The 54,415-nt window shown below is 45.2% G+C and overlaps 2 protein-coding genes across 2 annotated transcripts; both read right to left on the bottom strand.

Annotated features, from left to right (window-relative positions):
- Positions 1-4,702: 4,702 nt before the first annotated feature.
- Positions 4,703-23,951, bottom strand: LOC140215833 (uncharacterized). Its single transcript, XM_072286139.1, has 8 exons — positions 23,872-23,951; positions 20,005-20,108; positions 16,475-16,600; positions 12,517-12,792; positions 8,848-9,975; positions 8,629-8,766; positions 7,627-8,574; positions 4,703-5,121 (listed from the first exon to the last, which is right to left on the bottom strand). The coding sequence occupies exons 1-8, from the start codon at positions 23,949-23,951 to the stop codon at positions 4,703-4,705; spliced, it is 3,219 nt and encodes a 1,072-aa protein (XP_072142240.1).
- Positions 23,952-50,067: 26,116 nt separating this feature from the next.
- On the bottom strand, positions 50,068-54,173 carry LOC126541966 (uncharacterized). The gene is made up of 3 exons (XM_050188936.2): positions 52,033-54,173; positions 51,475-51,579; positions 50,068-50,441 (listed from the first exon to the last, which is right to left on the bottom strand). The coding sequence occupies exons 1-3, from the start codon at positions 52,927-52,929 to the stop codon at positions 50,256-50,258; spliced, it is 1,188 nt and encodes a 395-aa protein (XP_050044893.2). The 5' UTR covers positions 52,930-54,173; the 3' UTR covers positions 50,068-50,255.
- Between the last annotated feature and the right edge of the window lie 242 nt (positions 54,174-54,415).

The raw sequence follows: 54,415 nt of genomic DNA, 5'->3' as shown, positions 1-54,415 counted from the left end.
TGGCAGATATCAGCCTCCTTCATACCGCGGTGTCGTGTGGCTACTCGTCTGATTAGGCCACATATTTGGCGGGCTGTCGTCCGTAATCGGACAATCGCCTCAGAATTATGGGTGTTATGTTGAATTAGCATGCCCAGGACTCTTATAGTCAGTACGGGCGGAACTGGGCCGTCTTCCATACTGACTCGTATAGGGGAGGTGGCGTCCCTTTCGGTGGCGTGTTTCGTTGATTTATCACGGATGACGAGAAGCTCCGATTTTGTCGGCGAGCACGCTAGACCATTCTGTCGCACAAAATTTTGTACGGTATCCGCGGCCGCTTGTAATGCTTCCGTGATTTCTCCATCGGAACCGCTATTTGTCCAGATGGTGATATCATCGGCATAGATGGGGTGTTTGATATGCGGGATCCTTTCCAGTAATGGAGGCAGGTTTCGCATGGTCACATTGAAAAGGAAAGGGGAGAGGACCGCACCCTGAGGGGTGCCCCTTGTACCTAATTGAAATTGTCCGCTTTTAATGTCCCCAAAATGTATTTCTGCAGTACGATCCTTGAGAAAGCTTGTAATATAGCTATAAGTGCGCTTCCCGACATTCATTTGGGCTAGATTTGTGAGTATTGAAGCATGTAACACATTGTCGAACGCTTTACTCACGTCCAGCCCTAGAATTGTACGGGTGGCTCTTATAGGGCCCGGATGTAGGATATCTTGCTGAATTTGCCACATAATGTCTTGAGTGGACAGATTTGATCTGAAGCCTATCAACGTATGGGGCAGCAGCCCATTGCTTTCAGTGTACTCGTTTAGCCTGTTAAGAATGACGTGTTCCATAACCTTCCCCAGGCAAGAGGTTAAGGAGATAGGGCGGAGATTCTCTAGCTCCAGCTTCTTGCCTGGTTTGAAGTTTTAAAGACATTCTCTCTGTGCGCTTTCTTCATTGTGCTCTGGTTACACCGAGAAGTGGGTGCAAATCTGGCAATCGCGTATGACATCCGAGAAGAGGTTTTGAGATGCTACGTGCATTTAATTGATGCATGCATTGGTACAAGCACTGATATGATATGGGGGACCGCTAAACAGACGCCACAGATAGGTAGTCGTCTTCTGGTCCCGGCTCTAGCTGTTTGCTCCTCTGTAGTATAATAGTGCACTGAATGTCAATTTAACAGCATTTAGCAGAATGCGTTGTTGGGCAAGTTGGTTCATTGTATTTGGAAAGATTGGTTGCGCTTTGTAGACGGTCACAAGTAAGAAGACGTCTTTTAGAATTTTATCTCAGTGCTACTTTTATCATCTTTGGCAACCAAACCTTTTTGCAGCGACAGGGAGTGTGCATTGGGTCGTGCGTAGCACCAGTTTTATGCAATATCTTTTTATCGAGTATTGACCGCACCTTGTTTGGTGTACTTGACAAAGACAAAGTAGCACACGTTTTCAGGTATGTTGACGATTTTCTTGTGCTGCTGAAGGAACGAAATGATTTTATGTATGACGATGTCATTGCAGACATTTTACCTCTCTTTGAGAATAATGCCTTAGATCTAACCTTTACACATGAGCTCCCTGTCAATAACATTCTGCAGTTCCTTGACCTCAAACTTACCTTTGGTAAAGAGCACGTTTGTTGCTGTTTCTGCCCTCGCACACAAAAACAACTATTACCATGTGATTCAGCTCACTCTAAAATCACCAAAAGGGCCATTGCTAAACAGATTATTGAGCAATCTTTGAAGAAGTCATGTACGCATGCCATGCAGGCCAGCTTCGACATGCAAATTTCTAGGCTGAAAGAGGCTGGCTTCCCCGATGTGGTTGTGCTGGCAGTGGTTGAAACGCTCGAAAAGAAGCTAAAGGCGCCCCAAAAAGTAAACTCTTATGTTGCCAACAAAGCTTCAAAGCCAGTCGTAATTCCATATGTTCACAGAACTGCACACAATCTGAAGAAGATAGCAACCAAGCATGGTGTCCCACTCGTTTTCTCGGCCCCCTGCAAGCTGAGTCACCTTTGCGCCCGCATTGGGAGACTTCACACCAGAAAGAAGCAAGGTGGCTGCGGCGTGAAACCCAAAAACCACCATGTAGATTTCCAAGTTGGCGTTATTTATCAGATTCCCCTGACATGCGGCAAAACCTACATAGGCCAGACGGGCCGTTGTTTGAACGTGCGAATCCGAGAACACGAAAGATCAATTATAAACCGGGAGCAACGTCATTTACCCATGCATTGCTTAGATCATAAATGCCGGCCTCTGCTCAACCAGGTTAAGATCCTGCGCAAGTGCAATAACGAAAAAGCACGAGAACTTCTAGAGGCATATTATATAAAAAAGAAGGGACAAGCATGCATAAGTGACACATCGGTCATGCTTTACAATAGGGAGGCACGTTTCCTAGATAATATGTTTCGCTAAGTCACGCCATTGGTTTTTTCTGATTTTGTGTTTTTTTCTTCTTTTCTGCTGCTGATACCCTGATGCGCCTGCGCTGGCATGGTCTGATATTTAAGTGTTTTCCTCGAATAAACCTCAGTTGTTAGTTTGCGCCTGTCCTGTCTTCTTACTTGTGACCGTCTACACAGCGCAACCAATCTTTACAAATTAACAGCATTTGCTTAATAAGGACCGGCTGCCAGACAAAATGGCTTGACACGTTTAATGAGGTATGCGGTGCTCACATGTAACAAGCCAAAGAAGTTCATGATTGTACTGTGCTTAGTATTACATTGACGGGAAAGACTAGATCACCAGCATAAAAGAACAAGAAGTGGACTTCCTTGGTGCAAGTACGTCCACTTGCCACGTATGTCCACTTTAGGTTATTTTATGTTCTTTAGTGCTTCCGTCAGTGTAATACCACGCGCAGCACAATCATGAACCTCCATCATCTAGCCCCGTTTATTGCTTTATCAAAGACGTGTCCACCATACGTGTTCTTGACGTTGACGTCGCATATTGAAGGTGTCTATTTCAGCAGGCGGAATCAAACCACGGTGCAGCGGTTCTCCTTCCCATAATCAATGCTTACCATCCCATAATCCGTGCATAAGTATGCTTATGAAGGAGGCCAAGAGCCATATCTTGTAACGGCCAATTTCACTTCTAATTTTTTCTGTCCTTCATAATCGGCTCGCATGCCGCCATGCTGCTGTTACGCCGGGTTCAGCCACTCAGCACGATGGAACAAACAAATAAATTGAAATGGTACGTTACAAAGCAGCACCCCTGGTTTCAATTCGCTTGTTTCTGGTGTGCCTCGCTACACATCCACATGCACTTTTCATTTGTAACTTGACCATGATTGAATGAAAGCAGGTTTTAATGCAACTCTTAAAATGTGTAGGATAATTTTGAATATCACGTTGTCATCCTTTTAACGGCCTTCAAGAATGCACGGCAGGTCCTGTGCTTAATTAGCAAATGTGGAGTTTTGGGGCAACAGTGTTTTCTGGAAAGAATTTAGAACGTTCTTGACTATGTGTGCATAACCTTATTGAAAACCACCCTGCCAACCAGCCGTACTTTTGTAAGATGTGAAAAATACTTTTGCGTTATATGAAAGATATTAGACTCTGATACAATTTAGGCGACATTGCGGCTCTGCGTTGTTAGGCACCTGTAAGCAACACGCGCACACGCTTTCTTAAAGGGACACTAAAGGCAAATACTAAGTCGACGTGGACTCCTTAAATACCATTCCAGAAATCTCGGAACGCTTGTTTCGTGCCAAGAAAATACTTAGTTTACGAGAAAATTGCATCTGAAGGGTCCGAATACCTTTTTCGTAATTCAAATCTCCCGCCACCCAACCAGGGGAGTGGTGACGTTGCATACGCCATCACAACCCTTTGCTGCCGTCGGTGAGTTAAACGGCGCCCGACAGACGGCGGCACCGAGCCAATAAAAGACCGGTGGATTCACCGCGGCAGCTGCTTTTTGGTCAAGTGGCGTAGTCCGTCCGGGCATCCCGCGACATCCCATGGAAGTTGAATTCTCTGCTACTTGCAGTTTGTGCGAGTTTCGAGAGCCAGCAAAACCAGCGCATCACTAGGGGATAATGAAACAATTGAAACGCGAAAGCGTGGGCGGCGCGGAGTTGAACGAAGACGAAACCTTTCAATTACTTGCGTCGCTGTCAAGAGTAATTTCAATTAGTTATTTTTTCTAACGATGAAATAGAACTGGAAAAGTAGCATTTCATTTCGCCTTATAATACAATAAAATTATTTTTTTTTCTTTTGCAGCGAGTGGTTGAGTACTAGTGACACAACTGAGGAGTGCTTTCGTCGTCGGGCTAGTACTTGAATTTTCCTAGGGAGTCTCCAATTATGTCCTGCATTTACCTCAATTTCTCGATTATTAAAGCTCTGTTCACGATAATATTGACGCCTTAGAAGTTCTCGAGCACTAATCTCTCCCTTTAGCTTGAATGAATATTTGCCTTTAGTGTCGCTTTAAGGTGGGCACGTTCACTCACTCACTCACTCACTCACGGACTCGCACGCACGCTTCGCACTGTTCACAATACTTTCATCTGGACAATCTCCAGCCGAGAAGCGGCGTTTTGGGAACGATGAATAAAACGGACAAAAAAGGACGCGGCATTTAACACACCAGAAGAGAGATGACAGCGGTTTATTATGCGACCTTCACTCGCAGCTTCAGTATTCATCATCGCCGTGCACCTTATGAAAGGGGTATTTGTTATTCCTCTACTGGGGGAGGCAAGCTTCCGTATCCACCGAAGCGTCGGAAAACCGCGCGATCGGCACCTGTGAAGTAAGGACGTCCCGCCAGGCCGAAGTTCAACTTTTTGTTGCTGTCGTGGGCTCTGTATCCGTTGTAGGAGGCACGAGGTTTATACCGTAGCGTTTGCTCGTTCCTATAAGGGTTTCCTGAGTAAGGGCTGCCGAAAATAAACGGCGTCTTCCTAGTGTAGCCAGTAGGGGCTTCGTACTCGACAGACCTGGGCTGCGTGTCCTCGCGACGCATGTGGGCCGTGTACTGCTTGACGTGAGGCACGTACCAGCCCGGGGCTTTGTAGCCGGGGTTTGGCTCGTACGTGGGATCGTAGCGGATAGCGGCCGCGTAGCCACCGTACCTGGAGCCCTTCTTTTGCTTGCCTGTGGCGAGACAAGTGGTTGGGTGATCAACTCGATTCACGAGAGGCAGGTAAATTTTAACACTGTATTTACGGTGTCACCTGCGCGAGACCAGCCAACTGACATACGTCATGAAAAGAGTGATGTTTTTGACAAAGAGCCCAGGGAAGGAAGTTGTAAACTAAAGATTTCAAGTGGTGTAATCGTTACTTGGGTTCACCATATAGGTTCTGCAGTCAACACTAATCAGTACTCAAGACTTCTTTTTTTTTTTGCGTGCCAAAGACTAGACCAAGAGAGGCTCTGACTGCCACAGCAATAATGCGGCAGACGTCAAAGATTATTATTTTCGTTAGCAGTCGCGTGTTCGACAAAAGAAAGGTTTAAGCTTGTTCCAAAGGCGCTGTTTTTGGCAAAATCTGAGCATGAATGCTTAAAATTTCAGATTCTTATGATCTCTCGTTGGTTTACAAATCTAATAACCCAAGGCACGTCACAACTATCATGACTGCTTGGCCGCAGAGTACACGAGGCAAAAAAAGGTAGAAGTTTCTTGATCCATTGATCTGCACTCATGTCTTTTTCAACATTATGTCGATGCGTAAGCTGCTATGCGTGCATACTCGGGCATTATATAGATTGCCCCTTCGGTTATCTGTTAAACTTTACCACAATGCGCGAGCGTAGCCCAATGGACAGCATTTCGAGAGAAAAAGGATAATTCATAAGATTGGCCAATATTCAACAACTCTCAGCAACGTCGAGAAGGTAGCCCCTTCTAATGACAAATGCACTTACGGAACTTCGTCCCAACTTCCTGGCTTCGATGTAGTAGTGTTTTAATGCTGACCAATACGTTGCTGTAACGGTACATGGAAGTTACGACTAAGTTCCGTAAGTGCGTATGCTATTACAAGCGAGTACGCTATCAACGGCGGTAACTGAAAGTTGTTAAAATTCGGTCCTTATTTCGAAATGTCATTTATTTTTTAAATGATGCCCATTTACTTACATCGGTACATTGTGGTGAAGTTTGATAGATGGCCTAAGGGTCAATATCAAAACTTTCTGGACATGAGAACGCAAACCTTCTCGTTTCTTGAAGGCTTTCTTTTCTGTGCCACATGCACAACGCTCATGCACTGTGTATAATCTTTTTCTTTTCTTTTCTTTTTTTAGTGTGAGACAATTCGTTATTCCACATTTTGTTTTCTCGGTTGCTCGCTTTCGCATAGGACAGTCACTATTGCTACGTGTTCTTCTCTGCTATGCATGCTGTGAATGATGAGACATTCTGCTTGAGAACGTCACTTTTCAGCGATCGTTTCTCGTAAAGTGACCATATTTCCTCGATTCAGACTTCTTTGAGGGGCATGTTTCAAGCCCGATTGCGAGACATTGTAAAGCAACCATGTCCTTCCTGGAATTTTGTGAATTTTAACAGGCAACCAACGAATTCAGCAGGTTGCGCCCGTTTTAAAGAAAAGCAACATAAACTAGACAGAACTAAACAGACAGATCTTCTTATCAAAATAAACAAGCAGCTTGTGGAATTTCTCTCCATCAGCTTCGCCATTGAAGACGCATGCGACGAAACCACTACCGCTGACACAGCTACCTTCCCTGCAAATTTTACAAATAAATTGCATTTATGTTTGCTTTCCACATTTTTCTGCGCGAGTGGGGAGGTTCATTGTTTTGTTTAGCAGCTACCATTACAGTAATGTATATATTGAGTCCCACCATTTCACTTACGTTCTACTGAAATGGAAACTCGTTGCCTTTTGTTCCTGTCACCTAGTCTTCAACAGTTGCTTCATTGCAGATCATCTCTTGTAAAGTGTGAGCTGTCCTTGTATATGTTTGGAACAACTGTGGTAGCGTATATGTTCATCTTACTTTAGGTAAAGGTAGGTGAAGTCGCGCATGCGGATTTGCGCGTGAGAATCCCATGAAGCAATCTTCTCGGCGTTGCGGGCAGATATAGTAAAAGAAAGCGACTCTTCAACATGTTGTTCTGGTACGGCCGAGCCATTGTTTGAAACTGTTGCTTTCTTTTACGTCCACCCATTAAGCAAAGTGACATAAGCTACAATAGTGCGCTTAATTTCTTTTTTCTTTGTCGATTCCAAACAATAGAACGACAACAGTATATCTCCGAGCCTCTGTGTCTTGCAAAGACCGATTATTTGTTTAATTCTTTTGGCACAGCATTCCTGTCCTCAGCTTACTGCTGTTCGCTGCTATCACGCCGAGAAGCTTGCTTCATGGGGCACGGACAGTTTCACCTCAAAGTCCGTGCATTCTTCCCATTGCTTTGTTGTATGCATGTCTGCGTAATGAGGTACCGCAATGCCGCACATTCTTCAGGGCCGCGTTACCAGTAGGAAGACATGTAAACAGAGGTGCACTGCACTTGAAAAAGTTCGTTTCTTTTACTAGTTCATTGGTCCGTGCGAACAGCAGCGCGCGCTGGGATCGCTGGGCTCTTGCAGGGCCGGACTCAGTACGAGGAGGGTGCCTCACCTTCGTAGCCCTTGACACCGGAGTACATGGGAGGCATGTACGTGACGTACGTGTAGCTGACCGAGGACGCTGGGTAGCTGCTGGCACTGGAAATGTACGAAGAATGGTCTTGACGCTTAATCTGGTAGCGAGAGCCGCCATAGCCGTGAGCGGGAATATAAGTGAGACCGTACCCGCTGTAGCTGTCGTCAGCACCTCCGTAGCTGTCGGCGCTCGCCGGCGCACTGTAGGCTGGTGCGCTGTGGGCCGGAGCACTGTAACTTGCCGGGGCATACGAGGCAGCACTGTAGGCGGGGGGAGCGTAGGACGGGGCGCTGTAGCTGGCTGGGGCATAAGTCGGGGCACTATAGCTGGGAGCGGCGTACGAAGGCGCGCTGTATGCGGCGGGAGCGTAAGAGGCAGCGCTGTAGCTAGCAGGGGCATAAGTGGCTGCGCTATAGCTAGGGGCAGAGTAAGATGGGGCACTGTAGCTAGGCGCCGGCGCACTGTAACTGGGAGCAGAGTATGCAGGTGCGCTGTAGCTAGGGGCAGGGGCGCTGTAACTAGGAGCGGAGTACGCAGGGGCACTGTAGCTAGGTGCAGAGTAAGCGGGGGCAGTGTAGCTAGGCGCTGGAGCACTGTAAGTTGGAGCCGAGTATGCGGGGGCACTGTAGCTAGGTGCAGAGTAAGCGGGTGCACTGTAGCTGGGCGCTGGAGCACTGTAAGCTGGAGCCGAGTATGCGGGAGCACTGTAGCTAGGTGCTGGTGCGCTGTAACTAGGGGCGGAGTATGCAGGGGCGCTGTAAGCTGGAGCGGAGTATGCGGGAGCGCTGTAGCTAGGTGCCGGTGCACTATAACTGACAGCAGAGTATGCAGGTGCGCTGTAACTAGGGGCGGAGTATACAGGTGCACTGTAACTAGCTGCAGAGTAAGCGGGGGCACTGTAGCTGGGTGCTGGAGCACTGTAAGCTGGAGCCGAGTATGCGGGAGCGCTGTAGCTAGGGGCAGAGTAAGAAGGAGCACTGTAGCTAGGTGCCGGTGCACTATAACTGACAGCAGAGTATGCAGGTGCGCTGTAACTAGGGGCGGAGTATGCAGGTGCACTGTAACTAGCTGCAGAGTAAGCGGGGGCACTGTAGCTGGGTGCTGGAGCACTGTAAGCTGGAGCCGAGTATGCGGGAGCGCTGTAGCTAGGGACAGAGTAAGCAAGAGCACTGTAGCTAGGTGCCGGTGCACTGTAACTGGGAGCAGAGTATGCAGGTGCGCTGTAGCTAGGGGCTGGTGCGCTGTAACTAGCGGCGGAGTATGCAGGGGCGCTGTAACTAGATGCAGAGTAAGCGGGGGCACTGTAAGCTGGAGCGGAGTATGCGGGAGCGCTGTAGCTAGGGGCAGAGTAAGAAGGAGCGCTGTAGCTAGGCGCCGGTGCACTGTAACTGAGAGCAGAGTATGCAGGTGCGCTGTAGCTAGGGGCTGGTGCGCTATAACTAGGGGCGGAGTAAGCAGGGGCGCTGTAACTAGGTGCAGAGTAAGCGGGGGCACTGTAGCTAGGTGCTGGAGCACTGTAAGCTGGAGCACTGTAAGCTGGAGCGGAGTATGCGGGAGCACTGTAGCTAGGGGCGGAGTAAGAAGGAGCACTGTAGCTAGGTGCCGGTGCACTGTAACTGGAGGCAGAGTACGCAGGTGCGCTGTAGCTAGGGGCTGGGGCGCTGTAACTGGGAGCGGAATATGCAGGGGCACTGTAACTAGGTGCAGAGTAAGCGGGAGCACTGTAGCTAGGCGCTGGTGCACTGTAGCTGGGAGCGGAGTATGCAGGGGCACTGTAACTAGGTGCAGAGTAAGCGGCAGCACTGTAGCTCGGTGCTGGTGCACTGTACGTGGGAGCGGCATAGGCAGGGGCACTGTAGCTGGGGGCAGAGTAGGATGGAGCACTGTAGCTAGGAGCCGGTGCGCTGTAACTGGCAACCGCGTACGCAGGGGCGCTGTAGCTTGGCGCTGAATACGAGGGAGCGCTGTAGCTATAAGCTGGTGCGCTATACATAGGAGCGGCATAGGCTGCGGCACTGTAACTGGGGGCAGCATATGCAGGTGCACTGTAGCTCGGTGCTGGTGCGCTATACACAGGAGCGGCATAGGCTGCGGCACTGTAACTGGGGGCAGCATATGCAGGTGCACTGTAGCTCGGCGCTGGTGCGCTGTACACGGGAGCCGAGTAGGCAGGCGCACTGTAGCTGGGGGCGGGCGCACTATATGCGGGAGCAGCGTATGCGGGAGCAGCGTATGCTGGGGCTGAGTAACTTGGTGCCGCGTAGCTCGGGGCGGCGTAACTTGGAGCAGCGTAGCTTGGTGCTGCGTAACTTGCCATGGCGTAGTCTGAAACAAACAAAATGCAGGCAAAGCAATAACTCTGCTTTTGTGTTTATGTGACGGCCATTATATAGGTTGGTCTACGTCATGAGCTTGCATTTCGGGTGTTGCTTGTCAGTGGACAACCACTGAAGCAATAAAAGAAAGGCACTGCGCAATACCAAGGTGACACTCCGCACTTCGCGTGAAGGATAGAACTGCTTACAATTTGCCGGTGAAAAAAGAAAAGGCGTGTTACCCGTCGAGTTGGGTGCCGAAGCAGAAGTATGCGACCGTCATGGGCTTACCCAGTTTCTGTTTTATAACAAAGTCATTACTGCAATTAGATGCAGAGCAAAATTCCGCTCCAAAAACGTCCGTTCTAAATGTCGACGAAAATTGATTAATAAAGCTATTAAAGTTAGTTAGATACTGGGAAAAAGGAGGAATACGTCTGGTTGGCTTCTCTACGCTGTGAGAAGGGAAAGGGAAATAGAAAGATGAGAGAGAGAGAGAAAGAGAGAGGAAGGAAAGAAGCTGTGATGTTTGGAATGCCAAAACAGTGTTTCGAAAAACTTACAAGCATGAGGGGTAATTGGGCGTATAAGGTATGATCAGATTTCGATAATTTTCTTTGTAGTCAAATTATATATTCAGCAATACATAGGTTCAGCGAACTATCGAGAGCATCCAGATAAAACGCGATGCGAATGAAATGTACTTTAGAGTAAACGTGCTGAAGAATTTTTCAAAGTTCTAGATTATTGCCGGGCGCCACAGAAGAGCTTGAAGTCTGCTTGCCACTCAGCTAATCGATATGAAGATCGATAGGAATAGAATGTTAGTTAATCATGAGCGGTCGTGTGGTCAACGCTGCTGGCGCCGGCACTGCCCCTGTGAATTAGTGCAGCACGCGGAGGGGCTGATGAAGATGCACGATTGCTGCGAGTAAGTTTCACTGGGACCAAAAAGTCTTGTTTTTTTTTTTTTTTTCAGCTATAACAAAGAGCGCTGGTGCACCGCAAACTCCTCGAATGGAACTGTTAGTGACTGGAAGCTTTGTTACGGCATGATGCCACAAGGTTTGTTGGATTACTCCTCCTACGTAAATGAGTGCAGGACCATCCAAAATTGCACCACAGAGCAGTACACGCATTAGCACAGTGCTAATGTACCCACCATCGGGCATATATATCCGATGGTTGGTGTCAGTGTGCACTTTCGCGGTTGATAGAGCTTAGATTGATCATACGTGGCTCCAAACCGCAAGAAGAGGTTACGAAAGCTTCACTTTAAAAACATGTCCGACGGTTGGTTTCGAGCTCGTTTTCCTTAGCCACTGCATTCAAGCGCGGCCATGCCGCAGAACAGAACCCCGATGCTTTAATTATTAGATCATGCACGCATGCCTAAAAAAGGCGGAATAAGACCTTCTAGCTTACGATAGAAGTCACGGGACGCGTTCGTAGGCGAAATCTGCTGGGCGTTTCTCATCGTACTGCGTAGCGCGAGGAGAAGACGTGCGTCCACCGCACCCTGTACGCTGTACATGCGTGCGTGCAAGGGTTTCAGGATTTTAGTTTTTAGTTTTTCTCATGTGTTCGTTTTATGTTTATTTTGCGGCGAGAGACGCCAGTGCAAACGAAAGCTGCCAACTAATTTAGGTTCATATAATTAAAGAGTGATCCATTTTGAACTCTATACCATTATGTGGCATCGCAATGCTACGCGCAGAGTCTCAGTACGCGCCCAGGTCAGCAACAGCCTTGATTTTTTGCATAAGCACTCCTTGGACCAATGGGAAGCAGCCCAATATCCGACTTTTGTCTCAACCTGAAAGAAAGAGCAGGTACGCATAGCATTGGTGCTTGCGATTCAGTTCCACCATAGTTGAATCTGTGAGAGTTATCCCCATATAGGAAGCATCAGTGTACGCGACGTTACAGTGGCATTTGACGTCGCCCCATATGGCGAAGCATTGGGTATCGGTATAATGGGTGACGCCTGAGGGCACTATAATTTCTCATTGGGCGTCGCCATATCGGAACTAGACCTGGATCGTTGGGACCGCGCGCTAATGAAAGTTGAAAAAGTGGCCGTTATATCCGCGCTGTTTCCTCGCGTGATCTCCTCTTGCTTGATTGAAACACTTCAAAGAGCCAGTCATCTTTACAATACACTCATACTTAAAAAGTTATACTGGTCTAAAAGTACGCGTAACACGCGGTATTTCGAAAACAAGGGAGCAGGAACATTTACGAAAATTCTTTTTTTTTTTTCCTAAACCATCTACAGATCTCTAAGCTGTCTGCATATATCTACGTTCACTCATACTGCCTAGATAAGGTCCGTGGACTAATAAACCCCGCACTTCGTCATATTGTTGTCCGTGAGATTCATACAGCTTCTGTAGCCATAAGGAATAAAATGTCTATGGGGACGAAGGCATAGCCCCCGGAAGCAGTGTGGCGGCAATTTGCAGACGGCGCCAATTTGTTTTCTCAAGGGAAAGCCTCCGCTCCGCCTCGCCTAGCAACGACCCTCGGTCTACCCTGGGAGAGGCCTGACCTGAGCGGGCAGGCTTACCGTACGAGGGTGCGGGGTAGTAGTACTTGATCGTCTTGACCATATACGAGGAGGAGGTGTAGGCACTACCTCCGCCGTAGCCGTAGTCGCTTCGCTTTTGCGGCGTCGTGCTGCACTGGCTCAGCTGGTGGTGGAGCGCTCTCGACTCCTGGAACGTGTACGGCACCACGGTCACGTTGGCGTCCAGGACCACTTGCGTCAGCTTGGTTGCAACGAAGCCCGGGACCTCCTTGACCAGCACGTAGAACTGGTCCTCCCCTGCGAGCGAAGCGTGACGGGCGCTTGAAGGACGTGTACAGTGTCATTGTTTCTGATTATTGATGCCCGTTTCATTTTTTTGTTCATTTTCTATATGCATTTTCAGTTATTTATCCGTTCTACTTGTTCTTTTATTTATTTATACAGTAATCATGGCCTCGCTTTCACAAAATAGTTTATTCGAAATGTCGCTTTATTCAAACTTCTACGACGTTCCTACTGCAGTCAATACAGCGGAATATCCGAAGGGGCACGCTGATAGAACTCCCCGTAGTACGAAGTGCGAAGCGAGGAATCCGCACGACACAGCTCGATCAAATATACACCGTGACACTTTGCTTGTTCAGATTCACCCAAATGAAGCAGAAAGAGCTACGCGAAGGCCGCTCCTCCCTGCAGCGCAGCCAGCCGGTCTAAGAACTGGCTAACCTCCCTGTCTTTCTGTCTATCCCTGCTTCCTTCAACTCCTACCACGTGGCTGCAGATACTCGAGGCTGTGGCTGCATTTTGCGATCATAACCGACAGGTGTGAAAACTGCGGATGGGCTTCATCAGAACCTCGCTGTTAGGTCAAACCTGTCGAACACAGTTTCGTTTCAGCGTACTATGCGTTACGCGCATACCGACTGTTGGGGTTCAATCCTTTCACTACTGTGGCTTTTGTATAGCCTATCTGCTTTAATGAAATACCGCTTGTAACGAATTTAGTTTTTGCTCCCGATGACTTCGTTCTAACGGGTTCTTGCTGTAGGTATATTTTAGTACGTACAGCTTGTATTTGCATACCATTCCTGCATTTATTGTGCAAGTGCCCCTAAATTTGCGATTGGTTCTCACTTTGCATATTCCAGTGCTTTATTCGACTGCTTCGTTTCTTTGTCTGAACGCCTACGTGTGCATTATACGATATGTCTAGTCAAGCCCATTATGCAGCTCAAGCGCGCTCAGACGCGTTGACGCTAAGTGCTAGTCACTGTGCACCGTAATACGTGTATCCTTATTGGCTCATTCCTTCCCGTCATTTCTGCTTTTTCCTTAGAGAATCAAATGTGGAAAAATCAGCGACGAGAGCTGCCAACATATCCAATATAAAAATGATTCAAACCGAATCATATTGGTAACCCTCATCTTGGAAAGCAGAAAACTTAACGAGCCATGTTCAGGGGCACAAGCTCGGACGTGTTGGCCGTTCACGGTAATGCGAGCGCAGCGCGGAAGACGGGTATGCAGAACGAAAGACAGAAACGCCTGTTGTACGGTGCGTCTAAAGCAACCACCTCGTTGTGCAGCGTCATCTATCTTTCTGTACTGTTTCTCGCTGAGCTAGGATCGTTCGCTGCGAACACAGTCCAAATAATTACGGTCTTCTGCGTGCAGTGGTGCCGTGGTGGATCCGAAAGTAAACGGAACATGCCTCAACATTCCGTGGGATGAAGCCACTGCGGCGCTGTGCGTGCGTCAGAACAGAGGTTCATCGAGCATGAAAGTTGGCCTCATCGTCGAGGACTTTGGAGCAGTGGATATTTATCAAAGTCTACGAAGCACTGTTAAAAATCACTAGGAACGTTCCTCTGGAATGAGCCAAATATTCTGCGGCAACCTTTATATACGTCAAGCAGAGTTAAGTGTTTCACGAAGAAGAACTGCTAATGTAATAGCAGCAAATAATGGCCCAAGATGTGCTTGTGGGTACTACCAAACGTTGTGAGCGCTGACTTCATCACTTTCATTAGCAGCACGCTGTATGATGACCACGGTTTTCTGATTTCAAGAAAGCAGTTCGATTGGTAACATTGAACACGAGTGCTCGCTTAGCAAGGCTAGCACGACAGAGACCACAATGACTGTCTTCACTGACAGTCACTGACCCGTTTCCCTTTTTTTTCCCTTTCAATAACATCACGTATGAACGCTGCGGCGGTGCGATATATTATTTTCTTTTTTTTTTCATGCTTTGATGGAGAGGAGCGCACGACAAATGACTGCTTTCAGATGAAGTACCGTTCAAGCAGAAGAGAGATTGAAGTCATCCTCCGCCCTCGTTTTGTTTGACCAAAATGCGATTGTCAATACAGGCTCCACAAAGATTAGTTGCCTGTGCAAACAGCAACGTATTCCTTTTTTCTGCCTTTCCGGGAATGCTCCTGTAATTACAGTCGGGAAACAATCGTGTCTCGTGGCTACGCATAAACAGTAGCGTGCAAAGTCAAATTAACTGCAACTTGATTGGGAACTTCTTTTTAGTTGCGCTAGCTTCGAGTGACACTCTTGTTTCTTGCGCAGCATTTCCGGTTCACCTCCCGAGACGATCGGGGACAAAATTCAAATAAAAAAAAAATTGTAGCAGAAAAAATAGTGCATAAAAAATTTATGGGTTTGATTATAGATGGAATATGAGAGCATAAATTTACCTAAAAATACTTGAAAAATCTGGCCCCACAAGCCTGTTTTCTACTAGTAGTGAAGGCTTGCGCGAATCTCTTAGCACGCGCAGATAATCCTTGTTTCACCGTTTTCTCTCCGGTAGCACAAACGAAAGTTTTTTTCACATGACGGTTACTGAACAGCGACTCGGGACTATAACCGTTTACAAAACGTTATCGCCACCTACCAACACCGGCGCGTATTCATTGCCACAGCGTTCCCGCGCTCACGGCAAAAGCGTTCATGGCCCAGTTAGTTGGTCTCTTGCGATTCACAGTGCACGACACTTTGCCGCCGCACACCTGACACCATCAAGCTTTTTCGCAAACCTTGCGCAAGGTGTCAGCGTCATCTTGCTAACGATGCTCGGCTTGTCGGCATAGAGGTGGCAACACAAAATTTGGCGGTGGTGTCCACCAGCCTTAACGTCCTTATGACATGACAGCATGGTATTGCCACGCACTGCTACTCATGATGGCGTTTTGCATCAGCCAGACGTATTTTGCACTCGCACATGAAGAAGCACATTTTATCGCGAAGTCGGAGTGATATTATGCCGGTTGTTGTGCATTGCGCTGTCTGTTTCTATGCAGGCATCATTTTTCAACACTTCGCGGTCTCCGCGCAGTGCGCCCACCGATATTACACTGCATTTTCCTGTAGTTATCCCGTGTCGATTAAATAAGCTTCATTTCGTGCAGCGCTTGTGCTGTCGTTTTCTCTGCACCCGTGTCTGTTTTCTCTTATCCCGCTCTTTCTTTCTTTCTTTCTTTCTTTCTTTCTTTCTTTCTTTCTTTCTTTCTTCTTTTTTTTACATTTACTTCCAGTCATGCATACGTACCAGCTGGACGAACTTCTAAATAACGGGGTCACAACAGGCGCGAACTATGCGGAAAGTGTCACATATTTCTCATTATTTATGCCGCTTATATTACGAAAACGATTGGCTTTGCGTGTCGCAGTGAACTGCCTAATAGCTGGAAGCATTCACTTCACATCACGCTATGCTTTTCTTTAATACAATAATGCAACGTTGTGGAGGAGGCAGTGACAGAATTGTTGCAGATATTTCCAATATCGAAATAAATAAATAAATAAATAAATAAATAAATAAATAAATAAATAAATAAATAAATAAATAAATAAAGTCACTCTCATCACAGATTCCGTATTGTTGCAGGGCGCCGCCGCCTCCTTCAAAAATGCCTTATTCAGAATCAGTGAAGGAATCGCCAGACAAATAGGATGGCAGTCGTACCACGGAAGGCTGCTGCACATTCGCATCCTTCCTTGAGGGACACCACGGGCGCCTTAGAGACCACATCCTCAGGTCCAACCAGGACGGAGTTCACCCTCAGACGTCCGCACAGAGACCGCTCACCGACTGTGTGCCAGGAAAAAGAAAGGAAACAAACTCATCCAAGCCAAGAGTTAGTTCGTATCAAGCGAACTGAGCTCAACTATTGCCTACTGTTGATTAGTTTATTTCAAAACATGCCGACAGAGGCGAGCTCACGCTTTCTCTCAAATAGTCCGGTCTTCCTAGTGCAGGTGTGCACAACTAGACATCTATTGACGCGACATTTACATGTACAGCGCGCATAAGCAACATTGCTCCTGTGCGAGGCTGGACTGTCGTCAGGTGGTACTAATACGTGTAAACAACGAACTAATAAAACACTAAGAGAATTTAAGTAAAAGAAAATAATATTGCAACATAAATAAAGATTGGTTACTGTGATGTTTAATAGGCATGCACACACTATGTCTATAAAGTATATTAAAAAGAAAGGCATTAGCAGCATGGGTAATCTCGCAATCAGGTTGCCACACAAACAGGTTCCGATAAATAATAAAATGCGAAAAAGGCGCATATTATATAGCTGTGTTCTGAAACTGCTCCATCATTGTACATATGCTTACAAAATCCTTAGGGAAAAGTATAACAATTCTGGGCCTTACATATCACCCATGGCTTTAAGAATAATTTTATTTGTTTAAGCGATCCTGTGATCTCCTTATCCTTGAAGTCAATAAATTTAGCTGGCACTTAGGAAGAACGAGTCTTCTTGCCATAGTATGCGTACACACGAGGCACAGCATATTTTTCCATCTGACGTAAGCAGCGATATTTCACGTTCAAGTTTTTGAAATTAGTAGAAAAATAATTCTTACACATGGCGTCAAACGTGGCGACGAACAAAATGTTCGACCAGTACCTGCTCAACAAAACATCGTCCCCATGACAAGTGTGCCATAAGAGAGGCTATAGGCATTTGTTGTTATTCCGTACCTTATGATCGATTCACCAAGTGATTTGTAAGACCTTGTGTGAAAGTAATTGAAGTTCATGAGTAGAGACCTTTGAGCTAATTCCTCTGATTCTGATATTAGGAGCAGAGCGCATAACTGACGCGGACACAAATAGGTGGAGAAGGACAGTGTACTAAATTCCAATAGAATTAGTGCACCGTTCTTGTCTATAGCCGTGTTCGCATCGCTTAAGTGCTTTGGTCCTAGCAAATTAATTTGCACAACCACTTTCTGAACACTGGTATTCATTTCTTTCCCTCTGTCAATTTTGTTCGACGAAATGGTGTTTGGGTAATGGAGGCTTGTACAAGAAGGGCTCAAAGCCAAGCGAAGTGCCCACCAAAGTCTGCACAGAACCGACTCGGTCCGCTTCCTTGTTTTGGTTTCATTGCTTGCATCGATCCTCACCTGTGCAGTTTTCTCTTGTTAAGTTTACTATGCAGAGTTTAAGTTGTATAAGAATGATTTTATGTGCGTAATGAGCATGCAATTTTCGGCAATCGAAGTTATACTAACTCCCTATTCGCTTACGTTCTTGCATATACTGGAGAACAATCAATGGCGTGTGTTGATATTTACTTACATTTTTGGAATGGAGTCAACGTGCTGACACGAGCGACTAGAATGAAAAGAAAACGAACAAATAATTGGTTGTGTTCGTTGAAACAAAAGGCACATGGTACACCCATTCAAAGGGGAAATAAAGAACAAGCGAAGCCATTCATCAACATAGCTACGAGCTCACATGGTTAGCTGATCTAAAAGACAAGTAATTTCTGATACATACACCCGGAAATTTCAACGTTCTTTGTCAGCTTTCCAACGAAAGCTGTGTCTTAGATCAAGTAACCGCACACTTTATAGGTATTTTTTTTTTTTGAGAAACTGTCGCATTTGGTACATGACATATAAGCAATGACGTGGCAATTATTTGATAAAATATGCCCTCGGGAAGGATGCGCATCAATTTGTCTTTTAAAACAACCAATAATTGTGCTTCTCCGCTTTCATGATCGGGAATAATTGTCTGCGGTTAGCCCGTCGGAGTATAGTTTAAATTATTATAGATATTGCATAAATTTTCACTTCATTTGGTACCGCTGAGGTTTTATAAAGAAGAAATAGTATCTTTATCAAGAGTACTCTGCTCTCATCCTCCCCACCTTTCAATAAAGGGAGGGTGTGTCGCAAACTCCAAGACAAGGACGAAAAAAAGGTTCTAGTTCCCCCAACTCTTTTATCACGAGCAATAAGATGCAGAAAACTTAAACAGTACAGACTGCTTTCGGAATGGCGATTATAAAGCTCCAAATGAATTGCTTCTAGTGAAGAATGAGAAAAATAATTAATATCCGCACCATAGATAGTAAGCCGCGATTTTAGTGATAACTGCAATACATCGCGTTTTTAGCAGTTCTGCTGGCGTATCCAAACCTCTGTAAAATACATTCTCGGGATATGACTCGTTAATTAATCTGTCGCTTTCTTTTTTCACTGGTCACAGCCATCGTTTTCCAATGCGGCAAACATGCGAAAACTCATCTTAGTGCATTTTGTGGAGCTTCCTTTCTTCTCGCCGTGAGCTCTTCTTTCGCTGTATTTTGCATGCCATTCTGCTTTTAACCGAAATTCATTAGTGGATTAGCTAGCGCTTCTGGCAGGCGTCAACATCTCCTTGCACACATGTAATCTAAACATAACAACTAAATATAAATACTCCTCGACTAAAACAATAGTGGCGTGACAAATCATGAAATAAGGATAGATTGAGCAGCAATGGGTCGTCCCTGGTTTCAACTTTCATGGCGTCGTGACCCGTCTTATCTCCAGCGAAAAAATACTTCAACATATCGCTGGGGTTGAATTTGACTCTCATTATGTTCAATTTGAATATGATTGTCTTTAACCATTGCGAGTACCATGCATCACTATCTTGAACTTCAACTACACATATCGTCATGACTGGGCTCGTCCACTTTCTCTCTCTCTACGATTCCATAATGAAAGATCTGTTCACGGCAGTTCATGTATAAGGGAACAGAACTCCCACAAGGTGCCTTGGCTAGCCTTAAAATGTACCACATTCCGGATCAATCGCTCCCGTGGATTTCCGGTGCGCCTTTTTCAGGCTGAGCCAGCGGAAGTGGATGTGACGTAATGAATTGCGCAGAGCTCCAACCAGCGTTGTGATCACGCCGCATAGTTGTCGAGTGCATCATGAGCCTTCTCATGTATCCAGTGCTGCACGTTTTTTCACTCCAAACTGACGTCACTCAAGCGCCAGATACCACCATGACAAATGGAAAGACCCGAAAAGCATCCCCGAAGGTCTATGGGTCTAGAACATGGGCTCGGAGGCCAGCAGCCCAGTAGATTATGAGACCGAGTATTCTGTCTATATAGTGTTGATGCTTAAGGGCGTCGAACAACACCCTCGAGGACTTCGAGACAAATTCTAGCCAACGGCACGCTTACCGAAGCGGTACTCGCAAAGGTCGGCCGGCACCGCGGGCTCCGGGCAGACGGGACATGACGTCGGCGATGTGGTGCATTTCAGTCCAGGAACCGTAAACCTGCGTCTGCGGGAAAATAATTATTTTATTGCTCTGTGATAAGGACCGTGACACAGCTTACAATTCCTTTTCGATGTTCTCGGCAGATTATGCGACGAGTATGAACGCTCACGGAAGCCACGTGCTGTGGATTACGCCCTTGAAGTATTGCGAAGAATGCATGACCTTTGCAGGCTTCTAAAATGTTAGGTTACCATTTCGTTTATTTATCTCAATCTCTCCCATGAAAGAATATCGATTATCGGTGGGTAACCTAGAAGGCAAAATACCACTTTTAAATTTTACATCCGAACCGTGCAAGTGAACGCGCCGTTGCCACGTCGCCGATTTCGGAACATTGTTGCCTATCGGCGTTCTCTTTGGCGTGGTTTTAGAAACGTCCACAATAGCTGCATGGTTGACACCCCTTCAAGATTGTAACGCGACCCATCTTTTTTTTACTCGTAAACCATAAAGAATCCCTGAGCAGAAGCTACCGAAATATCGACACGTGTACTTATTTATCTTTTTCGGTGTCCGCTTTTCACCGACTAACAAATGTTAAACGCTATCACTCGGTGCAGGACGCCGCCGCATGTATCGGAAGTTTCACGAATGCTATTGATGGGTCCATTGGTCGTTCGGTCGATCATACCGTTGATTGGTCGATGGTATTTTGTCACCGAACCTTGTCTAAGCTAACTTTATGCGCGACGTGAATTGTGTAATATTTTCTGGAAGACACGCAGCACTAGCGATTACGCTGGAGTCTTCGACGAGTCGTGTACAAAAGCTGATGCGCTTGACCCACTGATCTTCGCCGATCGTCTACTGCGCTCGCCGCTATCGTTGCGCTTGACTGTTACTTGTCTTTTTTTTCTGGGACCAGGCTCGCCCAATAAAGAGTTACTTTCGCGATTCACAGTTTTTGCTACTGTGTTGACACCGTCACTTGAACGTGACAATATGAAGCTGCGTGGGCGAATTTGAAGGTAGTGTCGCCATATACATTTCGTTTTTGCGTGTTATTTTTTTTTATGGCATTCCAAATATATGCTCACAGCGACACTTGCCTAGTTGAAATTCCAGTAGTGTAATCTATTATTATTGTAGTTAACTTGTTAATGGTGTCTTAGTTAACTATAGTAGTGAAGTGTGAGTGACATGTTGTTTCAGTGCTACGAGAGATGTGTGTAGCGCTCGCTGCTCGTCCGCACAAACCCAAAGCAAGCCACGAAAGTAAACTACGAGAAACAGAACAAGTACGCGACATAGCGCCGCTTTAGTTAGAAGTGGCCGAAATCTTCGTTACATTCATCAATGGCGTAATTAAGTCAGCTGTAGGACAAAGGTTTTCTCCAGATATCCCCATTAATAATGTCTCACTTCAACGTCTAGCGAAAACACGCTGAAGAAATGACTGCCTTAATCTTATCACTCCCTCTGATTTTATCGCGCCCTCAATTGCCCCCGGCCTACCTTAGTAATAACTCTGTTACCGAAATTAGAGTGTCGTGCTAGCCAGTAAAGGATACTTGCTGATCAGCTAGGTTTTCTTCTGTCTTGTCCTCCGCTGTATTGCAGTCGTTCTGTCAGCATAACTAGACCATTGACAATTTAATACGAACACCATAAAACTCGTGACAACCTGCACAAGGACCAGCACTGCAATACACTCAAAAGATTGGTACCTTTTCGGCCCGTGCTCGTGCCTGATGCTTCAGCTTCCTTTCAGACCAGTTTTCCGAGTGACTTTTAAGACCTACAAAACGCTTTCTCCCACATGCAATGCGTCATAAAGAACGTCACGAATTGCCAGAAGGATGACGGAATATGATTTCCCACTACGATGTAGACGTTGCTCGCTGAAGTAAATATCTAGCCAATGAGAGTAGCGATGCGGGCTTCTTGGCTGCTCATCTTGAGATGAGCGAGTTGTAGCGCGGACAGGGAACAAAGACACGAGAAGGCACAAAATGCGCACACGTACAGCGCTACGTGTGTGTATTCTTTTGAGCCATCTCGTGTCCTTGTTCCCTGACCGCGCTACAACTCGCTCGTTTCAAAATATCTTGTGCCACGCGGCCTCGGTGCGATGCTAAGTCTATCTGAAACACGTGCATGGTGGTCTTGTAATGCCCAAGGCGAGCATGAATTTGCTTGCCTGCACTTCACTCTATTATTTATCCGTGAACGCTCTGGTTAGCACGACTTCAAGCCAAATTTAATAGTTCGATGCCTGGCTTTGCACCACAGAGGGAGCACCTGATATAGTGTTCGAAACGTCTTTTCTGTGCGTTTTGCTTCGGACCGACGCGAAATATCCGAGTTTCTTCTGATTTTTTTTTTCCTTTTGGCCTTCTTTATTCCGGTCTCCACTCGTATGCGGGCTACATGGAAACCTTTAGTGTAATGCAGAGAAGATAGCTTGACGGCGTAAGGTGGCTGATAGATTGTTTCATAAAGGATAAAACCAGTGCGATTTCTCACACTACTGTGCAGGCGCTGCGCTAACACATTCAAGTTTGCTAGAAACAGTTAGAGGCACAGTTAAGTAGTCGGCATAACTTGCATGACATAAGATGCCAATGTGTTAGGACAATTTTTAAGTAACCAGGACAACTTGTCATCTGAAATGCAGCGAAGCTCTTTTATCCTGATCCCTCCACGAATTAGCCTGGCTTTGTAATATCTACAATAGTGGCTTCTACTCCCTTACCCTTATTTAATCTGTTTTGTCCTTCACTGCTCCCTCGCTCCCTCTAGGCCGACCAAAGTTATAGATATCTCCCAGTCAAGCAACACGCAAAAAGTGAGATCTGATCCCTGCTACGTTCGGTGGCTTGTTCAGGGCAATTTGAATAATGTGACAATCACTGAGCAGTTACAAATAACTAACCACATGGCAAAAAATAAAGTAATGCCATGCTAACGAGGCGGCACTCTTGCCAAACGTGTCAGAACTGTAAAGAGCTTTTGTGTAACTTTCGGTCCGGATAGGAGATTTGGCCTGGGGTTAATTCCTACAATTTCTGTCGCCAGTTTAACGCAAGCCGATTCTTTTCCTCGATACAAATGCTTTGAGACCCCTGTGAAGTTAAGAAAATTTCAAGCTCTGCTGCTAAAATTTCAGCGTCATCATCGTGATTCTATTTCATATGTACGGCAGGACAAAGAGGAATTCGCAATCTAACTTAAGTTTCCTGGCCTCCGCGTGACTCTGGATTTCTTGCGGCCGATGTTGACGTTCAGTGGCACAGAGGAAAAAAGGAGAACGAAAAGAAAACAGAAAAAGAAACGAATTGAAAATAGTATTCTGCGAGAAAAATGTAGGGAAGCGACAATAACGCGACGACTTCAAGCAGCAAGTAGACAGTTGCTAAGGTGACTGTCAAGTAGTGCATAAAGCTCACCGGGCAGCCAACCCTTCGCTCGTGTTTTCCAAGTCGCGAGCGTCTTCAGGCGCTAAGACCGTAACGACATCAAGCGAGAGCTCTTTTTTGCAGCCTGAGTGCTAAGCAAGTGTCGTACAACAGTCGTTGAAGGATCAACCGTTTCATTTTGCGTGCTTCAGGTATAAATCTGGGAGCCTGCTCATATAAAGTGAATGCTAACTTCGTCGTAGCCAGACCGCTCAGTATGGGATTGTCGTTTTGTGACCAAAGAGTTAGGGCTAGGTACCCGTTGCACGGGTAGTTGCGCTACCCGCGCAACGGCACAGCTAAGGTGAGCGTGCCCAACAACCACCGAGCTATGGGCGCTGAGCCTCACCGCGCGACCGCGTACTCACAGATCGGCGGCTCCCACGCCGATTCCGGCCAGCAGCGCCGGCAGCAGGAAGAACCCGAGGATGGCCGTAGGTGAACGCATGTTTGCCGCTGCTGTGAGCAACGGACGCGTCGCTGTCGCTTTTAGAGGCGCCAAGGAGCTGCTGACCGCGGGCGCAAAAACGGCCGCAGCGGCGTAATGGGACACCGGCCCTGCACCGTCGCTTGGGTTGATAGCGTCTCACTCTGCGCCCAGCACGGGGCACCTTCGTGGCTGCACGAAGAAATTGAAAGCGGCACGTGGCTGCTCCTGCAAGAAAACGGTGAACCTCAGTCTGGGGTGGGGTGGTGAGGTCTCCGACCGGATGTGCCACCATTTCAGGAATCCTAAAGCCCCTCGCGCCAGGGAGGATAAAGACACCGCTGCCCTTTGATTTCAGAAGTCTTGGAGAGACGAGACGAAGAGGCTCGCTTTTCACAACTCTCTGGTCCGGAGTCGAACAGCACGGTGGCGAGTAACATTCTCTCTGCGGCAGTCGAAAAAGAAGCTTTCCGCACCTCAGCGGGATTTCGTAGAGCGTGTCAAATTTCTCTATTGATACGCATTGGAACATTTCCTTCGTAGTAAGGGAGAGAGAGAGAGAGAGAGAGAGAAAGGAAGAAGGAAAGGCAGGGAGGTTAACCAGACTGAGTCCAGTTTGCTACCCTACACGTGGGGAGGGGAATGGGGAGTGAAAGAGAGAGAGAGAGAAAAAAGTTAGGTGTAGGATGTCTATAGTCGGACACTGAAGTCTGTTGCCTCCATGTAGTGAAAAAGCGCTCGAACTGCTTTCTGGGCTAATAAACTGTGAGGCCAGGCTCCCAAGATCTTCGCTTCCGTAAATGGCCTGTCATCCAGTTCATTCAAGGCACACTGAAGAGTCTGACGTTGATTATCGAAGCGAGAACAGTGGCACAGAAGATGACTGATGGTCTCTTCACACTTGCACTTAGCGCACATTGGTGAGTCCGCCATTCCAATACGATAGCTGTAGGAGTTGGTGAATGCTACTCCTACCCACAGCCGACACAGCAGTGTTGCGTCACGTCGTGAAAGGTTCGCTGGTAATTTAAGTTTAAGTGATGGTTCGAGGCTGTATAAATGACACTTAGAGTTCTGTGGTGTATGCCAGTAACTTAACGTGATGGTACGAGCAAGACTGCGAAGCTTTCTTGCAGCGTCTGCTCTCGCTAAAGACATAAGGAGTATCGGTGCGCCAGCCTGGGCACGTCAGGCAGCGTCATCGGCGAGCTGATTACCAACGACGCCACAATGTCCCGGCAGCCACTGAAAGATGATATCACGTCCTCGTTCAGAAGCGCAATGGCAAGTTTCATTGATTTGTGCCACCAGCTGTTCATAATTGCCACGTCGTAAGTTCGCAAGCTCTGGAGAGCTGCTTTCGAATCACAGAATATTGCCCATTTGTTGGGCGGTTCTTTCTCAATGTATTCGACAGCAGCGCGAAGAGATGTCAGTTCGGAACCTGTAGATGTCGTGACGTGTGAAGTCTTAAATTTTATGACGACCGATTGAGATGGTATAACAATGGCGAACGGCACACTCTTCGTATGGTATCGATTTTCGCAACAACTGCGTATTCGTGGCCGTGGAAATAAGAGTTCCGAAACTTCCGGCCGTACAGAGGAGGCAGCTTCGCCATCGGAAAGATGACAAGTGGTCTTTCCATCACATTATACTTCCATTTCGCCGCATTTCTTGCTGTAGAAAGCAAGGGCGAATGACAACATAGAGCGGTGATGTTAATTGTCTTGACGGCAGTCTTGCTGAGGTACGGCTATATTAGGACCAGCATAGCACTTCCTTATATTTGTCCTAATTGCCTTTGTTTAACTGCAGGAATGCAATAACAGCTAAGAAAGCCGATGAACTTATGGAGTGCTCTAGAGTTTGTCCAATACCCACCAAAACTGTATTTGTCATTGAAGCATTGTTCACCAATTGTTATTCAGTCATCCAGCTGGTGCGTTCAAGACGACCCATATACGTCAACCATCTGAGCCAATAGCCAGTTTTAATAGCATTGGTGCGCATAAGACAACCAAGGGCGCAGAAAATCACATTCAGGGACAAAATACTAATACAACGGTGTGGCGCCGAACTGTTACCGACGTACAGAAGGTTCGCTGTACGTTCCTGTAGGTTCCCTGTTCGCTTCCTCTTCTATCCTAATGTCGCGAGGAATATACAATGATTTTGAACGCTAGAGTTTCGAATTTTCGTGACTTTGCATTGTGGGCTAAAATCTCTCAATAGGGTATTTTCCAACAATAAGCTTGCTCTGTATGCCATAGCATACCACGGGCCCTGATATCGAAATTCAGCTGCAGTGGCAACATTCTGATGGAAGCGTTAGACCGAAATTCGCCGTACCCTGATACTTATGTGAATCAGTGTCAACGTCCGCTGTTCTTATGCCATGGAACCTTAGGGCCCCAGAGGAGTCACAGACGGAATTTCACACGTGACACTCGTTTCCGTGTTCACGCAAAGACTGAAGCTTACTGCACACGTGCAGGTGGGAATAACATGAACAGAGACACGTATTTTTCGTTCAACACCGTCAGCTGAGCAACGATTAGCGGTAAAGTATGAAAATTACGATGGGGGCACATTCATCAAAAGGCAGAACTGCTTAGGAAATGCAGGCAAGCAGTGTCCGAACAAGCAATTCTACAGTAGTTGCCACTTGAAAACCGATTGGGCGTAACCTCTTCGTAATTCAACGCCTTGTGCACACATATTAAGAGCGCGACTGTGGTGCTTTTCTAGCGACGAAGCATGCCGTGAAAGAAAATTGCCTTCGTCATTGTAGTTCTCACAAGCAGCCAACACAAAGATGTCGCTCAATGTCCAGCCTAACGCATGAATCACAGGCACAGAAATGGCCGTCGTATGGAGTCTCAATTCAGAATATGGAGAGAGAGAGAGAGAGAGAGAGAGAGAGAGAGACAGAGAGAGAGATGTACGCTGAAGATAACCATCGTGCGCAGGTGCGTAGCGTCGTTGTGTCAGATAAAGTCCGACGAAACGAAAAAAAAAATAAAATAAAAATGGAGACGAGCTCTGGCGCACTCTCGTTGACGCTTTACCTAGAAATGCTTGGCCGTCGCTTGGTTCTTCCGTGGCGCGTACGCGCGCGCTCGCGAGCACACGTGCGGGCGAAGAAAAGCAAGAGACCGCGGAGCACGGCACGTTACGGCCCGCATCGGTTTTCGTGGTACAGCGCACTTTCCGCCGGGTTCAACCTGTGGCGCGACCCGTCGCTGTTGCCGCTTTAGCGAGGGTTAAAAGGTGGGTGGGAGATTTTTCCCCCGAGTATGTTGTTTCGGAGGAGCAGTCCTTCCTTCTCGCAGAACGTGATTTGAGTTGCGCCGAGTTCACGACGCGCTCAGACGATGAACACTGGCCGAACCTTCGGATGTAGCTTTGCTTTCAAGACGGTGTTTATCATATAAATTCAATGTGGATGCTCCATGTGCATCGACGTCACTCCTCTATTTTCCTGACTACGTGGATCAAGCAGGGAGCTGAAATTTTAGCTTATCTTATGAACTTGTGCTCTGCCATTTTTTCCGCTGCCTCATATTTTATGTTTGAAGGCAGGGCCGTGGACTCTTTCAAGCCCGAGTTGATGTTGTAGTCGAGGGTTACACGGAATTCCGTCTGGTCAGGTACAATCATTAGGTACGGAACCCGAAACATCATTACCTTTTAACTGTGTGCCCCCTGTGACCTGCTTCTCTTCCACTGAATTTATGATCAAGGTGTGTCCCACTGCAGGTTGACAGGAAGTTTTTAACCGATTAATCACAGATGAACCTATATAACATTGAAAATCTGATGCAACCGATTTAGTACTTAAACTATTATGATCCCTCTTGTTGGTTGCGTCACGTTAATTCAGTTCTTGTGAAGTCTTTTCACAAACTTCCTACGTGTGGACGTAATGTGCTTACGAAATGTTGCGCTTCACTAAATACGGATTCGCTCAGTGAGCCCTGACAGTATCCATGTGTGCCTCAAACTTTAGGGAACACTTACAATAACGATTGAGTGTGTATATATATTTTTTTCTGTTCTTTTCTTTCTTTCTTTTTTTCAATGAACGTCCGGCTGGCTTACTGAGCGCTTCTGTGCCTCTATGCTGGCAGATTGAGATCGTCGACCTATTGCGGCTTGTAATACCCCGCAGGAATGAAAAATGAAGTTGATCCTTGTCAAAAAGATGACAGTTACATTAACATACGCTAAAGAGGATGAAGTCGAAAACCTGCGCGCTAACGAGACATTCACTACATTACTTAACGTTTCTATTGCAATGCGTTGTTACTTCCTAATACTTGTTTTCTTCCACCAAAGGCCGTGGTTCGAGTATGCTAATTAAAACTGCAATAATTAGTCATGTCTTAATTTCGCCCTAATTAAAACCAAATGTCGAGGTTCCGACTCCCACAGTAGGTGGTGGATTCGAGTGCCTTAATTAACTCTGCCTTAATGAACTTCGCTTTAATTAACACCAAAGGTAGTGGGTTCGATTATCGACCTTCAAGATGTCAATGTGAATCCAACTTGGAAGATAGGGCCGGTTCGCCCATATCTCGACGTTGGTTCACTCGAATTTTGGCGCCATAACGCCGGGCATCGAATTTTTCGACCCATGAGCCACCTACGGCTTTCGCCTTAAAGAGTAATGTCGAGCACTGCATGGTTGATGCCTTATGGAGTCACGAAACGCGACATCAGCAACACCCATTTCCAGCTTGAATTGTTGCGTCCGTCGCCCTTCTCCGTGGCCGATGCAATTCTAAAAGCCCCGTCACACTATAGGCCGACACGACGCCGATTTTGGTCAGCCGTCTTGCCGCGACAGCTGTCTCTAACTCTACTGTGTAGCAACATCGACGTCGATGAGCAAGATGAGCGCGGCGGCTGGCTATAGGGACAGGCCATTGCCTAAGAAGCGAAGCGGGCGCGTGGCTCAGATCACGCCCAGCCCGCGAAAGGCCCCTTGGAGATTTGATCCGCCGACGGAATGACCGTCAGCTAGGGCCTCCTGCTCAGTAAAAAAATGTACCCCTGTTGATTGTGGCTCATCGCCTTCACTGATTTTGCACGCCACAACTGTCTCCGTGCGTAGTGCCGGCACCCCCTGCCACACTGCGCCGGAGCCACTGACCGCAGATGGTCCTCCGACGGCAGTGTCGCAGGTGGGTCGGTGGGAAGGCAGCCTTCGAGAGACATTCGGAGTATTTTGTTGTTTTCGCACAGCAATGACACAACGGCCCCATCCCCGCATCGACGCGGCTGCTGTGCTTTATTTTTTGCAGCTGCACTTGCTGCGCGCTGTTTTAAGACCTGTTTTATCAGTATTTGACACCCACCGCGGTGTCTTAGTGGCTATGGCGTTGCGCTTCTAAATACGAGGTCGCGCGGTCAAAGCACGCCAGCGGCGGCCGCATTTATTTGTGGGCGAAATGCAGAAACGCCCGCATGCCGTGCTTTGGGCCTACGTTGAAGAATCCCAGGTGGTCGAAATTAATCCGGAGGCCCCCACTACAAGCGTGCCTCATAATCAGATCGTTGTTCTTGGACGTTAAGCGCCAGCACTTAAATTGTGTTTGTCAGTATGTTAGCGACCTTTACTTGTCGCGCCAGTTTCTCATAAGCACAGAAATGTGTCAGCATTAACAGCACATAAAGAGCTACTGCTATGGTAGTCGGATTTCATTCGCGGAAGCGCAGGCGATCGAGTGCTCAAGCAGCCTTTGTTCGAGAACGATGATGTCACCGATGTTGGCACTGTGCTGTGTCGCCGCTTCCCACTTCTTGTGTGCGCAGCGCTCTAAGTGAAGAGTGGTTCAATTAAAATTGGTACGGCCTGAACTGAACAACAAAAGAGGTTTCCTTCGCCCTAATTGCTTACCTTTTATTTCAGGTCCGCCTGCAACTCGTCGACTGTGCTAGGCCTAACATCCGCTGACCGAGACCGACACCGGCTATAACTCAATGTGTAAGCCATGGCAAGGGTTGGTAATCGTGCATTTCAGCATCTGAAGCACGTTTCACCTCACTTTGAGCGTGAATAAATGTGCATACAAGCGCAGTTGCTGTGACAATCGCGCCGTTGGTTCAATGCTTTCGCTCAGCGGCCGATCACGCGGAGACCGGCCCAACGGCATAACGGCTTCGTCGGCGTCATCGGCAGGAAAGTCTGCCGAACTGACACGACTTGTTGATCACGTCGGCACCGTTGTCTTCCTATACGGTGTTACAAAATGTCTCTCAGCGACATGGTCTGCATACAAGTCAGGCCGATCGTTAACGTCGAACTCATGTCGGCATCTCGTCGGCATCGGTGCTGCGTCGGCCTAAGTGTGACCGCGTTTGAACAGTTCACGAAGAAAAAAAATACAAATGAAAGAAAGAACGAGAAGTGAGCGAGAGAGACAGAGAGCTCCACTTAAAACAAAAAAAAAAGAATTGAAGAGCGACAGTTATCAACAATGAGTGGTAAATTATTTTCTCAAAACTGCAATTTACTATTGTCATTATTATTGTTAGAGAAAATTTATTTCTATAGAGAGTGAGCAGGCCTAATGTGAATGTCAAGACGACGACGACAATGACCTAAATTGAGCGGGCTGTTCGTTCTGATGCAGTTGTGTTTTCAAGTTCTTTTTAGTTCTACCTCATTTTACAAAGCTCACTATACGGTATTGCAGATTACTTTATTTGAATTATGACCAGATTCTTTAGTATTTTATTTATCTTCGCATTAGCGTAATAATCACTAAATTCTTGCGTCCCCCCACAGTGCGTTTGTGCCAACTTTGAAGGAAGTCACCACTATTTCATCATCATCAGTGATGCGTATGCGCCTAGAAACACACCTGTACATAGTAATTCGCGTGCATGTTTCTACATAAATATACGGTGAAGAAAGGGTTGATTGCTAGTGGAGAAAATAAAGACGACAGAATCTCAGTGCAGGTGCGTCGCTTTAACGTCGTGGATTTCGCCGTACTTTCTCGTAAGTGGGCTGGTTTGGCATTAAAAAAAAAGTTCATGTATAAATGTGTGGCTTTCCTGGAGTAAAACTGAGTTGAAGTTCCGCGCTTGTCCAGTGTGTTTCCTTCTTCGTCCGTTGTCGTTTGCGCGGTTACATTATGTATTCAAATTGTTTTAGTTCTCTTTGATGTGGAATGGCGTTTGGGTTTTGTGGGATTAAAATTTGTCTTTACTGTCCATTTGACATCTGGAAAAAAGCGGTCTTGTTGGGGGCGCCCAAGCTTGTACCCACTATATAATCCGGTGATCAACGAAAGACCTGTCATCAAGGCAACTAACAACTCTGTCTCGCTTGATATTGCGAATTGGGTGTCGCATCATGCGTTTGCAACGTTGCCTGCGAGCCCGTCGTTTGTCTTCAAGCAAATGTAAACCATGAGATGAGAACCACCGCAACGACGCAGCAAGATTGCTCTGCCGCCAGGCTCGGAAAGAAAGTGGTCCGTTGAAGGGTGATTCACTTCGGTAAGCATGATACGCAAAGGGGCGGCGCGGACGGGTGCCCTGAGCTTGTGCCCTGGAAACCAACAGGTGGCGCGAATTAATGTCGAGCACTCCGGTATACTCCGCCTCTCGGAGCCAGTGGGTAGCTTCGGCTTTACGAAACCCAAATGGTAATTACTTCGAGGGAGTTTGCTGTTGGGGCTGGTTGATACATGGTATTCGGAACAGAAAACAGCTCAAAATACACAGTAAAAAAGCTCCGTGTACGTTTCTTTGTTTTGTCCTGTGTTTCGCGATCTTTTCCGTTCTGAATCTGCAATTACTCCCTCGAAGCACATCCTATGCTACGAGTGCGACTATGCCTGATGGCTAACCAAATGGAAGCTAAAATGGGGCAGCATTTCTGTGTTTATCGATAGTGGTGGTGCAGTTGAAGAATAAGCCTTGCAGGTATAGCGCGGCTAAACGAGACGTGCATGAAGTTGTGCACCACACTTACGCATACACAAATTTAAGCCCTTCCAAGTAAGCACGTCTGCTCACTAAGTCGACGGAAACGTAGAGAGCTCTACGTAATACTTTCCTTGACAAGGATAAGGGTGTCTCGAATGCCGCCCGCTTGAGATTAGCACGCGAGTCCGTTGGGCCGCGAAATGAACTGTGTCCTTGCCTGCAAAACACGCACTTAAATCGTGACAGCTTGACGTTCTCCAGCCTTCGGCGAACAGGACAACGAAACTTGCAATGTACAAAAGAGTAGGAAAAAAAAAAAGAGAGAGAGAGAGAGAGAAAATCGGTAAAACTTTATTGAAAACTGTATTACTAGAAAAATGAAGTTTCGCGAAAACCGAGGCACTAGTTTTCTTACCTTTTTACCTAATGCCACCCAATTCATGGCCATACCCATAGGCACCGTACCAAACCAAGCCAACTAGAAAGTGTCAGAAGTTTCGTTTGACCTACTAAATATTCTGTCGACGCCGAAATAGAATTTCTACGCTTCCTGCTGGGTATCTTCAGTCCATCGACGTGTCACCTGAGCCCTTATCCCGTGTCGGATTGTGCCTTCTCGGACCATTTTCAACATCGCCTTCAGGAAACAGGGGGTTGCCGTCGCTACCGACTACGTGACGTGTTACGCAATGACACGGGCGCTGGCGACGAGCTGTTCTACAGACGGGATGCAATTTAGTGCACGGTGCCCCATGTAAATTGCTGAGCGACCGAGGCCGTACCTTCCTGCCTATAGTAATTGACGATATCCTGCGCTGCTTCTTCATGCAGCACACGATCATATCATCCCCAGACCACGGGCCCACCGAGCGCTTTAATCGGACCTTAACGGACATCCTTTCAAAGTGCGTGTCGGCTGACCACTGTGATTGGGACCTTGCACTGCCATGCGTGACATTCGCATATAATTCCTCCCGCCACGAAACTACTGGATACTCTCCCTTTTAGTTAGTTAGTTAGTTAGTTAGTTAGTTAGTTAGTTAGTTAGTTAGTTAGTTAGTTAGTTAGTTAGTTAGTTAGTTAGTTAGTTAGTTAGTTAGTTAGTTAGTTAGTTAGTTTATTTTTTTTGTTTTTTGTTTTTTGTAAGCATGGCTCATACCCATTATGGGGAATTGGCCAAGAATCGGGTGGTTTAACCAGATTAAACGAATTTAAGAGTTAAACGAATCTAAAAATAAGCACTATTAAAAAATTTTGAATAGCTGAAAGAATGACGTCAGATAAAATTTAAGGATTTTTCAAGGAAATCGTCCCGATTCAGATATGTACCTCACAACAGCTTAACTAATAATCCCTGTGATAAAGTCCCAGAGAAGAGGCTCCGAAAGATAGAATATTGGGGAATCGTTATATCCAATCCAGCACCATGAAATTGCCCTTCTAAAGTATGACTTATCAATGATGAAAGACATTGACAGGACAGGAAGAAGTACTCCATTGTCTCATCCTCACCACAGAGCACAAGGAGGATGGCACCAGACCAGATCGATGCAGATAATAGTTTTGTGTACGTATTGCGAGAAGCAGCGTACAAAAACTTGTGTTTTACCAATTTTGGAGTATGCTTGCCCTGTGTGTTACCCGTTTTTATGTGTGCCTATTATTGCATTAACAAAATCCAATCCATCACGCGCGGCAAAGTATGTGCCGGGGACACGCGCCCGCTTTGTAAGTGCAACAGCAATGAAAAAAGAACTTGGTGGGATCCCATTGTTTGAACGACGAAGCAGGGGCCCTATAACGTAAAACTATTCCGATATGCTTTTATTCCAATCTCCTGACGTCACATTTGCGTAACCGCCGACGCAAGCATCGGACGGTCACCCGCAGGGTTGTCTGAACAGACCAATCAAACGCTCTCCTCGTTCATAAAAGGTCATTTTTGTTTGCTTGAAAAACGAATAACATTGCCTATACTGAGCGGCTTGTCTTATCTAATTGGCTGACAAGTAGCGAGGAGCACACTCAAGTGGAGAGGAATTCGATGAGGCCGAGCCAGTGCACTGAAAATCGAAAACCGGATGAGGAGGGTGGTGCTCCGGCGTCTGCGATTGGTCCGCTTCCCCTTACTTAGCTTGCGGTGGCTGGTCGAAAATCGGGGCTGCATGCAACGGAAGCTTAAGAATGACGTTAAAACGGATCCTCAGCAAAGAAGAGTTGGAAGAACGAGGTCTTAAATGTGCCGAAAGTGCTCGAAAACATTACACGGCAACGCAGAACGTTTTATTATACGCAAATAAACCTATATGCTCTCCGGCAGGTGCGAGTAGCCAGTGTCTGAGCTATCGGCGGCAGCCATATTTTATCCCTTTCGGAACGGGGCAGCCTGCGACTATTCAGAAGAAAATTCAGTTTAGTTTGGCATATTAATGCATCTTCAACGCGTCACTTTGACGCGGTTAGTTTTCGTCGTTTTGTGACATTGCGTGACAGGCAGGTGAAGTGGGTGCAGCCCGAAAGCTTTTGACCAATAGCCGAGGGTTAATGGCGAAAAGGCGTCGAATCAGAAATAACTATTTTTCTTTTGTTCGGTGCAATCGTGCATAATCAGTGTGTACACGTAATATCAGATGGGGAGCTATCGCGGTTGTTGTGACGTCGCGTGACAGACAGGCGAAGTGGGTGGTGGTCCAAAATAGTTGCTGACAAATTATGGAGGGCTGATTGCAGAATTGGAAAAGAAAAGTTTGGAATAGCTTTACGTTATAGCGCCCCAGGTTACGACTTAAGCTGTTTTATTCAATTTTCAATAATCATACGCGAGTCTGCTCATCAGAAGGCCCATATTAGGTTTCCTCGCGTAAAGCCCATCATCCACTTAAAGTTAGGCCGTACCTTTCCAGGTCTGATCACTTTGAATGTTCTTTTTTTTTAAGAACCATTGTTGCTTCAAATTCACTACCTGCGGATGGGGTGTGCCGCAACACTGTTGATGTTTGCCGCACGCAATAATGCCTTAGTGGCACTCTGGTTCATACATGAATAAAAAATAAGGTTCAAGTAATCAGTGACACGCGCATAAATTTGCATTGCTAAGCATTTGCTTCCATGAGCCACTCGTTATACCAATTAGTTACAGCGTCAAGGTCACAGAGGACTCTAATAATATCGTTGCGATATTTTTTCTCTATTGATAAGTAAATCATCAGGGAATAGATGAACACTGCATAATTATTACGTAATCGCACTATGGTGTCGCGCTTAGCTTGCTTAACTTGCTAAAAGCCTAACTTGCTTTTGTCGCAGTTAAACAAATGAAAATAGACAGATTCGCAGAAATTCAGAAGACTTCGTAATTTAAACCTGCGCTTAGCACTCACCACGTTTCGAATTTCCTCGTCTTATAGCCAAGTTTCTTTGTTTGTAAAGCAGGAAATTGTGAGCAGATACTTTAAATATTGATTAATTCTAAGTTTGAATCAAGCAGTGATTTGATAGCGGTACAAGTGGTGGATGCTGATGACATCAGCATAGCGAAAAGCATTAGCAGTTGCGTTACCGCAGCACCAACTCAACATTCTTTAGCTTAATTATAGTTCCGCAGATAATTAGTTAATGCTGCTTTTTTCCCTATTTTCATACGTAATACGACGCACATATAGGCCCTCCCATTGTCCTAGGCCTAGCTGCACTAGGCAATGACTTCACATTTTCAGGAGTGGTGCAGGTTACGTCAGATCTGCGCGCAAAGGTTAATTAGTCTCGGCTATATACAGCTTTATGCAAGCGTTACACTCTTATGTTAAGGCGTCTTCGGAGAACGAGATGTGACACTAGCTTTCATTGTGGAGAAAATGGGGTTCAAGTGCGTACTTTGTAAAATAATACGCGCGCAATGTATTATTTAGGTAGTGTGTTAATATCGCACGCCATTAAATTTCCTTATGCAACTGCTCGACAGCATCAGCTTCGCTGGAAATTTCGCTGGGTTCTGTAATATCACACGAAGGCTGTGATTTTTTTTTTATTGCGAATTTATATCTTGATAATATTTCAGCCGTATGCTAAGAATAATTAGAGAAGGACAGGATGTCTGTAAGACACCTTGTAGCGTAGTTGCACATTTCTGGTGCCCATGGCAGTTGCGTCTACTAAATTATTCTAGCCATTGTAGAAGAAGTAAGCATATGGTGATATTTAGACAGCCAGACGCTCTTCTGATTAACATACCTGTCTTCTCTCTTTCCTTTCTCTTCCACCTTCCCAGGCTGTTTTACAAATATGTTCTACCAACAAATATATTTTTCTAAGTCGAACTTAAAGGTCCAGAAGCTTCAGCTCGGGGGCTCCTACATAGAAAATCGGCACTGCTTTCTTCTGAGTAACCACTGCACCGAAATTGATGAGTTATGTTGACTTGAAAGAAACAGTTAAAATGTAGTGATTTCAGAAAGCCAATTTTTTATTTATGCTAGCGTCTTAATTTTCTCTTTTTTCCATAAATTCTTAAAAATTGCCAAACTTCAAGAAACAAGACTTGAAGTATAGAACTCTGTACGTGAGCAAATCAAAACGATATCGCAATTCTGTAAGCTGCGCCTAATATTTCATCTAAAGCGGACAAAAATGATACATCATAAGCCACCCTGAAATATACCACTGACTTCTGAATATGACATTTGCAAAACCTTTTCAAACATTGTAACGAATTCGCATGAGTCGTAAATTCATACATCAATATTTTCCGATTTAAATGCTCCAATGGATGCAGCTTTGAGAAGCGCGATATTTGTTTTCGACGCTGAATTACGAATTTGTAAACTTCGCACTTCTGTTTCTTTTTTTTTCAGATATACTGATTCCCGGCAATTCTGTTGAAAAATGTCATCGCCAAAATCAATTCTCTTTGCTGCAATCACTGTGATTTAACTTTTTCTCATAAGTGCAACAATTCTCATTCAAATTGGTTGAGCGGTTTTCTCACAAAAGCATTCTTGTGTTCTACGTGTATTTGCGCAGCCGGCATCTGAGACTGGCCCGAGCTGAAACTTCCTCTTACGCCGGTTCCATAGGAAATCCACGAAACGCAGCGCTGACTATGCGCAAGCTCGCGGCCGCAGTGGTGCGCAAATAATAAAAAAAGCAATCAAGAAAAAGAAAAGAAAAACAACGGATGCTTCGCGGGAGCAGTTATCTCGACCAGACATCTCATCCGGAATGCCGACGAGCTGTATGGCTGCAGGTATCCGTACTCTTAAACAAATGTACACCCTTCGGGACTTATATTGCCGCACAACGATAATCGTACACCCAAAGGGTGTACATTTGTTTAACATTGTACACTCTTAAACAAAATTAGACTCTTTGGGTCGTATCTTGCCACACAACAATAATTGTCATCTGTCTTGTCCGCATTTTGTTTCTTTAACGCTGCGAGCCTAATATTTCCAAGTCACGAACGGCATACGCGTTATCAGCATGACAGAGCATTCTAGACAGGAAAGTAGATGACGATTATTGTTGTGGGGCAAGATAGGACCCAAAGGGTGTACATTTGTTTAACAGTGTACACTCTTACACAAAATTATACCATTTGGGTCGTATCTTGCCACACAACGATAATCGTCATCTGTCTTGTCCGCATTTCCTTTTTTTAACGCTTTGAGCCCGGTGCTTCCAAGTCACGAACGACATGCGCGTTATCAGCATGACAGAGCATTCTCGACAGGAAAGTAGCGAGCGCAGCGTTTTCAAGAAAGGAAATGCAAGTAAGACAGATGACGATTATCGTTGTGTGGAAAGATACGACCCAAAGGTGCACATTTGTTTAGGAGTGTAGCTGGACGTCTTCGAGATAAGCATGATACATAAGCGCACTCGTTTCCAAGTGCCGATGTGAAGCAACAGTCTCAGGGTGAGCTTCTTTTTATTGTGGTTTCGTTAGTTGTTCGCCATAACATGCGTCATGGCGTGAATTTCGAATTTTTTAAGGTCGGTACGCCACGAGGTGGCGAAAAAAGGAAACTGAACGAAATGTCCAAAATTCTTGTGTATGCGACATCGAAATTTTCTAAACAGGACTTCAATTTTTCTATTACGGCAGAAGTTTCTGCCTGTTCCGAGGAAATATGAGGTATCAGTAATCAGTTTAATTGGCTAATGATAAGTTCAAAAAATCTTGCATGACGGCACGTCTTCTGAACCTAGCAGCAGTTATAAAAGCTGACGCAGGAAGGATCGGAATAATGTGACCGCTAAGGGCCGCTCTCGCCAAGCTCTGTGCTAATTCATTAATAACTAACACTTTGTGGCCAGGCCTCCATGCCAACCAAATTAGTGTTTAGTGAGACGGTATTAGACAAACCTGTCCTTCGTCCTGTGTCCTCAATGTCTTCCGTTGTTTTCGCGCTGATTAATAAGTATGAAATGCGCGGGATATAACGTGAGCCACTATCTGCAGTGAGAGCTGAACATAAAGATAAGGAATTTGTTACCATAACAACTTCCGAGATTGAGGAATTCACTTTTCATAAAGTCAATGTAACAGCCAGAAACTCAGCTAAAATACTGGTACGTAGTCAGAAAGTCTTAAAGAGAACGACCAGTCAAAAGCGGAAGAGAAATTTCCAGTCTCCGATTTTTCTTCTGATTACGATGCATCTGTCGCTATGGTGGCGTTCATTTTTAGCTCCAATAAATGGTTTTGTAACAGCCCATTTGATACACCTTAAGAAAGGTGTTTCGCGTTGTTTGGATATATATCGTCAAGTATAATCTAGAGGTTCTCTCTCTCACTGCCAATAGAAGGGATCTCACATAATCGTGCATCTAAGGGACCAACAACTGTCTGTGCGAAGACGACCTTAGGAATCCAGGAATACTGAAAAAATACAGGCTGAATATAAAGATGATTTGTAATTTTATAGGAGAATCATGCATCTTTAAAAACGTTTGGACAGGTAATAGCCGAAATCTGCACAAAAGAGATGGCAAGCGTGCTTCTAGGTATAGTACATTGTTGGCAACGAACTTTGATAAACCAAGGCACAGGCGTAAGGCTTCCCGTTCCAGAAGAACAACGGGATGTAGTTTATATGCCGGTGAACCTATAGAGGCATCCTAACTCCAACATTGGCCGTACGTACATATTATAAATCATCACAGGAGAGTCTCTCCGCTTTCTGGATGGTCTGTTACAGAGCCTTCTTAGCGTTCCAACCACTCGCACTCCTTTTTTATTTATATTGTCGCGTATACCCTGCTGTAGTACACACGCTGAATGAAGATCCAGGCGTTCGCACTTTACGAAACGTAAGCGGCGACGCGCGATGCCTAGACGAACCTCGTTCTCCTCTTCTTCAGTCCCCTTGCTATGCCACACCATGTGGCATTACCCCCTCCTCCAAAAAAAAAAATAGAAGAAGAAAAACATACATAGGCTTGACGTGAGAGCGCCGACGTGGCTTAAGACGAACACATAGGCTATAGTCACAATCACTGTGGTTTGCGATATAGTCACAAGGCACTGAGGGACGAGCAACAACAAAAGCTAACCTAAGCGGCTAAAAACGTCGAACATTAGGGGCTATATAGTACGCTTTCAACCGCACAACGTGCACAATCTCAGATTGCGGTTGTCAACGTCGGGGAGGCTGGCTTCCGTCAGGAAGGACTTCGTAATTCACGTCACTAATTCGCTGCAGCACTCTGTAAGGTCCGAAGTAGCGGCTCAAAAGCTTCTCGGATAGTCCTTTTCGGCGCACAGGAGTCCAGACCAAAACTTGATCACCAGGTTGGAACGGTGCGCATTTATGCTCTGTTTTCTTTATGTGCACTCGGGCAAGCTGACGGGCTTCTTCCGAGCGTTGCACGAAAAGTTCGGCATCTTGGGCGAGGTCGAGATGATCATTGTTGTCACACGGCAGCATTGCTTCTAACATAGTCTGCACTTCACGGCTGTAAACGAGGTAAAACGGCGTGAAGCGTGTTGTTTCTTGCGCAGCAGTGTTATAGGCAAACGTTACGTAAGGGAGAATCTCGTCCCACGTCTTGCGCTGTACGTCTACGTACATAGCATGTCAGTCATCATTTTGTTCAGTCGTTCGGTCAAGCCGTTTGTCTGCGGATGATAGGCAGTTGTCCTTCGATGGGTCGTGCAGCTGAGTTTAAAAACGTCTTCAGTGAGCTGTGCTGTGAAGGCTTTGCTTCGGTCTGTGATGACGTGCGATGGGGCGCCATGCCATAGGACGATGCTCTGTATGAAAAACTGGGCAACCTCGGAAGCTGTGCCCCGAGGCAACGCCTTTGTCTCAGCATACCGCGTTAAATAGTCTGTGGTGACGATTATGCACCTGTTGCCTGAAGATGACAGTGGAAACGGGCCCAGAAGATCCATGCCGACCTGGTAGAAAGGTGTGCCAAGTGGGTCGATCGGATTCAGCAATCCCGCAGGCTTCACAGCTGGCGACTTTCGGCGCTGGCATTCACAGCAGGCTTGTACGTACCGCTTAACACACTCGGCAAGTTTCGGCCAGTGGTAGGATTTGCGCACTCTATCAAGCGTTCGCGTAAAACCCAAATGGCCAGACGGAGGCTCGCCATGACAGGTGAACAAAACTTCGGCACGGAGGTCTGCTGGAACGGCCAAAAGGTCGGTCTTGTTGGTGGCAGCGGAGTTCTTATACAAGACGCCATGTCGCAAACAAAAAGACGACATTCCTCGAGCGATATGCCGGGGTATTGATAGGCTTCGTCCTTCCAGATGTTCGAATATAGGCCGTAGTGCGTCGTCTGCGTGCTGCGGTGTGGACAAGTCAGTAACGCTTACGGCCCCAAGGAAAGCGTCGTCGTCCTCAATGTCGTGGTCGGTTGTGTCGATAGTGGCGCGCGAGAGTGCGTCAGCGTCGTCGTGTATGCGGCCCGACTTGTACACGATGGTCACGTCGTACCCCTGCAAACGTAGACTCCACCGTGCCAGTCGTCCAGAAGGGTCCCGCAGATTTGCAAGCTAGCATAACGAGTGTTGATCGGTTACAACTTTGAATGGGCGGCCTAGAGGTAAGGTCGAAATTTGGCCAGCGCCCATACGACGGCGTCCTTGTATGCTTCAGCGTAACAGCGCATTGAAACAAAAGGAGTGGCCTGAACTCACGTACCGGGAAATATCATCTATCACGTTAGAAAATTTTAGGGATAAGATCGCTCAAACAGACTGGAAGGAAACATTTACTTTTGAAAACAGCAACAAGTGCTATGACTCGTTTTTAAGAATCTTCAAGAAACATTATTTCGAGTCTTTCCCATTACGCACATACCGTAAACAAAAAAGGTTGCGTAAACCATGGATCACACATGAACATATCAAGCTTATTAAGCATAAGAACAAACTTTTTGACAGCTTTCTTAAGTCACGTAGCATGGAAAAATTAAAAGAATTTAGAATATTTCGAAATAGGTTGAATAAAGATATAAAAAGATCAAAAAGCGAATATTACAAGCGTGTATTTGACAACAATTGCTTGCGTGATAGCGGCAAAGTGTGGAGGAAAATTAACGAGGTATTAAACAAGAGCACTAAGGATGCCACGATTGACAACCTTGTTATAAATAACAAAGGCGTTGGTGGAAAGGAACTAGCTAACCTCTTTAACGATTTCTTTGTCGAAATTGGCACTAGTACATACTGTCATGAAGCTGCTAATCATATTCCGAGATTATTCCACACAATGTACTTACTGCCTACATCCATCGCTGAAGTAACAACATTATATCAGGAGCTTAAAAATAGCCGTAGCCGTGATGTAGATGATCTAGAAATCAAACCAATCAAATACGTCATAAATTTAATTGCGCCAGCTCTTACACACATATATAACGTCTCTCTTTCAACGGGGATTTTTCCAAACAACATGCAGGTAGCAAGAGTTTCAGTAATCTACAAGAATGGTGAGAAAAATTGTTTAGGTAATTATCGCCCTGTGTCAATCTTGCCTGTATTCTCTAAGGGACTCGAGAAAGTGATTAATTCTCGCATTGAGAAATTTACTAGCAAATATAACCTCTTAACGGACTACCAGTTTGGTTTCAGAAAGGGACGCTGCACCGAGACAGCACTTCTAGCTCAGAAGGAAGAAATATTAAACAATTTCGAAAATAAGTTAATGACATTGGTATACTCTTAGACTTTAGCAAAGCCTTCGATCGAGTCAACCATCCAATATTGTTAGATAAATTAGAGCATTATGGGTTTCGTGGCACAACACTACAACTTATTAAATCCTACTTGAGTGCGCGCCATCAATACGTCGAACTAAATAAGTATAAATCTCGCCTACGGTCTATTGAATTTGGAGTTCCACAGGGTAGCATACTGGGACCAATTCTCTTTCTTTTCTATATTAATGGCATTGTAAAAATATATGAGGATTGTAGATATGTTATTTATGCCGATGATTGCTCGGTGCTCGTTAAGGGAAAAAATATTGATACTGTAAGACAAAAGGGAAGTGCGTTCTGTCACAACTTGCAGATTTGGTGCCAGAACAATAGGCTCATTCTTAATGAGTCAAAAACTAAGTGTGTGTTGTTTCGCACCCCAGGTACCTTAGAAAATATAGACGACCATATTGCTCTCGGGCCATTCAAAATTAAAATAGAAAAGTTTGTTAAAATTCTAGGTGTCATTTTTTCAGAAAACATGTCTTGGAATGAACATGTGAAAACTTTATTACCAAAATTAAGTAGAGCCGCCGGTGTATTAAGCCAGAACCGTCACACTTTTCCAGTCATTATTAAAAAGATGTTATATTTTGCACTCTTTAACTCTCGCTTACATTACTGCATGCTAATATGGGGAAACACGACAGCATTGAACTTGCAGAAACTCATCCTTATTCAGAAAATGCACTTAGATCAATAGAAAATTCCTCGTTCTTAGAACACACAGAACCACTCTTAACATAAAATTCTAAAAATCCACAATATATACAAATACAAATTATTAAGAACCTATAAAAACGCCACATTAGGTAGGGCGGAACGATTCCAAGAATTATCAAATCTCAGGAAAAGTACAATTTCCTACCCATTCCGATATCAACCGCCATACTACGTTCCCTCCTCGCGCACCCGTTATGGGAAAGAAAAACTTGACTACGCCCTGGCAACTACACTAAATGAGCTAGACCGGAAAGGTGTGGACGTTCTGGCCCTTACTAAGAAAACCTTATTCGACCTGTTCGTTTGACTGTATTGAAACTCCTTATGCTTCTAATTGTTCTTGTAATTGTCATTTGTGATCGGACTGTCTGATCGTTTATTTGCTGATATGTTTATATAACTGAATCAAGATAACAAATCGTCGTGTCAGTGCTGTTGTACGGGTGGCTAGAGCTTAGTCAAGCTGCACAGATGCAGCTTTTTTTCTCTGGCCCCCTATTTTCGCAGTAACAATGTATTGTCTGCGGCGAAAATAAAACTTGATTGATTGATTGATTGATTGATTGATTGATTGATTGATTGATTGATTGATTGATTGATTGATTGATTGATTGATTGATTGATTGATTGATTGAAGAGAGCAAGGAAGCGTCACCTTTTGTTCGGACGGGAACAAACTTTACCGCTGGGCACGTTTCTTCCTTCCCCTGCAACTGCGATTATAGTTAATATGCACGCGACGTCATTTCCAGGGCCGATTAAACGCGGCAGGTCTCCCGTAGTAGACTCGCCGCTTCACAAGGCAATCAAAAGCGGATTTACGACCGGCGACACCGCGACGAACGCTTTGCTGCGGGTGCCTTCGTGCTACTTCGGTCCCCGTGCCGGCGCGCGGGGCTCTCTGACAAGCTCCTTGCTCGCCGCACGGGCCCGTACCGCGTCCTTCGACAAGTGACTGACGTGACGCAAGAGATTGTGCCTGCCAGTCCAACTCCATCTTCTGTCCCGTTGCCTAGTGACGTTGTCCACGTTTCGAGACTCGAGCACTACCACCCCTCCTCTGCTGCGGGTCCCCAACGGGGCACGGGGCCGGCTCTTCTGCCGCCGGGGGTCATGCTACGTGCTACTGATGTTGTCGACCGACTACTAATGATGTCGATCGACCATTGGATTTAGTGAAACGTGCCCATAAGCGGCCTCTGCGTGATCTGATGACGACGACATTCCTTGCTTCATGTTGGCTGGCTTCCACGTTGTCCAGTGCTTGCCACACTTGTAGACAGACCCTATAAATAGTTACCTTACTGTGCTTTCGCGTAACAATATGAAGAGAAGCGCAGATCGCTGCGTGGTGTCAGTACTATAAATGATTCGATATATGAAGCGAGCATGTTGTCCAGGAAATCTGATCACTTTTGATCACTAGAACTGGCTGCAAAAAAAGCGCCATAACATCAAAATATCTAATATAGCTTGAACACGACAATGCAAAAGTTCATTTGGTTCTACGCTAGCGAAAAAAAAAAAAAAAGACGCGAGGGCTTATGATTATCATGATGATCATAAGCAACGATGAGCTTTGAAATTCTGGCACATACCCACTATAGAGAACCGGCCGAAAATCTGATGGCGCAAGGAAATTTAATGTGCATTTAAAATAAATGTGCGAGACTTTTAGATAGTAAGCGAAAAAGTAATTGGGAGCAGTCAGACTTTCACGATGAGGATGAAACAAACAAAATGAGAACAGGAAATAAAAACTTCCGAATTTTAGCATTTCAGAATTTATTTATTGGTAAAATATATAGAACTATTACATGTGTGTAGTATACATAAGGAGTTCCCATAGTCGAAGACTGTATCGGGACCTCCTGTTAAAGACACTTATGATGGTACACAATGTTTAGAAAAACAGTAGCACAGATGGGAACAATTTATAAGAATAATATCAAAATACGTTTATAGCATACGAGTAATAACAACACTTGTTAACAGCATGACAGTATAAAAAACAGAACAAGTTGAGGAAAAACGGGGACTATCAGTTAGTATGTATTATGAATGCTTTTAGTTCTCTTTCAAATTGGTATAAGCATCTTGCATTCTTGATTATGAGTGGTAGAGTGTTTCAACGCGATAACGAGGAAAATTTCGCAGTCTGTTTACCATAGTTAGTACGCATTTTAGATAGAATTACTATTGAGTGCAAATCTGGTGTGACTATGAGCTATCAGGTCACAAGATGAGAAACAGATCGATAGTAGTTCCTTAGTCATATCTTTGTTTAATAAAATCCCTAGATTACATTTGGTGAGTTCAGAAATGGTTAGGATGTTGTTTTCATATAGTAGTAATTTTTCCATTTGCAAAGTGTGAACGGCTTGCAATATTTCTTATGAATTGGTTCTGGATTACCTGGAGAGATGCCAAGTGAGTGTTATAAGTTTTACCCCAGCATATTATGCAGTAGGTAATGAGAGTGAATGAATGAGTGCTATAGCGAGAATAATGTACCGTGTATAAAGTAGGCACTAGCTTTAATTATAACGGGAATACCGTAGGATATTTTCTTTTTTTATGTGAGAAATGTGATCTTCACATTTCAAGTTGTAGTCGAGAGAAATCCCAGGGAAAGAAGAGCATGGACTGGGAGAGATAGAGTGCGAGCCAAAAGTTAAAGAAGGGAAGGATGCCGAATGTTGTTGATGTGAGGAAAATACAACTTTAGTCTTGGTGGCATTAAAATAGAATAGGTTAGCATTACACCAACTTAAAACATTTTCTAGATCAGTATTTAGCTTGGTAATAATAAGTGACATGTTTTTGTCCCAGGAAAATATGGTAGCATCATCAGCGTACAGAATGCACTTAGTAGAAAAATTGTTAGGTAGATCAATGACATCAATCAACAACAGTAGCCGTTCTAAGATGGATCCTTGAGGGACACCAATGTTAGTGGTTTGTTGGCTGCAATAGACAATAGACACAGACACAACCTGAACTCTGTTAGATAAGTAGATTTTTAATAGTGAGAAGGCAGGATCACGTACATCGATAGCCTCGAGCTTAGCAAAAGGGATAATGGTTTAAGCAGTCGAATGCCTTTGTTAGATCGATGAAGACTGAACCTGCAAATAGACCTTCGTCTATTATTTTTTTAATTGGTCAATTAGATGCATGAGTGCAAGATCTGTTGAGTATCCATTACGAAAGCCAAATTGGTACAAAGAGAGAATATTAAATTTAGTCAGGTATTTGGTTAGACGCAATTCGATTAACTTCTAGAGAAATTTGCCTAAAGAAGGTAAAATTTAAATAGGGCGTTAGTTATGTATTATTGTGCTGTCATTTTTTTTAGAACTGGGATGACATTACCGCGCTTAAGCTCGTTAAGAAACACCAGTGTTGAATATCAAATTAGTAATAAAGACAAAATATCAGAAATTAGGTGCGCAATCACTTTAATGGTAGCAGGTAGAGCTTAATCAATTCCCGCACTGGTGGGTTTAGGTGACATATGACCTTATGTATTTCTTCTGGTATTGTGGGAAAGAGAAAAAATGAGTGAGGGAGACAATTAAGTTGAGTTACTTGGGAAGGAGAGGTTGTGTCATCGTGAAAAAAATAGGAGCTGAAGGCGTTGGCTGTTTGGATAGGGTAGTTATATATGCGAATCGACAAGACAAAGCAAGACAATAAATAAAGTTTACCTTTCTCTCTTTTAATTGAAACAGTGTGAACAACCGGTTATCAAAATCAGCCCTCATCCTCTCGCTTCTGCCCTTCTCACTACTAGTTACGTCTGGAGGCCCCTACGTGATCTTTGGAATCCTTTGTGAACGCTGTCTTAGATGTTACCCAAAATAAATGTGGTCGCCGTCAAGCTGTCACCGTCGTCACCTTCATCTTTGTGCTATCGGCGTTATGAATTAATTAATTAATTAATTAATGTTTCACAGACAAAAATACAAAGGATCTCTGTCAAAGAGGCTGACAAAAAGGCACGAATGCCTAAGTGTCAGTTCCCTTCCCCGACCCGTTCCCAGTGCACAAAACACTCAAGCACACAGGGTAAGCATGGTAAACAAAGTGAATACATACACAAAAAATGAAAAGCACATGAAATACGTAACAGAAATATTTATTGCGATTTGTGTACAAGAGAATAAACAGTCATACCTGAAGCGACAACAAATACATATTCAATTCTTTTTTAAGTACTTAGGGACGGTGATTCATTTATTATAGTGAGTAAGCCAGAGTGATTATTCAGAAAATCAACTATGAACTCCTGCTTTTGCATGCCGCAATTTGTACGGATCTTTCCCTTCTTGTAAGTTAATTGTCTTGTGTTGTATTTATGTTCATTCGGGAGGTATGCTCTAAAAAAGGCGCTTTCATTAAGTCTTACCTCTTTAAATATTGCAAAGGCTGTTTTTCTTTTTGTTAATAAGGCTTTCTGTTGTTAAAATACAATTATTCTTGAAAAGCGGAGTGGAGTGGCTTCTAAGGGTGCATTCTCAAGTACCCGAATCATGCGTTTCTGCAAGGTTTGTAAACTATGGATGTTGGTTTTTGTCGTGGTACACCAGACAAACAAATAATGGAGGCGCGAATGCACTAGGCTATAGTATAATTGTTTTTTTAATCTAGAGTGTAATAGATGCTTTAATTTATTAATAACACCGGTCGATCTTGCAATGCTGGTTTTACTGTTGCCGACATGACTGGACCAGTTCAAATTTTCTTCAAACGTATACACCAAGGAACCTCTGGGACGTAGAACGTATAATGACTTCATCATGAAATTGTAATACTAAGCTATCATCAATACCCTTGTTACGAGGCCGAAAAATAATGTATTTTGTCTTTTTAGTGTTTGATTCTAACTTATATGCTCTAAGCCAGTCTGAAAGTTTACTGAGCGAAGTATTTGCTTCTTGCTCGAGAGTAATGAAGTTTCCACCAGAAAAAAAAGATATTAGTGTCACCAGCATACATGATTATGTAAGGTGTTAGAAGCACGTGTGATATGTCATTAATGTATAACAAAAAGGTGGCCCTAAGATGGACCCCTGCGGAACACCGTATTTGATTTCACCCATTGCTGATTTGGAATGACAAATGCCTGTGTACTGTAGTAGGTTGGTTAAATTCTTTTTAATTAGGTTAAGAGCAGTTCCCCTAATGCCGTACTCATCTAACTTTTGTAACAAGGTATCGTGCTTAATGGAATCGAATGCCTTTTTAAAGTCAAGAAATATTCATATTGTGTATTCAGTACATTGGTGTTTTCGGAAACAATATTGTTTTTCTGTTATAATATTATTTTGGGCACAGAAATTTAAATTTTTTTCGTTAATGGCATGCTCTGTTATTTTGGAATAGGTTGGAAGAACTGAAATCCGTCTGTAGTTGTTCACGTCATTTCTGTCTCCCCCTTTAAAAGCTACCGATAATCTTGCAATCTTTAATTCATCGGGGAACGCGCCAGTACACAAAATTAAATTGAATATGTGTGACGTTGCTTTACAGATATGCAGCGCCACAGCTTTTATTGGTTCTGCCTCTTTGCCATCCACACCAGATGCTGTGGAATTCTTCAACTTTAGAAGTAAGTCTCTTATTTCAGCCTCAACTGTTGGTGAAAGATATAGCGACCTGCTCATACTACATGGAATATAAGACCTATAAGTCGGGCTATCAGCGTCGAACTCATCAGATGCCGCAGTCCTCATCATGATAGAAACAGTATTGCCAACCGTAAAGCAAACACAGTATTTGCCCGAAAATAGGCTGAACACGAATTTAGCTCGACCTGTTTATATTGAATTCGCCGAGAAATAAAATATAATAATTCTAATATAGGTTGATTCAGATCTATTCTTTTTTTAAAGAAAAAGACGAGAAACATTGAACATGACACAGCTTTGTCTATAGTAAGCTCGACCACTACATATCTCGCTTGTAGATTTAAGGAAATCACAAGTGGTATGCTCGCTGAAACTGCCAGTGAAGTCATTCTCATAGGATGCTTCACAGGCGTCGAATGCATTTGATATGCAGCAGTCCTTGCCAGCTTGGATAATAACCAGACAGGCTTTACAGCGGGCGTGACCGAGGAACTCCGTTAGCACGGTGTTTTCGCTACCTCTAATACCTTTGCTTAAGAATATAAGTGGACATTCTATGGTTATGCTCATAGGTTAATAGCCTGTTTGTAGTAACATTTCTGCGTAAAAAAAAACAACCTGTGGATATTGTAATAAATACGGCACTCTACATGTAGGTGTTCCTTATTTTTGACATGTATTAGGGGGGGGGGGGGGGGTCTCGTAGGATTATTGGGCCATTTTTGGCCGCCCAGGCGTAGCAATATTTACGAAGAAGAAGGAGAACAAGCAGAAGGAGAACAAGAAGAAGAAGACGAAGAAGACGAAGAAGAAGAAGAAGAAAAGGACGCTTAATTTCAACCACCTGTTTTTCATGAAGCTTCGCATTTAATCTGTCTCCAAAAAAACAAAGTCCCTGCGAACGCACCCCAAAGTCTGTTCTCCATCTTTTAGAGAATCTGAACGGAACAATTATGCTACAAGGGTTTATAGCTTATGTGAAATCGTCAATACGAACGTTTTGCAAATGTACTACTTACGCATTAGTGGCATATTCATAGAGGTGTATAACATAGCAGTTTCGGCCATTTTAGGTGTCACAGTAGATGCAGTTTACAGAATTTTTATATCATTTTTTTTATTGTTGAGTGCAATCTTGATTCCTCAGCTTTTAAAAGCTTTGCGTTTTCACGAATGACGTTTTGTAAGAAAATTGATGACCTAAATCAATAATTTACTACATATAGTCGATATATTTGAACTTTTACTTTTAAGTACAACAAGCTTTAAAAAAATTGGGCTCCAAGAAAGGTGATTTCTCCAAGCCTATGTATTTAATTGAACTCCTGCTGTGAAGCTTTCTTTTAAATAAATAATGGTGGTCCATGCCTCACGTCTAACATGCGCGTCAGGTAAGTTTGTATTGTTAAAGATTCTCCTCAGAAGCGTTAACAAGAGAGCTAGGCAACGGACGCGTAGTAATAGCATTTGACTCACGAAGCATCTAGAAGATATTGTAAAATGGAGACCCGATTTGTTTGGAGTTACAGAGCTCAACTAACATTTACTCCATCTCTTCGTCTAAAGCGATTTTTGTATGCCTTGAGGAACATCATTTCAGAGTTTCCTGAAAGCTTCACTAAGAACAAGTTTGTTTATTCGATGGCCAGAGCGTATGGAGCGACAAGAAAGAAAAGCGCAAATTAAGCCTAAGTTATTTCGGTCAGTCACTTGATTTTTTTTTTGTCATAAACTTCACATTCTTGCTCAACTGAAGGCAAAGGAGTTGTCCGAATTTTGATTCCTACCGCCGCCACCGCCCTTGAAGTCACTTGGATGTTACCATGGTAACGAACTCGTCGAAGGTCAGCTTCCCTTTGGCGTCCTTGTCCGCCACTCGAATCATCTCGTCCACGTCTTCCGTGGACAGCTTCTGGCCCAGCGTGGTCATCGCATGTCGAAGCTCTGCGCAGCTCACGAAGCCGTCACCATTTCGGTCGAACACCTTGAACACCTGCGGGCAATGATTAGACAAATGAACCTTTTTGGCATTGTTACGTTCTCCTCTTACGTTGTCCGTTCGCTCTTCTGAAGACCATTGTTCTTCTGAAGAAGGTCATTGTTGCAAGGAATTGGAATTTCAGTTCCAAGCACCCACGCTTTGGACTTAGTACGTAGTTTCACGTGATGCCATCATGTCAACCTCATTCGCCACTTCCATTTCAGAGGGCACTCTAACTGCGCAAGAACACGCTCTTTTCACGATCGACTGTGTCGACAATTTGTTCGCGTAAGGCCGTGTGGAAGAGCTGGCTCGATACCCAAAAGGAATATTGTGTTTGCAACAAAGCTGGTTGACTAATGAAAAAAACTGAAAATGGCCCGACATATAAGCAATGAATTGCAAGAAATATTGACTTGACTGGAACCACTACGTTAACTGTAACAGAGAGGAAGTAAACTGCAATAAAGTGGCAAAAATGGTTATGTCGCAATATGTATTCAAAGTGAACGAGGATTTAGCAGGACGCCTACAGTGGACGCTAAGAAAGGCAAATGGCAGCAAATGGTTTACAGAATAGCGAGAGACATTAATATCGCGCCTGTTTATAAAATGCTAATAGACAGAACATAGCGCAAGCACATCTCATTGCAGCGTCTTATTACTAGAGTCCTGGAAGGAATAAGTGAATTTAAGACCAGTTGCTGAATATGGATCCATATCGCAAATCTCTAAAACCACCTGTAACATAGGTGAATGTGTAAAAACGAAAATTTATAACTTTTTTTTTCTAAATAAGTAGCTCGCGTTTTACTCTTGATAGTCTAGTGGCGTCTTCGCCGTGCTCAGCCGTAACCTGCCGCTTGTAATTCATAAATAGGTGCCGACAAGATATGAACCGCGCTCACTAGTGTATACATCAGTAGCAGTGAAGCGTGAACAACAACATCCATTACTAAGCCGTTTGTTCACTCTCACGGCTACGTCGCATGCGTACTACACGGGATTCGTCTTTCAAGTATTCGATGACTTCCATCACACTCACCTGCTTGAACTCTTCCTCGGCATCCACCGCCAGCACGTCCTTGGCCATCATGGTGATGAACTCGCTGAAGGTAATGCCGGTGCGCTTTACGGGTCCTAAGAAATCCTTGAAAAAGAAGAAAAAGCACCAAATCTGGCACAATGCATTGCGATAGCCTGATACAGAGCTAGCACAGCAACGCTGTCTGGCTCCAGTGCAGTTGTATTTGCCATCGTATGCAATTAATGCTTGAATGTGCAGCAAGCAAAAAAAAAAACCCTAACAGATTCGAAACGTTGCTCACCCTAAAAATGCTCACGCAAGCATTTCGTAAAAGAACCTTCATATTTTTGGCGTGCACTGTACTCGTGCCGATGATGCCAACCCTGCCAACACCTATAAGGCAGCAGGTGGCCTAAGCGACGCCTCGTAAGATTCCTCGTGCTTCCTTTCGCACTCTGTAACACTTGTAGATGATGCCAGTGTTAAATCATTGGCGAAACAGTGCACGAACCTGGCCAGTTCCCGATGGGCCTCTGTACACGCGACTTATGCGCTAAAGGAATGCTTTCTACGCACCCGGAGCATCGAGTCGGTGAGTTTGTATCCCAGACTGCGCATCACGCTTCCTAGCTCGGAGACAGGAATTTTGCCGGTTCCTTGGGCATCGTAGCCTTCAAAGACCTTCTTTAATTCAGCCACCCGATCGTCGCTCAGGTTTGCGTTCAGCTCGAAAGTCGGGCATGGCTCTGCCTTCAACTCGGCGCTTAGCTTACTCGATAGTTCAGAGGCCTGCGTTTTTGATCCGGCGTTCGCGGCGTCGGCTATCTTCGTGTTCAGCTTGCCGCTAAGGAGCGTGGCTTCCTTCGTTGACGCGCTGCTGCCAACGCAGTCCATAACATTCAGCGTGTCTACCACGGCAAGGGCCGCCTCCTTGGACACGTCATGCACGACGTCGGCCAGTTGTTCCTCACTGAGGCTCACGTTCAGTTTGCAGGCCATGGCCAAGGTCTCTTTCATCGACTCGCTCTTCTCGACACCCGCCAGCTGCTCGGCGCTCAGCGTCGCGCTCGATTTGTCCGTTGTTCCGGTTTTCGTCTCGACGTCATCGAGGTTGGACGACGATCCCTTGCCGAGCCCGGCGGTCGGCTTGCCGGCCGTACCCTGTGGCGACGATGCGAAGTCGCTAAGGCCGGCTGCCCATTCTCCGCTCAGGCTCGCTGTCGGCTGTCCCGCCAAGCCCGGGGCCTCCGCACCGTGGGTCACGTTCGGGGAAGGCAGCATTTCTTCTGACGTAGCTGCCATTTTCTCTGGCTTCCGAAAGAGCGGCGACCACTGCGACGGTAGCGAGGATGACGATGACGATGGATGCTCCCACGGTTCAAAGCGGCGCCGGCACGCGGCAACGAGTCCTCGGGGCTCGTGACCACGTTCAGAGCATGCAAAGAAAGAAGAGACAGTTCCAATACAAGCCATTTGTATAGCTTTCGCTCTAGTAATCTATTTCTGAAAGAAGGAAAAGCAGGCAATTCTGCTATTTGAACCAGTCTGGCGTTGCCTTTCTTGTGAATGACGTCATACCAGCGTCGCCTGTTTCATCTGCACCGGACGCTCGTCTGGTTGACCTCCCTGTCTTTCTACTCCTTGCTTTATTATTTTTTTCGCTCTCTCACATCTACAGCCCGCGGTTACAAGTAAAACAACCCAAAATACAGCGAGAGCACACAAGTGGACGAAGCGGGCTCCGCTCTCCACTGACGCCTCCGCGAGATTTGCAACATTATGTTACAACATGTTTAAAAGAGGCGTCCCATCATCGTCTACCTCCTTGTGTGGTCAGTATGGCGGATTTAAATAAGACCGATGTGTACGAAGATTGCCATCCAGATTTGTCCTGGGTAAAAAAAAAAAAGACTCCCCCTTCGCGGCGCGATCGTTTCGACTGCAATACGCGAGAGTAGGCAGTTGAGACGGCGCGGTTGGTTGACCCCTAAAATGAAGGGTTGAAATCTGGGCCAGTTGGTACATACTTGAACGAAAAAACCAGACAAAAACACAAAGGACAAGAGGAGAGGTTCACACCACAACGACTGAATAAATCGAAAAGGAACGTTATGCAGCAGTGGTCCGTTAACTGAGGTTACACGAATCCGAAAAAGAAAGAAAGAAAGAAAGAAAGAAAGAAAGAAAGAAAGAAAGAAAGAAAGAAAGAAAGAAAGAAAGAAAGAACCTGTAGGTAGTGCAATAGGTGCTCGCATGTGTCGTTGAGGTGGTCCACATACAGCGCCATACGTTTACTTCACACTGCGGCTCGTTATGTCTTGCAAGGAGTCTGACCCCTCCGATCGTATAACTTAATGTATTACCACGTGTGCAGCAGGCTTTCGCCTTCACGTGTTACAGGACTGTAACATGCGGCCGAACTTTTTTTTAAAAAAGCCTTAGTTGCATGTCAGTCTCCTCGTTTGCATACGCGGCCAGTACCGACAATGTCAAAACCGCCGATCACCAGAGATATTACGACATGTCTACCACATTTTACCTCTGTATAATGTTATGTGTTAACTCATGTGCAATAACTATTTACAATGCATATTTACAACGTTAGACCAAGCGCGACCAAGATGGCGATAGCCAAGTGACCAGCTCCACGTCGTCTTTCCGGTCGTCTACATTTCAGCCACTGCTACTGTTCCGTATCAATATAATATACGTGTTGTATATGAGCTGTTTTGAAGCATATTACGACAATAAACCAGTTCTTCTTTTTGTGTTACCTTTTATTGACCATTTCTTAAGGCGAAAGCCTTAGACGGGTCATGGGACGAAAAATCCGATGTCCGGCGTTACACTGTCCGGCGTTATGGCACCAAAATTCAATGGCACCAAAATTGGTTGTGCCACTCACGACCACTGGTGAGAGTCGAACCCACGACCTTTGGTGCGAGCTGAACTCTCAACC

The sequence above is a fragment of the Dermacentor andersoni genome, chromosome 2 (assembly GCF_023375885.2).
Source record: "Dermacentor andersoni chromosome 2, qqDerAnde1_hic_scaffold, whole genome shotgun sequence".
Taxonomy (NCBI): Eukaryota; Metazoa; Arthropoda; class Arachnida; order Ixodida; family Ixodidae; genus Dermacentor; species Dermacentor andersoni.
This window is presented reverse-complemented; position numbering and strand designations above follow the sequence as displayed.

Excerpts from the sequence above, each read along its gene's own strand:
- LOC140215833 (XM_072286139.1), bottom strand. The coding sequence starts at position 23,951 with ATGCGTTCACCTACGGCCATCCTCGGGTTCTTCCTGCTGCCGGCGCTG. Across the intron at positions 8,767-8,847 it reads ACCTGCATACTCTGCTCCCA|CTTACAGTGCTCCAGCACCC; the intron begins GTTACAGTGCAC and ends ACTCGGCTCCAG. Across the intron at positions 5,122-7,626 it reads CGGTGTCAAGGGCTACGAAG|GCAAGCAAAAGAAGGGCTCC; the intron begins GTGAGGCACCCT and ends GTCTCGCCACAG.
- LOC126541966 (XM_050188936.2), bottom strand. The coding sequence starts at position 52,929 with ATGGCTTGTATTGGAACTGTCTCTTCTTTCTTTGCATGCTCTGAACGT. Across the intron at positions 51,580-52,032 it reads TCACCGACTCGATGCTCCGG|GATTTCTTAGGACCCGTAAA; the intron begins GTGCGTAGAAAG and ends TTCTTTTTCAAG. Across the intron at positions 50,442-51,474 it reads CCGAGGAAGAGTTCAAGCAG|GTGTTCAAGGTGTTCGACCG; the intron begins GTGAGTGTGATG and ends CATTGCCCGCAG.